General features: G+C 47.8%; 1 long non-coding RNA gene across 2 annotated transcripts; it reads right to left on the bottom strand.

Annotated features, from left to right (window-relative positions):
* Window positions 1-14,723: 14,723 nt before the first annotated feature.
* On the bottom strand, window positions 14,724-69,976 carry LOC120372899. 2 transcript variants are annotated; one of them, XR_005585251.1, is made up of 4 exons: window positions 69,844-69,976; window positions 57,523-57,592; window positions 51,054-51,388; window positions 14,724-15,536 (listed from the first exon to the last, which is right to left on the bottom strand). It is a non-coding gene; the product is annotated as an uncharacterized LOC120372899 (long non-coding RNA). The 2 variants fall into 2 exon arrangements; XR_005585252.1 differs by lacking the exon at window positions 51,054-51,388.
* Between the last annotated feature and the right edge of the window lie 2,113 nt (window positions 69,977-72,089).

Genomic DNA, 72,089 nt, shown 5'->3' with positions numbered 1-72,089 from the left:
AGTCTGTAACGTAATCCAAAAACAAAACTTCCGTACTTTACCCCAGGGCATTTTGGTAGCCGATTGCTCCGAAAAGTTCCGAGGGGGTGGGTCCCTGAGATCCTTTTCGTTAAAATCCTGTTGGAGGCTTTTCGGATCAGAGGCTCTTAGGAATGGCTGGAGAGATGGATTTGGGGCATGAGGACTTTCATCTTGCAGTGTCATGTAGATAGATGGACAGTGTGTATGGAAGCATGATGTCTGCAGAATGACAGGCATGGTATTTGCTGCTAATAAATGCAAAACTCCTAAAACGCAGGTAGTAGGCAGTCAGCCCGAAGGAATTTTCTCTAGACAGATCCGGTCGCACGTTATGTTATAGGTGTATTTATAAAGGGTTAACATGTTATTAGTAGCTGTTTTAATAAATGGTTAAGCACTTGCTGTAGAGTCCACTAGGTCGGTTTAAACCATCTATAACACATCCGACCGATCTGCTTTTAACCATCTGTAACGTGCCTCTAACATCATCACTAGTGTATTCATGTCATTGTTATCAGCTATTTATAAATGTACCTTTCATGCAAAGTGCTACCAACCCCTCCCCCGATATTACACACAATGATATGATTATATCTCATCAATAAAATGGGGATTATTTTTTGCAAGAAGGGTTGCCGCAGATAGAAGATGATGTTCTATATCTTTTTCCTCCCAAAGGGAACAAAACATCCATGACTGGTGTGAACTCTCAGCCATGACAAAGTAGTACAGTAATGTCCTGGTTTGGGGGAACTGAAAGCATCTTGGGATGGATCTGAGACGCTGTGAATTTGGATCTTTTAAAGAGATCCTGCTTTCTCATTACTCTCAACTGCGTCCTGTCCCGGCCCGCCTACTAGGGAACTGTGTCGCTATTGTGTCTCTATCACCTCTATAATCATTGTGTCTCTATTGTTAACCTGATAAGAAAGTTTAGTGGGCGACAGGGATAGTTCAGTGGGCTACAAAGACTAGGCTTAGCAGAAACCCTGGTGAGGCAGGAGCTATATAACACTTCAATCAATCATTCAGTCCAGTTAATAAAGAGCATCCTCGCTTTATTAATTCTGAGGCGACTGGTTATCGGAACCTCACAAAATTAGGAGGAAAACAGTTCAGATGAGAACAGTTGGTGGGAATGATGGAAAATCGATAGTACCGGATTGTGGGATCAGATCTGAACCAAAATCCCAAATAAGCAGAACTGGCGCCAACTTAATGAGCTGAGTCTTATTACTATACGTATCCCTCCCCCCTCTTCTTTGTAATATTATTTTAATAACAATTGTTTAAGACCTTGATAATTGAGTTTACCCCCAAATCTAGGGATGTGTTTCCCTGTGGATACTGGTGCCGATCCTGATTTCATTGCAGTGGAATCAGTCAAATGCGGAAATCAATGGGAGTTTTGCATGAGTGAGGAGAGCAGGATCTGTCCTATTGTGTGTCTGGAGGCGGGCTGCGCCCTGCAAACGTGTGTCTCTTTGCTGTGTGTGTGTGTTTGTGCCTAACTCTCTATCCATGTGTTACTGTGCATTTGTCTACAGGTCGGTGTGTCTGGATCCGTTTTGCTGCCTGCCTGGTATTTACCGAATTTTCTCACAGGATTTAATAAAAAAAAAAAACCAAACAATCTTATTCCCATAACCTGCATATTACTGAACCTTTCCACACTAAAACTCTGCATTGTCCTTTACTGGATGCTTCGCCTGGAGGTTTAACCTAATAGTTTGTCTGTTCAAAAGACAGACGCCCTGGTTATTACCCAGCTTGCTGTTCTGAAGGGCTTCCTGATCTTGTGAAATTATATTTCAGTTACATTTAAAATTCCATGGGTCTATTTTCCAGTTGTATATTGATTTGCTTAGAAGGAGGTCGTATTATTGTTAGTTATAACAGTAATAATGATCGATTCGCTCTTTCTGGAAAGTAGTTTCAGTTGCAAGAATGCATTATGGAAGTTGCTTCGTGTGTTTCAGACACCTGGACAAAATATGTAAAAGGATACGGACACGTGAGAGTTGTTTTTTTAAATTGTTTTTAAAAACAAATACATCGCCTATTGACTCTTTTCTTTTCTGGAACACAGAGAAGGGCTTGTACAATTTTATTTCTTAGTGGAAGCCAAGACAGATTGTATTTTCAGTGGAAACACATCCCCAAATTGAATATATTTCTACAAAAGTCTAGGGAAAAGAAATGCAAGGATACATATGTATTTCGGTATATTTACTGTATATTGTATACACCTAATATACTATATATCCTTCTCACCTTATTAATGAGAGCAGATCTATTGACTACGTGTGTGTATACTGCCCATAACAGTCTCTATATAATAACAACATAATATTACACAACACAGTGTTGACATTTACACGCAATATATAATTGTCAACTGCAAATCCATCCTCGGAAAAGTATAAAGTCCCCGATGTATAATGCCCCGCAAACCTCCTTGTTTACAGAACTCCTGCTTTCACGTTTTGTGTTCCGTTGTCACCCACACTGCACGTTTGAAGCCCACTCTTCCGGGCGGCAAAGCAAAAGAAGTTGGGAGTTAAAGGCTCTGTCTCTTTCTCAGAGCAAAAGCCTCCGTGATTCAGAGACAGAATCTGAGGCTGAAGGAGGCAGCTGAATTGTAGCTAACGAGCGAGGCTGCCCGGTGTAACTAACGGGACGGGACCACTTCGCGTGAGCACCTTCGCTGCAAAGTTTTCAGCTAAAGCGGGAGCTAAAGGTCCTGCACTCTGCGTGTGTATCTAAGTACACAGGCTTCTGCAGGGCAGAGAGCAGGAGCAGCCCGAAGGGTGTATAGGGAAAGACACAGACAAGCTCTGGACAGACCGCGAGAAGAGAAGATCTTTCTGTTGCAGATCTTATGCCATAGGGCGGCTGCTTTAATAACATTCCGATAAATAAATAGCGACCACTGAACTGCTGCCCCTTATGACTCTCCCATTGCAGCCGTTAAAGAAGTCACTTGCATTGAAGAAAAGCGGGTTTATTTTACAACAAGCCTCTACAGTGCGTGTGTCCACGGAGCCCTGCTGCTTTGTGATCCATAGAACAGGGGAATCTTGAGGACTGGTTCGGAGGGACTTTAAGAAAAGCGCCAATTTCCCAGCACAATGAGCGCTAAGTACCGTCTAAATGGGGGCTGGTGTTTATTCATGAGCAGGTACTTCGGCGGTTGCTATTAAAATAGCCTGTGTCCTCTGCCTGCAAAGGTACTTAAGCCTGAGCAGGTGCAGCCGAGAGGGAGCACAAAGACGGCAGCCCTGTAGAAGGGAGAGTGTTAATGGAAGGTTAGCACCGGGAACACACAGAGGCATCAGCGCTTTGTTCTTCATTAGGGGCCAATGCCACTTAACTGGCGGTCTGAGCCCAGAGAAAGCGTTCCTGTTCATTAGGGAGGAATTCGGAACGCCCCGCTCCCAATCTGCACCTATTCACAGTGCTGCCGAGAAAGCCCCGATGGGGCACCGGAGTGAAAAACCCTCTTCTCCATTTTCGGGGAGAACCGGGATTGGAGAAAAGGGTGGGGAGAAAGAAGAGGGCCCAGGGTTTGGGTAGATTTCCAGTGGGCTTTTCCCGCCTGACCTTTTAAAGAACTTTATTTCGCTTCTCCCTTCCCAGTGTTGCTTTCTTTATATGTGTTTTGGGAGGGGTTCCCCCATTTAAGCAACGGTATCTGACAGCGTTTGAGGGGAATCCTCCGCCCCACCCCCTCAACCCATTGCACTGGAGTCGTGGCGGGACAGGAGTTCGTGCTCTAAGCACTTGAGGCAAGGGGAGCTTTTCCCTCCAGGCATAAGTTGTATTTTCTGCTCTAGCTCCCCGCGTACTTGTGGGTTCCTGTGCGCCGCACGTGTATGTGCACGGGTCCTTTCGTGGGTCCAGTGTTTGTGCCGCAGTTTGTGTGTCGCCGCACTAGCTGCGAGGGGAGTTGGTGCCCCGGGGTTGAGTGCGTTTAGTGTAGAACACCTGGGTGTGCTTGTGTACCGACCGTGTGCGCTCCGGTTGTGTGTGCAGTGTGGCCGCGTGTGCATCCTTCCCGAACGGTGACGTGGACTGAACGGTGCCCAGGGTTCTGCTAAGAAGGGTTTGTGATCAATTAATAGTCCTGCCTCTGAACCAGAAGATGATTTTGAAACCTTTGCTAGTGCTCTCTCCCTATCCGCTTAGCAGGGCTTCTCCGCGTCCTCTTCTCCACTGCTGCTTTCCCACGTTTTAATCCCTTTGAACTCCCTGCATGCGGTTATTGTCACCTCCAGAAGAGCCTGAACTAGGGGGTTTATGGTAGGACAAGCGAGATTACAAATCCTGGCGAACGCTCCTCTCCAGTAATTCCCCGGGAAGGAGTCGTGTCAATTAGAAGCTTTCTTCCCGTGATTGACATCGGAGCCCGGGTGTTTAAATGGTCTATCAAGCTAAATCTTTAATTGTGCAATTAATGCGCATTATGGCTTATTACTGAAAGATGCAGCACTTCAATCAATAACACAAATAAGGGCGAGACTGAAAGGAAACCCCTCGTTGTGTTTACGGAGGGAAGCAAGGTTCCTCTCAGAGTGCCCTGCCTGGGAAGAGCGACAGCTACCCTGCAGCCAGGGCCAAGGAACGGGGCACCCTGGCCGGAAAGACCCGATTTAAGAACGGCCATCCTGGGTCAGGCCAATGGTTCCATCTAGCCCAGTTCTGTGACCAATGCCAGGTGCCCCAGAGGGAATGAACAGAACAGGAAAATCATCCAGTGTCATCCACTCCCAGCTTCTGGCAAACAATGGCTTGAAAAGCCAATGCCTCGCCAAAGCTTCTTTGGGAAGGCTCAGATCGCAGGGTGCTGATGAATTGGGTGGCTTTGGGGTGTGGAGAGGGGTGGTTCAGGGGAGAGGGGTGCTATGCAATGAGTCCTGGGTGCTCATTGGGCGTCCGGGAGGATGTAACCCTCTGCAGATCCGGGGGTGGGGTACGATTTGAACCAGTTTCCCCAGCCTGGCATTTCCCAGCCCTGGGTTCTCGCCTTGTCTGCAGAGTGCAGGACCTGAGTGCTGGGGTCTCGCGCGGTAATGTCATTCCAGTCACGTTTGCCTCCACCTGAGCTTTGACAGGAAGGGATTTTTTTTAGGGGAAATACGGATCTAAATACATAGAGAAATAGGAAAGCGATGCAGGAAACTTGTAGGCGCCGCTTGCGATTTCCTTTAGCAATGGCGGGTGTTTGTGTTTTGCATTAACACATGCTGCACTGCGCACACAGGCAACCCCCTCCCCCCATCTGCCTGTATGTTAATAGCATGCAAATCGCCTCATTTGCATGTTTATCTCTGTCACTGGGAAAGGGAAGCGGGCGAGGTAATATATTTCCCAACGTAGCACAGAAAGGAGCCCCCCACTGTAAGCGATTGGGAAGGAGGCAGGGCTGGATGGCGGTGGGGGAGGAGGACAGTGCTGCCTTGCGCGTGTTCTGATTCGGCAGCCCCTCCTGAGCATCCCTGCGCCTGACACAGTAGCAGGCACCTGCTACAAAATGGCTGCCTTGGAGGGGAGAGGGCTGTGCTCGCCCCTGCACAGGCTGCGGTTGGGGGGAGGAGAGGGGAGACGGGTGCACCTCCCCACGGGAATGGAGCATCCCACAGCCGAGCCTCGGCCTGCATCTGCTAAGAGAAATCCCTGATCTGACTGGAAGGAGCTGGTTGTCTACAGGGTGCAGCTCCCTCCCACTAAAACCCAGCGCAGCATTTTGTATTAAAGCAGCCAATCAGGGCGTCTCTCCGTCCTCCCCCCAATCCTTGCCAGAGAAGGGAGTGCGGGATGATTTGTAGTTTCTGCTGGACTCTCTTCCCACCCTCACCCAACACTGTGCATGGGACAGACTCGGGAGCGCTGAGAACGGAGGAATTTGTGACCAGTGTGTCCCTGAGTTGGATGAAGTTCAGTCTTTTATCCTTCTCCATCGTGGTGGCCTCAAAGCGGCATCGTGCATTTATTTTTCGAAATTATTTATTTCAAGTAATTGGCGTCTAGATTCTCTGTATTTGGAGGATTGTTTTAAATGCAGGCGTGCCAAGAAAATAAATAACCCTTAGAATCTCCTCCTTCCTTTCTCCTGCGGTGTTACCATGGAAAAAACCTGCGATCCCATAAGTAAATTAACATCCCTGCATAAAGAGGTCAGAAGTTTGGGGAAGCTTCTACCGGGGCTTGGTTTGTTTTTAAAAAGCAAAACAGACGGTGAACTTTCAGAAGGGAACCCCTCGAACCTAGCCCCATCGCTTTGATCAGTCAGTACTTAAAAGGGTGTTGGGAGGAAGTAAGGATCCCAGCAGTGCCATAACTTGTTGTTTTTCAGAATGAGGGGTTTATAAAGGCAGACCGGGGGTGGGCTGGGTTTAGGAAGTGCGGCCACTACCGCGCCTTTCTGCTGAGGTTTCAAGCCTTAGTCACAGCTCAGAGTGCAACAAAAGAGGGCTGCGTTTGGCGTGGATAGACCACAGAAGCCATGCACACGGGAATGACACAGGAATCGAGCCATCCATCTAGGGAGAGGGCTAATACACACGCTGGGGTTCTAAATGGCATCTCGTTTCAGCGACTGGGGTGAGACATTGCACTGAATTCCCGTCTCTCCATTGCAGGGACCAGTCCCCATAGCACTAACACGGTAAAGGACTTTCCCGGTGGAGCCGGGGGAGAGGGAGGAATTCGGGTACCGTGGCTGACAGTCCAGCCCCCCATTTTAATTGGAGCAGGCTGGAATTAATGTCCCAGTTTCTGGGAGCTAGAGGATGGGTGCCATGCTAACCTACGTGCGTCCCACTCATTCACCGCTTTGGGAACATTAAAAAAAAAGTCACCGTTAAAGAGGAACGTACATAGACACATGCGAAACCCTTCGCTTACAGCAGATGTGTGCTGGGTCAATCATAGATAACGCTCCCCCGAAGCGTTGGTATAAGTATACAACACCCCCCCCAGAAATGGGGATGTATTGTACCCATTGACCCTTCCCCCCATTTCCTGCTCTGAAGTGTGTGAATACGGTACATGAAACCTCTGCCCAGAACTGGAGGGCTGGCTGTACAATCTCTCTACAGATCAATCCTTCCAGAAATGTGGGAACACTCTACAGGCTAACCCGTACCCCTAGAAATGTGGGAACGCTCTACAGGCTAACCCGTACCCCTAGAAATGTGGGAACACTCTACTGGATAACCCATACCCCTAGAAATGTGGTAACGCTCTACAGGATAACCCATACCCCTAGAAAGGTGGAAACGCTCTACAGGATAACCCATACCCCTAGAAATGTGGGAACGCTCTACAGGATAACCCATACCCCTAGAAAGGTGGAAACGCTCTACAGGATAACCCATACCCCTAGAAATGTGGTAACGCTCTACAGGATAACCCATACCCCTAGAAATGTGGGAACACTCTACAGGATAACCCATACCCCTAGAAAGGTGGAAACGCTCTACAGGATAACCCATACCCCTAGAAAGGTGGGAATCGTGCATTTAGAAATTGCGAGAAATATGGCTAGTTGGCACAGAATACGCCACGCCAGAAATATGGGACTACACCACGTGTACACCTTCCCCCGCCCCCCAGAAATGTGGGGATATTGTACAATAGAATTCCTGAAAGATGAATTGACTGTGCAGATGAATTCCCACGGCAGCGGTGGGAATGTTGTACCTAATAATATCCCAGAAATGTGGGGACATTGTACAACATAATCCCGCAGAAATGTGACTGCACTGTCCAATATAATGCCTCTCCTGAAATAGTTCACTTAAAAAGGTGACTATATGGTACCCATGATGCCCCCGGAAACATGCGGGTATCTGTTCAAATCGCCCGGAACTGGGGTTATACTTGTTTTAACAACATAGCGCACATCCAGATACGTCCAGGAGCATGGCCAGAGGCCATCGCTACAACCCGGATGAGTGACCGTAAAGCTGGATCGCCTCCGGAGATGTGGCTGTACCCGCCTACCCTAGGTCTGGGTATATCTCCAGGACCCCCAGAAGGGCGAACAGCTCCACTTTTCTTCCATTGCGGGGTTTGCTCTTAGCAAATGGATACGAGTTACCCCAATGTTCATGTTTTTGGTTAGGTGTTTCAGTAAACAGACCAATTTTCAAACAGATTAAGATCGATTTTTAGTCCCAATCTGGGGTTATTTCGGAGTCTGTAATTCTCCTGACGCCAGTAATTCAAGTCCCTGCCACTTCCTCATGGTCTGTCCCCACTTCCTCTGCCTCACTCAGTCCCTTTTTCTTTATTTTTAACAGCTGCTCCTATTTACTGGTTTATCTTTGTTTACAGTGGTTTTGTGACTTCTCTATTTTGATGGCTCGGGCTATGAGCAAGGACGATGCAATGTCCTGGTCCTTTCCTGAAGCGTCTCTATTTTTTTTAAAAGCTCCTAGAATATTAGGGAGGCGAATGGGAAAAAAACCCAGCTGTATTGATCGGCCTATAGGATTTTTACTGATCAGGTTGTTTAAGTGCTCACCAGCCATCATCTGTGCCAGCCAATCAAATGACACCTTTCATAAAGCCCACCTTAGATTGTTTTTGTGTTGAAGTTGCTCATTGGAATGTTTAAAACAAATAACCGAGATGAAGGAAAGGAGCTAGAAAGACACCAGCACTGCAGAGCCAAAGTGTAAGGTTCGATAGAGGTAAGGGGGGGGTTACAGAAGGCTGGGATCCCATTCATGCAGGGTTTCTAATAGCTTTAGCCACCCACCAGAACCCCACCTTGCCTGTTTGCTATTTCGTATGATATGAAGTGAGAATTAGTCGGTTTGCAAATGCACCTGTTCTTTCTCCCTATTTCATGTACCGTCCCTGCCCCAAAGTCCCTTCTAGTAGCACATGGTCTCATCTCAAGACAGAGAAGGTCTTGGTGAGTGTTCACGGGTCGCTGGACATCTGGGAGACTCTCTTAGTCCAGTGTAGGCTGGAATAGTGAGCTGTCACCTCTAGCTCGATGTCAGCGTGCTGGTGTGTGTGTCTGTGTCTATGGAAGCGTAGCTGTGAGTGTGCATTTGTCTGGGTGGGTGTCCCTGGTGTGTATATGGTTGTTTGTGTGTGTATATGTAGTTCCCTCCCCGTTAATATGGCCAGAGCATATGCAGGGCGCGCTTGACACGAACCCTGCTGTGCTGGGCCACCCAACCGCAGCAGCAGCGAGCCGACACCAGCTTTTGCAGGGCGTTTGCAGCAACGCCACGAACAGCTCCAGGTTTACTTCCCAGTTGTCATCAGCCAGGCTGATCTCACGTGCATCGCCCACAGGCACCAATACAGAAGGAACAAGGCCCCGGCTAGGCGTTTCTTCTTGTCAGCAGGAAGCGAGGGGGGGGGGCGACGGGGCGCAAGAGGAGGGGAGATAAAAACATTGGGCTGATCGAGGGGTCCCTCTGCTCCCCAGTTTTTGCAGGTGACAGTCACATGACTGCTGCGCACCCCTTACTGCGCTGGACTCCCGGCGGTCAGAGCTTCTGGCCGATGCGGGTGTCCGCTGAATCAGCAGGAACCTTACAACCCTGACCTGTCCCCGCCGTCCGGGAGCAGCCATCTGACTTCCGTGGGACTGGGGTGGGACAGGGGGAGGGGGCTGCAGCGCCGACAGGGGGCTACATGGCCAGAAGAGCGACCCTGCCTTTAGCTTCCACTATTCGGCCCTGGGTCTGTCTGCGTCTGACGTGCTGCTGGCGGTGTTATGGGGAATCTTTGTATTAAAAGGACCTATCCGCTTTAGAGCAATAAGCAAACCGTCTGTGGTGTATCGGCCGGTGTCACAGGCCGATAACGATCTACCGTCACTCGCCAGGACTGTCTAGCTCGCCAAATACCATGTACAAATATTTAAACCAGACAAGCAGCCTCCGGCTGCAGAGACGCCGGACTCACTCTGGATCACAGAAAACGCAAGTGCGCTTTGAACTCTAGTGCGCTCCGGCGTCCCGCCCCCCGAAGTCTGTCCCGGTTCGGTTCTCTGGGGGGGCCTGCGCTGCTGCGGTTGAAACTGAAGCCGCTCCCGACTTTGACAAGGGTCTGCAAAGCCACCCGCTTGTTTGCGGTGGAGGAGGAGGGCGCGCGGAACCTCCGCAGATCGCCTTATTCCTGCGTCCCGCCCCCGCCCCAGGCTCGGGTGGCTCAGCGGCGGGAGTCGGGTTTGTCTAAGCAGAGGGGTTTTCGAGAACGCTGCTCACTGACACGTCGGGGGGGGGGCTTGCACCAAGGCTAAAGCTGCGCTGGGCTCCCCCAGGGTAACCTCGCCGCCTTCCAACGGGCACCGGTCTTCGCTTAAACAAGCTCAGCTCCCTCTTTCCCCTCGCTGGCTGCGCGTATGTCCCCAGGACAGTCCTGACAGCTGCGGCTGCTGCCCGGGGTGGTTACCTCCTAACCAGGGGGGCTTCCGATGTGGAGGCAGAAGTCGTCTCTGCGCTACCAGCTCTAAGTACGCAGGGGTAGGGCTGAGAGCACCAAGCGCCCTGGGAACCTGGCATTGCCACGTGTACTTGCTACCGAGCGCTCCGAATTGCAAGGACCCGGCTCCAGTTTTTAGCCAGAGGCGTCGTGTGCCCCTAACGTGTGTCCCGCCTGCTCTCCTGCCCCGCTCTCCTTTCCCCTGGAAGCAGCCAGAGGAAGTGGCTAGCTGCCCCGGACCCGTCAGGAGTGGCGCGGTGACACCAGCCTCTTGTAAGGTGACTGGCTGAACCCAAGGGGTGAGAACTTTTTTTTGTAGCCGCGGCCATTGTGTCACCAAGACACTTCATTATTAGAGCATCAACTCGCGAGCCCCGGCTCCGTGAGTTGGTCCCGGGTCAAAGTGTGACACTTAACCAAATAGCAACCGCCAGTGACTTTTGATTTATGCAAAACGGGTGCGTTGCCTGCCGCTTAAGGGGGAGGGGACCCCCTGCCCCAGAAATAGCCCCAGAGACCGTAAAGTGCAAACCTGTCATCGCTAAGCCAGGCTGCAGCTCCGAAAATGTGGCATCAACAAAATAAAAATAAAAGAGGAGTAAATGCAAAGTTCTTACCTGAGCGCAGTCCCGGGTCTGCCTTGGTTTTGGGAAGCCCCAGAGAGAAACGCTGCTGAATCTTTCGTGCTTATTCTCTCCTTCTGCTAGCACGGTGTCTTACAGACTTCAGCAGCAAGTTGTCTCTAGGTGCTTTGGAAGCTTAACTTTGAGAGCAAGCCCCTGAGTTCCCGTGTGAAGGGATCCTGTGTCGTGCACTAGGGGCCTGGAATGGCACCCCCGAGCCCTTGCAGCAGGGAGATGCGCACTCCCCGGGAAATGTATATATGTAGAAAGAAGGGTAATTTGAGTGATTATACCAAGAACCAGGGTTGTTAAGTTTGCAGTCAGTCTGCTAAACGGTGCCAAGTACAGAAGGGCGGGCGGGCGGGCAGGCGGGGGTGGGGTGGGGTGGGGTGGGGGGGGAATAAAGAGCAATTGTCAGAGGCGAACAAAAGGCGGGGATGGAAAGGAGCTGAGAATCCCATGGCAAAGCCCGTCGGCGCGGACTTGAACTTGGGACTTTGTCTGAGAAGCCGGGGGAGCGCTCTGAGCCTGAGAACCTCGCTAGGACCAGGGCACCTGGGGGTGCTCTGTCTGCCTGTGCTGGGGGGGCGGGGGCGAGAGTCCCGCTGGCTCACAGCCCCCTGGCAGCGTGTAAGGCTAAAGCACTGAGAGACACTCACCCCAAAGTCATGGCGTGGGGAACACGGGCCCTTCTCCCAAAGCAGCTTCTACTGGGGGGTGGGGAGACCTCCACCACCACTACCCGGGACGATTTCCACACCCTTCTCTCCCCACCCTCCCATCCCCGCCTGATTCAGGATCGCTGGCTGGTGTGAAAAGTGGGGCGGACTCAGCTGAGCCCTCCAGCTCACTAGACCCATTGCCCCTGTTCAAGGCGCCTCTCCTGGGGAGTGGGGGGTACTCTGGCCCCGGAACCCAGCCTTGGGGTGCTGGCTTTTGAACCTGGGCAGAAGCGATTGTGTGAGGGTGTCTCCCTTTAGTCGCAGGACACGGAATGTAGCCCGTGGGTTTGCTAAGACAGACAAGCACATGCCTGGCCTGGGGGGGCTAAGGCGAGACTTGGTTCTTGGGGCGGGGGAGGGGGGTTAGTACTGTAAAAAGCTGCCGGGGCTGAGCTGGCCTCTGGTTCTCACAGTCTGAGTCCCAGGCTGGATTCTCTTCACGTCCCAGTCTGCTCACCCATTGCAGCTATTCAGCTCTTAATTGAACGTTAATGGCAGCTGCGGGTGAGGTCATCGGAGCCGGCTTTTCTCACACGTTTTTCATGCAAATCCGCTAAACTCTAAACAAATTTGAATAAAACCCCCTTTGTGCGGGCCCTGTATGGGCCGCGCCGCGTGGTTTTTTTTTTCCATGGGCCAGTCGTGCCTGTCTCAGCAGAGCTCGGCCAACTTTATTTGGGGAGCCGGAGCATGTCAGCGCAGATTGTTGTGTATCATCTTTTTTTCCCAGGAGAAAAGGGATGTCTGGAGCCGGCTGCAAACGGCCCTTCGCGATGAGCCGCACAATGAGGGGAGGGGGGGGGGATTTGGCTATAAATAGTGGAAGGGGTTTGAATCGCTGCCATGGGCCTCGTTAGGATCCCTCAGAGGAAGCCAGGCAGCGAGCAGGAAACACGTCCAACAGCGGCGGGGTTTGTTTGGCAGCTGGGTGGGAGAGGAGGCGCGGGGCTGTCTGAGTGTCAGGGGTCGCTTGCGGGTATCGCTTGACGCCCCGTAGCCTAAACTCCACGAGGGCAAAGGCGGCCGGCCCCACCCGCCCCGGCCCTCGGCAAGCCTCGACTCTCCCAGCTCAGCCATCCAGCCAAACGCCGGCCAGGTTCCCGCAGCCCCCGCGAGCCGGCTCCTGTGGGACTGAAATAGTGGAGACCATTCAGCGGGGCTCGCCCTGACTTCCCCTGTCCCCGGGGCACCCCGCGCCCGTCTCCTGCTGGGGCCACGCCGGGTCTCCGCTGGCCCCATCCCGGAGCTGAAACACCTCCGGGGCCGGATCGGGGGGGTGCCCCTGCCTGCCCTAGCAGGGCGAGTAGGCCTGTAGCAGGGAACCGAGCCCGGTTCTGTTTATGGCACAGCCCTCCCCAGAGAGGGGCCCCAGCGTCAGTTGGCAGCGGGCACTGATGTTAAAGGCACTGGGGGGGCAGGGCATTCCTCCCCCACCCCCCATTTCCGCTGCCCAAGAGCAGGGGGACGGGCAGGTTTGCCCGAGCCAAGGCTGCAGGCCGTGATCTCTGCTCAGCGCCCACTTCGCGCAGCCTGGGGAGCTGCCCAGGTGAGAGGCTCGGTTCTGGCCGCTCTCGTTCACCCCCGTTGAGGGCAGCCCCTCAGACCTGGGGAAAGGCTGGGTGAAAAGCAAGGCAGGTGCAGCCATGTACCAAGGCGGCGGGGGGACTCCCGCCCCTAGGGCCCCCATGGGACAGCTCCCATGTGGCCACATCTTCATCGCTTCCCTGAGCGGCCTCTGACCGCACCAGGCCCAGTGCCAAGGACCCCGGCTGGGCGCTGCTCCCCAGCAGCGGAGGCCTTCAGGGGTGGCGCAGGCCCCTGAACAATCCGGCTTTCCAAGGGGCAGCGCTGCCACCCAAGGGCTCGATTCGGGGCTGGCGAGTCCCAGATCCCCAAGCGCACTTGGGGGCGGCTCCCCCTGCCCACTGGAGCCACTGAAGGCAGGTCGCGGGGTGGAGGGGGGAGTTAGCACGCCCGACCCTCCCTGCTGCAGGCAGGCCTCGTCTGTATTCGGCCTGGTTTTCGCTTCCGAGGCCGGACTCAGGCCCCACCCCGGCACACAAGGGCACGTGGCTGCAGGGCGCCTCCCCCCCCACCCGGAGAAGGCCAGGAGTGAACAACAAGAGGTTAAAAATATAGAGAACCCGTGTTAGCTAGAAATCGCCTTCTTCATGGAAGGGGGGGGGAGTAAGGAGCCCCCGGGTGGCAGGTCATCAGCCCTCCCACCCCTCCAGTTCCTCTTTCACGCGGTGCTCGGGGAACACATCGAGGGGCTGCTGGGCTCGCACAGAACAATCTCAGGCGTGTTTTCCAGGGTCGGCTCCTCCGCCGGGCCCCAGCCCAACGCAACGCAGATTAGCCTGTCTTCAACCCCCGCCCCCAACCCAGCCTTGAACTTGGCCTTGCTGCGCCCTGCGCCCCTTCGGCGTGTGCTGGCGGGAGTCATCGCCGGGGTGGGCCCGATGCTTTGGGTTGAGGGTTTCACCTGGGAAATCTGCCACCTCCGGTAGGACGGAGAGAACATGCCTGAAATCGGCCCCATGGGGGAAACCCGCCGCTGTAAGGTTCGTTATAGTCTTTCCTGGGGACTGTTTGCACTGGGTTTAACAGCTGTTTTCCAGCTACCTAGAACGGGTCCAGAGCGAACCCTTATCATTTAGCAGCCAGGAATTCGTTCGTTCTTGGGGACGGGGTTACTTTTGTGTGGGGGATCGTGCAGAACATTGGGGGGGTTCGATTCTGATAGTACATTCACTGCACTTCTGTGGCTGGATTTATGTGGGGGGGGGGGGCAACCCCCGCCCGTTATATTCCTCCCGTTGCTAGACTGGATGAAAACACACGAATCACCTTGACAAGTGAATTGTTTATTTTAACCATCGCTTTGTTTAAACAAGTGGTGGTGGGGGGAGCGAATGTGTCTTTTACATGAACAAAGACACCTGAAACACATCAGCAGGGATCTACACAGCCACAGGTGGGTATGTTTGCACCGTAAGAATACGTTTGCGTTGAAGAATCAGTATCTATTCAAAAACAAACAAAAAGAGGGATGAAATCGGCTGCGGGAGGTGGGGGGCAGGCACGCGACCCTCAAGCCTTAGTGAAAATACTGCCCCACGTACACAGTTTATTCTGTAATGACTGGGAATCTTGCAACTATAGACACCACCGTTTTTACAAACACACAGAAGGTACAGTTATTAATACGGTGCCGTTCTCAGGGCAGTAAAGCAGGCCAAACTTTTCCACACTGAGTCCATGGTGCTTTCTCAGTACTTCGCACGCCTACCGTCAGACATGCAATAGATTTGTTTTTTTTCCAGTCGAGGCATTTGCTTTCCGGTCTCTCCCCGGGTAGGCCGGGCAGTTTGAACAGGAGAGCGAGGAGGACTGTGATATCCGGGGGTTACAGAGCAGCAAAGGTGACCACAAAAGATTCACCAGCGAAGCATTCATTCTACAATTGACAGCAAGTTAAAGTTTTCTCCTGCTCCACACACCTCACCCTCTTCAACTGCAATCCCGAAAGCTCTCGAGGGCCAGTGTCCAAGCGGCCTCTTCTCTGGGCCATTTGTAAAATAGCTGCCTGGTACATTGATCGATGAGTAGTTGTATGTGAAGGGAAAAGTCCCCGGTTGGGTTTCAGCTGTGGTGAAGTTTAACAAAGAAACCGAAGGCGTCCAACCGCTTGCCAGTCGCCAGTCACAGGACTCTACAACAAAGCAAACAAGGCCCCAAACATTATTTCCCACACCAATAAAATCATCACACCTAAAATCACACCAGCAAGGAAGTAAGCCAGCTGCGCCTGGAGCCTCTCAGCCATGGATGGAGCCAATGCCAAAGCACAGTGATTGTTTCACTGAAACACTCCCCGTGCCAAGGAACACCCCCATTCCCCCAAAATGTTTGCCATGGCCAGAGTTTACGCGTTCAGCCCAGTTCCGCTGCTTCAAGCCTTTCGCTTTATAGGGTGAGCGACAAGGCCCCTGTGCTACTGAAATTCTGGGCTCTCCTCAAGCCCTGTGGCTGGCTCTTTCTCACTGTTCCTTTCTTGGTGGATTGCCCCACCTCTCTCTGCGAGGGGCTGAGGAGCTGCATGTGGCCAGTCAGTGGGAGGGGTCACTGTGTGGCCTTCCTCCTAAGGCTTTGGGGCATGGGATTACTCTGCATGTCAGAGCCTCTAAAGAACCAGCCCTCTGATGTTTTAATCTTCATGTTAACTTTCCCTGGTCTCTAAGCCTTTGTCTTTGGCAGGGCCCTTCTGTAAAATGATATAGAATTATTTAGGCTGGATCAAAAGCCATTATGGTCAGGAAAAAGGTAATTTGAGCTATTTTCCCTGTTCTTTCTTATCCGTCTCAGTACTTCTTTCCCCTTGTTTTCTCCGGGTGGTTGTTATTTTCTGCCAGTCACAAGCCTCTTGCTACTGGGACTGCCTGCAAATCCAGTTCCTTTCCTTTGTCAGTTTCTCTTGCTAGGCCACATCCACTGGTGATGTAACCTGTGGTTGTAAACCCAGGTTAGGAGCAGAGCTGGGTCAATAATTAACAAAGAACCATCATTCAGCTAGTTTCAGCTCATTTCTTCACCAGCTCACAATTTCTTAAAATATTCAGAATTACCCACAAACTAATTTTTGTGAATAATTCTTGCTATATGTCTCTTTTGTGAGTTACCGGAGAGAATTCGGTCTTTGATTGGACACCTAGAGAACATTTTTGTTCCTTGATTGGATGAGCGAGTGTAATTGTTTGCTTGAATCATGTGAACACCCAACATTTATGAAGCCAGAGTCTGATTTCCAGGGACCTTCACTTGAAAATCACTCTGTCCAGGAACATCCCCTGCTCCTAAACACCTTTGCTAGAATATTCATTATGAACCAGATCCAAAGCTCATTGGCATCAATGGAAAGACTCCTCTTCACTTTAATGGGGTTTGGGTCAGGCCCAAATTCATTCTACATTAAAACCTGAAGGCTGGTGGAAAGTCTTCGGTACTGGCCCACCTCTGCTCAGAGGTAGAGTGGTAATAAAACAGGTGTGAGCAATGCAGTGTAACTCACACCCATCTGACATGCAGATCCCCTTGAAGTCACTGGGCAGAACCTGCTTATTCCATTCTTCACTGGGCCCACTGTCTCTCACTCCAAGCAGTTCAAACAGGGGCTTGATTCAGAACCCACTGAAATCAATGGGAGTCTTCTCACTGGCTGCAAAGGACTATGGATGGGGTCCTAGGAGCTCAGTTCAGCTGGTGATCCCCTTCCCTGCTCTTCCCAGTGGGCATCTGTTTGTGGACATGGCTCCACATTGATTTCGCTCCATTTCCCATCTATTTACGTTAAGCTCTTACTAAGCAGAGCAAGCAGCTTCGTTTACTCTCCCACCTGTTTAAAATTTCATGTTTGCTGCAGGGCAGCTGGGGATTGCCACTGAAACTGAACAACTCACTAAAGAGGTCATTTTCAAAAGAAAAAAAGGGGGGATGGGGGGAGTCTGAACCTTAGTGGTCAGCTGGGAAGAATTTAGGCAGCCCAGCCAGAAGATTCCAATCTCCACCTTAGGTGGAGGCACCACTCTGCTCCCCCTGCAATCGAAGCAGGCGGGAGCAAACACAGGACTGATGTTCCATGCTCCTTTGCCCCTCCACCCTGGCGGTCTGTCTCAGTCTGCTGCAGCCTGAGGGGCTCATCTATTGTGCAAATAGAGGAGGCACTTACTGGTAGGGGATAGAAACCCACTCCTGAAAGCCGCAATGCCATCTGCTGCTATCCGCCATCCTGAGCAGTGTGTACATGTGTGTGTGTAGGTGGGGAGATTGGACAGACTCCTCTGATTTCAACCCCCATCTCTTCCAAGGGGCTTTAGAAAAGCTGAGGTCTATTGCAAATACTCTGTCCCTGCACATTGTTCAGTGCCATGAACCTTTGGCTATCTGTATCAAGAAAACATGCGACAAAGAAAGTGCATGGTACATTTCCAGTACAGGCCTGGGACTCTTACTAACCGGTGTTGTGAAACAAAAAAACTCACTAGGGACCTGATCCCAAGCCAGTCAGGTTTTTCCACTCGCTTCAGTGGGTTTTGGATCAGGCAGTAGGTGAAGGTTGAAAAATAGCTTTGTTTTTCCATAAAAATTCGCAATTACTGTTCCACTCCCTGCGTTAGCCTGGGCCTGTGGGAGACAGCCAGGGACCTGCTTCTGTTACTTTCTATTGTTATAAATCAGCTGAATGTTCTGCTAACGTTTGTGGTTCTTTACAAAAAGAAAAGCACCTTCTCCATTGATGAGGCCCCTGCAGAAGCAGCATTGCTGGTAACATTGCGGGGCACAAACCCCAAACTAACAACAAATAAAATGCAGGGCTTACCTGCCTAATCAGATATTTTTTCCTTTGCCAATTTCCTATTCATGCCCTTTGGAAGGATGGACTCTGCCCCTCCCCTTCGCCTCACCCCATCGCCCAATTCATAGACTCATAGGGAGAAACTTTCTGGACAATTTAATCTCACCGGGGTGTTACTTAGCAAAACCCTTTTCACTGTCAATTTTTTTCACTCTACTTCCCCTGCCCCTTATTTTCCTTCCAACCTCGATTGAATTTTGAAAGCCCCTGATATCTTTCTTTTTGTACAGACACATGCTGCTTATGCAAATAAGAGTCTTTCATACTGGCTCCCTGGCTCAAGCCCTCCAACTTGAATGTGACCAAAAGCTGTGTTCTCCCCTGCTAACTCCTTAGCACAATTACACCTCCATTCTGCTCCAGGGGCCTGGGGAGGGAGAAACCATTTTAAACTAATAACACGTGCTGTTTGCCTTGGATAATTACAAGGGAGCTTCAGCTTCTAAGAGCTATGAAATATTCCATTCAATGGGGTAAGAAGGGAGGCTGCGAGTGTTATGGCTACACAGCTTGTTTTATCTTGTGCACTAGAGGTAGGGGTGTGTGTGTGTGTGTGTGTGTAAAAAGACAGTCCCTGGCTTGCTAACTTGTCCTGTGCTCACGTGCCTAGGTGATCATTTATATTTTATAAGAAGGAACTTTTCTGCACTTTGTTTGGGCTCTTTGAGAGACAGAAATGCAGCTGACATTTTCTTATCTTATCTTAAATGACAATTTCCTGCAAATATCAAGATAATAAGACTATCGGTGATCTGAAATCCAAGTCAAATGACAGCAGGGCGGACACACACACACACACACACACACACACACACACACACACACACACACACACACACACACACACACACACACACACACACACACACACACACACACACACACACACACACACACACACACACACACAAAGTCTAGAAATGTTGGGGAAGAAGAACCCAGCAAGGGACACAGCCAGCAAACACCAAGTGATCCAGCCAGTCTGACTGGGCCCCTGGTTTGAATAGACATCCTGCAGTCATTGTTCCTCTCCCTGCCTGGTCTCCTGGGGAAGTCTATGCAGAGGCGGGGAGGCGGAGGGGAGCTTTCACCAAAGGCACCCAGGAATGTGTCAAAAGAGGGATAGAAAAAAGAAGAAGAAGAAGGGAGACAGAGAGTGGGAACGTCAAGGACCCCTGACTAATGAATAGCAAGTTTGCCCTTGAACCTCACTGGGCTTTGCCATTCCCAGGCTCCAAACAAGGGCTGAGGCATGCCTGAGCCCAGCTGCAGGGGGACTGGGCTATGGTTCATCTCAGACACTTTGACAGGCCAGGCCTTTTCCCTGCATAGCTCAGACTTGCCTAACTGCTCCCCTGGCAACAGCTCAGTGCAGGAACGTAGGCAGAGGCCCTGTCTGCTGCATACAGAAGCAAGGAAGAGAAGGGGAGCTGGCTTGCAGAAATTAGCTGGAGACTGTGTTAACCCATCACATGCTGGGCACACTTCATCATAAACCTAAGTGTCCTCCCTCTCTATATGAGATATATTTATTTCCGCCACACGAGGCTGAGTGGCTGAACGTTATTGGAATGGTGGCTGTTCTTTATTGGAATCAAGGCTGCCAGTTTAGCAGGGTAGTAGGAAAGGAAGGAGATGGGCCAGCTGATGATAGGAGACCATGGCATTAACCCAGACCTGGGGGGAGAAGGATTGCCCCTGCCGCTTAATGGCTTGGTGCTAGCTGAAGGCACATTAGGTGTTTGGGTGTCAAGTGGATCAGTCTAAAGTTGAAGCTTCTCACATCGTTGTAGCCAGAATTCTACAAAGTAGCCAGTGGCCACTCTCCCCTTAACTAGTGATGTATGGACTGTAGAGATGATAAATGCCAGCACGTGCTGTTCCAGCAGCCAGACTACTTAAGTCAAAATGACACTTGGCAGTCTGGATCTGGTCACCTGTGGAGGCCACCCCATCATATTAGAGACAGGAGCAGCTGAGGCCTGCTTCCTGCCATGCAGACTAGATGATCCCTCAGATTCCTGGCCAAGCTCTTGGTTGAACAAAATGTGGGTGCCTGCCTCTGCCCTTACCCTAATTCGGATGCACAGCTGATACTCAGCTCTGGCATCTGCCACGTGGCACTGAGAGAGGGAGTTCTTTCACTAGCAGAAAGGAAGAGTCAAGCTGGGTAAGAGATGTTTTGACTTGCCAAGGCCATAAATTCAGGAAAAGAGACTTAGATCAAAGAAAGGGAAAGTGGAAATGTTATCCTCAGGGATCCTAACTCAATCTCAGTCCATTGGTGGCGAGCGCAGGCATTGCAAGCAGTGGCAAATGTCCAAAATAGAACCTCAATAACCACCCTAGTAATGATCCCATTCAGGCCACTGGTAACTCAATGACATGGGGGAAAAGGCTTGGTAATGTTCTATATTTTATAGAGTGTCTTTCCTATGCAGACCCCGAGAGCAATGCTTTGCAGAGTTAGTTACAGAGACTGATACAGGCAGAAAGGGTGAAGCTCTGCATGGGGAGGAGACAAACGGAAGAGGATGCTGAAAATGGAAAATTATGCAAATAAGTATCAAACAGCGTAGTTCCAGCGGGTGGGGTGGGAGGAGACCGCAAAGGGAGGGAAGGAAAAGGCAGTGATGAGGAAGGTGAGTGTGGGCGTGTGTCACAGAGAGGAGGGATGCAAGGAGGCCAAACACAATGGGATTCCAGTCTCAGCTGCGGCCTCTAGGCACTACTCAGATATTAATAGTAAAGAAAGAGAAAAGTTTTAAGATGAGAGGATTCAAACTTTAGCACTCAGGTGAATTAGATCCATGGCTTCTCCCCTCAGTGACTCTCATTACTGCTTCTTCAGTTTGCTTAGGCAGGGTGTCCCTCTCCTGCAACCAGGTGAACGTCTCCATCTGATCCTGCTTTGCAGCCCTGCTTAGCATTTCCTATATAACCCCACTGCTGAAGTCATGTTTGCCTATGGCTAGCATGAGAATGCATTCGTTCCTCTCAGATTAGCCGGTTGTTACCTCCATGGTTGACGAAGATGCTTTTCCTGCGGCTAACCATGAAAACCATGCTGAAGTTTCATTTAGCACTGTATGCAGGATCTCAGAACAAAAGTAGGCTGGTGAGAGCATATCACACCTAGGCTAAACTCTGGAGGCTGGCCAACCCCTGGCTGAAATGCCAGGTGATGGTGACTATCTACAAAGCCCTAAATGACTTAGGGACCAGCTACTTTAAAGTCCAGCTCTTCCTGTCTGACCTGCAGCATCCGTGCTGGTCCAGAACATTTAACCCACCTGCCCCAAGGCTGAACCTCAAGGGAGATGGGTGAGGCCTTTCTTGGGAGAAGGTCCTTCTGTCTGAAATTTATTTCCACTAGAAATAATTCGGAGCCTGCGCCGGGCTCCATTAGAAAGCATTGCAAGAGGCAGCTATTTGTGCAGGGTTTTTGTGATTTGTGACAGAATCTGCAGCAGCCAGCGTATTGACTATGTCTCCTCCAGTTCTGTGGTGTGTTTGAAGGGATGGATGGTCTCAGGGCTAAGATGCTGAAGTGGGATTCAGGATGCGTGCCCACTTCTCAGCTTTGCTACAGGCTGTTTGTGTGATCTTTGTGCCTCTGTCCCTTTTCTGTGAAATGGGGAGAGTGGCACTTTCTTACTTCACAGGGAATGCAGATCCTATGGTGATAAGGGTCAGATAAACATACATGTTTTTGTCAAGGTTTTAATCAATGAAAAATGGAATCACATACCATGGAGAAGGGGGCCTTATAATAAATGTCTGAAATAACAATAACTAGTCTTCTGAATGGTCTCAAAGTCCCTTCAATATAAATGGTAAATCAGCCTTCCCTAGTCCATCAGTACGGCTTTGGTCCACAGCCATCCTACCTTGGGCTGTCACTTCAAACTGAGCAGAATCAGTATGTGTCTGAGACCAAAGTAAAACTCAGGGTGCTGCAGGAATAGGCAGGGTTGACTGCATAGGTGTTCCAGCTGAGTCAGAACTGACTTGATGACCAAGTACAGTGTGGGGCGCTAGGCTGGCTTTCAGCAATGGATCATGAAGGCTCTTGTCACTTGTGGTGATTAAGTGGGTGTTAATCCCAGTCCCCTGGCCCCATTCCAGTCTGGGAGATTACATTCTGCCCACTTAAACTCCATCCTGTCCCTTCAACTGGAGATGTCAGTTTTCACTTTTCATCCTGAAAAGCTGCTGTGTCATGCTGCTGGTGGAGAATGGCTGCTGCTTCCACTCCAGAGCTGGCTGTTTTTCAACAATGGGTGATCAACCCTCCACGCTGAAATGTGTGGAGCCCTTTATGCCTATACATGCAGAGTTATTTTCCAAGAGGTTTTGAATACATCTTCTATAGGGTCTTCATATCTTTGCCTCGTCCTTCAAAGTCTTGGGTGGATCCTAACTGAACCTGCTCTTTCTTCCGCTGTGATCCTGATTCCTTTAGGGTGTCTTCTTCCTCCACTGAAAATCTTGCATCAGTTCCTGGCCTGAGGACTTTACGCACCTCCTGAAACCGAGCTAACCATTTCATTGATTGGGCATTGCCTTCCCCTTCATCTCTGAAAATCTTCCCTTCACCCTTTCTAGGAAAACATTCACCAATTTCTTGTTTATGTATCAATCAATAATTCATATTGGTTGTCTTCCATGCTCATTCAACTTTCCCTTTCAGATCCCTTCTCTGTCTGATGGATTGGACCTCATCTATAACTCTGCCTGCCCCCTGAATTCCCTTTCTCAATCATCCATTTAGCTTTGTAAGAATTCGAGTGTTCAGTGCTCATTGCTGGATGGCCTTCAGGACCCTCACTGGAGGGAGAATGGTTCATCTTTGTCCTCTCTGTCCTCTCACTCAGTTGTTTTAATCAACTCAAATTCACCCAGTCCTCTCTGCAGTCTTCCAAAATACCCTTGCCTGAAATGCAGCATCTTTATTTCACCCTTATTCGGTGTCATCCAAGTCCCAAATACAAACATTGTTCTGGTTGCCATCCCTGTGCCTTTGGTGAACATATCCTCTTGGCACTCTCCAAACAGAAGCAGCTCAGTTATCCTTCTAGCTCCCTCTTCTGTATGTCATGTCAGGAAACCATCCTCTACCAGGTCACCAAATGGATCATTCCATTAACCCCTTCCCCTCCATTTTCCTGTCTTTACTATAGCCCAGGAAGGTGAGAAAAGCTTTCCATACAGTTAGATTCTCATAGTCATTGTTTCAGATGCTCATTCTGATCAGGCATGGCAGAGAAAACAGCCATCTACGCACTGACTTTTAATGATAATTTCAAACCATGAGCTTCCTGTCTTGCCAGTTAATTCCACCAGAGTCTCCTTCCTCAAGTAAGGTGTACAATAAAATCCTTTGCACTGATGTAATGACTTTGATATGAGAAATTTAAGGCACTTTACAAATGGCAGGTTTATGTCACACTTGGAGAAACTGAGGCACAGAGCGCAGCAAGGGATTGGCCCAAGGTCACAGGTCAGCGCAAAGGGGCCCCATACTAGTCACCTTAATAAAGTTGCAGCCACTTACATTAGGGCTGAATTTGACCCGGTGAATCAGTGAAAGAGGTGAGATTAGAATGCAGCTGTTCTAACTCCTAGTCCCCTGGTCTAACTAGGGGGACTCACTGACTTCCTCTTCACTTTAATTTACCACACAAACTCCTGCTACATGCCCTGAAATTAACAGAAACAACTTGGAGGGAGACGTTTTCATCTTTTGCTTGCAACTCAAACTGTAACACTTTCTCTAGGAGCTCACACCAGTTTTAAGAGATTTCTAAGAACAGACAATGACCGCTCCTACCCATTTCCCCCACATACACACATGTTCATACACAGAGAGTCATACATCCACACAAACACATGGATACACACACTGATGTGTAACTACATAGGCAAATATATGTACATGACCATTACACACATGCACAAATGCAGATACCCACATGGCGGCTATGTCTGCATTCTCTTTCTCATGGATGTGGGATTGCACAAGTCTCCAGAGAAATACGTCACTGTCCCCTGTTTCATTTTGTGGCTCAGTTCCTTCAGAACATGTAACATGGCTAGATCAGCCTTAATTGTAGATCAATAGTAGAGTTTAATGTTTTGCAAGGCACTTGCCCGTTGGCTAGGCTTCAAATCTTTGTTCCAGACTCGGCACAGGCAATCTAAATTTGGGAGGGATAGAAGCTTAGCACAGCAATTTGGCTGCCTTAGCAGCTAAAGAATGGGTAACATTTCAAAGTACGGGGACCTTAGACAAATTTGAAAAAAATTGGGCTTTTTAGTAACCTTTGATTAATTCTTAGTGGCTGTAAACAGATATGTCATGCTCCTTTCCCCTCTCTGCACCTCTTCCCTTCCCTTCCCTTCCCAGTTCTTTACTTTTTGCTTTTTTGTCTTTTTTTCCATTCTCCAATCATTTTTTGTTAAAGAAAATCAATAATATTATATTTATATGTTCTTTACATATAAAAACCATGCAACATGGCAGCTGCACTGAATCCAACACTTTTGTCCAGTATTTCAGCGTCACTAGGAGAAAATGTGGTCCTGTGTCCACCTTATTGTTCCTCATGCAATACACTGGAGCAAGGCTACAGATCTGGGGCCACAGGCTGACCAAAGCACTGCAGTGTGCCATAGGCATGAAAAGGAGGGCTCAGGCAAGCAATTTACCAATTTAGCTAGCAAGCTAGAAACACCCTGGGGTGCAGTGGGGAAGACAGCTCTTTCATCCATATAAGGACTGGTTGCATGACACTCCATAAACATGCAAAGGCAGTGTGGATAATAGTTAAGAGCTTGCTTTTCAGAATTATGCACTTGCAACGCCTTACCTAATTTGCTTATTTAGGTCCCAGGATTATATGCACCAACTGGATACTGGTCCATGCAAATAACATATGTGCCCAAACATGGTAGCTGCATGCAAAAATCAAGCATACAATTGCACACACAAACATGCACATGCAGTTGCAAGTACACAGTTTGAAAACAGCTCCTAGGAGTCGCTACTGGTGGAAGCCAGTTGAGCTGTCCCTATAGATCATTGGGCAAAACCGTCATGGGGGAACACACATTCCAATTCTCCCACCTCTTCCCTGGACATCTGATACATGAATTGCCTCCGATGCACAGGTTGATTTAAGGATGCACAACAGCCTTGACAGCCTGCGGTGTGGAGGAAAGGAAATGTCACTGGATCACCATGCAGGGAAACCAGTGCATCTCTACAAGCAGCCTCAGCTGAGGGACCTGCTGAGTTTTCACTGCAAATTCCCATCAGATAAAACTAGAGATAGACCAAAAGTAGATCCTTGAATCCAACCTTCTTTGAATTTTGGCTGGGTTCAGGTTCAACCTGCCAGACTGGAAACTGCCCAACAATTTTCATCCCAGGTTGGGTCCCAAACTGGGAAGGGCTATTTCTCATTTCAGTGAGGATACAGCCAGAATTTCATGAGAACCACTAACAAGGTAGCAGCTATCAAAGCTGCCCCCTAGTCCCGATCTGATCTGAACCCAAACTCCAGTCCCTGTCTTCACCCTAATCCTGATCCATTCACCTTCTCCTCGGCCCACCTCTCTCAAAACACCCCTACCATAAACCCAAACAAAAGCAAAGGAATCCCGATCGCAGAGATAAACCTTTCAAGTAAAGGCCTCTCTGTGCAGCAGGCTGACTTTGTGGGAGAAGATCTTCTGTGACCACCCCCACGTATTTAATGGAAGTGCTATGTCCCCCAGCTACATAAGACTCCACCATGCTATTGGATTATCCATTCTATATAAATACTAAGCATTACTACAGTTCCTCTGTGACTCCCTAGCCTCACTCGGCCCACTTCCAGCAACCCATCCTCTGGACAGGGATGTGGCTCCTTTCGAAGCCAGTCAGAGCTGCCCCAAGCACTGGAGGGTGATGTGCTTCCTCTCCCACGGGGGCTGAATGTGCTGCTCCTACAGTGCTTGCCCAGGGAGCAAGCTTGCTACTTGAACTTGCGCCACAAGAGTGCCTAGAACATTTGATTGGGAACTGGTTCCACAGAGGCCAGTCATCTAGTTGTCCCAACACCATGACCTATGGGCGGGGGAGTGCAGAGCAAGTGCACAAAGCCTGGAAATGGAAATCTACCAACCCCAATTTTGTAGCTACACAATCTTATTTCTAATGCACCACCAGCACTAATGATAATGCACCAGATGCCATCATTCTGGCCACGCCAGGAGTCTGTCTGGTAACTCAGCAGCTCACATGGTCACTCCAACATTTGGTCTGTCTCACTCCTAATAATGCCACATGACTGGTTGTGGCCAAGGTTCTATAATTATTAAACAGCATCAACCTGGCATCACTACCGGTCAGAGGTGAGGATTCAAGATTCCAGGGCCCGATCTGGAGTGAGTGACTGGTGCTGGGGCAGAATCAGGTCCTCTTCAGAATCAGCTGATGAAGAAAAATCTTTTTTGGATTTGTATTTTGGAGCCCGCGCCGAGTCTTTAGTCCAGTCCTGGACACTTCAAATTAAAACACATTCCTGCTGGCGTTACCAGAGACTAGCATGGCCTTGGCCCACAGTAACCAAGTGTTTCCCATGTGGATGGGAGAGCTGAGGTAAGCTGGATAATTGTTTGTCCACCCTTGAGAAGTCAGGTAGAGAGAGCACCTATCACTGTGCCTGCAGCCCTTTCTCATCATTAGTGTGCTAGGTGCTGTGCAAACACAAACGAAGGCATGGCCCTGGCCTCTCTTGCCCCCTTCCATGCTCAGTGACCTGTACATCATACCCACAATCTATCGGGTGAGACCTGGGGGTGCAGTACCCCCAGGAGAGGGCAGGTCATTTTCAATTATTCTGTTGGAAGGAGGAAACCTTGGCATCATTAGCTCTGTGCTCAGCCACGCACTGTGCTGCCCTAGCACTGCACTCAGAGTGAAATCCTCCCACATGGAAGTCAACAGCAAAACTGCCCCCTGACTTCAGTGGGACAAAGACTTCAACCTCAATCTTATAATTCAGGGACAAAGTAGAAACATTTCCAGCAGGAGCATGACATAGAAGCTTGTTTGTTCAGGGATGTCACCGGTTTCCTTGGGTATGGGAAAGGGGCGTTCTTTGAAAAGAGAAACATGTGCCTAAATTCCCCAGCTGATCTCTCCAGCACCGCTCTCCCAAGTGCACCCCCTGCCCTGGGACATAGAGGTGGGCACAGCATCAGGGACACATATTTTTTGGGGCGTCTCTGGTGAAATTATTGGCATCACTTCAGTGCTTCCCCCCCCAAACCCATCCAAAGACCCCCTTCACCCCAGCAAACCACATTCACACTAAATGGACACCGAGGACCTGAGCCTTCACCCCATGTAGGTTCTTGTCTTTCAACAGGTGAGCAGCTATCATCTGACAGCCTGATCCTGCAGCCCCAGTGATTTCATTGACTTGTGACTTATGAGGAAAGGCTGAGGGAACTGGGATTGTTTAGACTGCAGAAGAGAAGAATGAGGGGAGATTTGCTAGCTGCTTTCAACTACCTGAAAGGGGGTTCCAAAGAGGATGGATCTAGACTGTTCTCAGTGGTACCAGCTGACAGAACAAGGAGTAACAGTCTCAAATTGCAGTGGGGGAGGTTTAGGTTGGATATTAGGAAAAACTTTTTCACTAGGAGGGCGGAGAAGCACTGGAATGGGTTACCTAGGGAGGTGGTGGAATCTCCTTCCTTAGAGGTTTTTAAGGTCAGGCTTGACAAAGCCCTGGCTGGGATGATTTAGTTGGGGATTGGTCCTGCTGTGAGCAGGGGGTTGGACTAGATGACCCCCTGAGGTCTCTTCCAACCCTGATATTCTATGATTCTATGATTGCAGGACCAGGCCTAAAGGCAGCCCTGGAATTATGCCAGGTCTCACAATGGGAACATTCAAGCTGAACGAATGAGTCCCAGAAGTGCAAGGAAAAGCCCCATTGCCGCTTGTGAAGACAGATCAAATGAAAAGGAAGTGGGGCTCCATCTTAGCAACTGAACCACCCTCCTGCCAATGATCAAGTCCCATTGGCTGTGGTGCGGATCAGTCCACCCAAGACAGGTAGCAATAACTGCAGCCTTGCCCCAAACCAATACCTACGGCCCTACAACCTGCAGCGTTTGGCTCCCAGTTTCCCAAATCCAATTTTTTGAAGGGCTCTCTTTGCTGCCAGTGAAGAATGCTGGCTTCCCCACCCTAGTACAGCATGGGCAGTGGCAGTGCAGCTTCCCAAACGAATTACCCTCCACCACTGTGCCACTGTCCAACACTGGCCTCAGATTTTGGCCTCTCCATTGAGCCTTTCAACAGGGTCAGTTAGTATGAGAAGTGGCAGTGGTGGGTTTTGCAACACGGATCCCTGGCCTGCTAAGAGACAGGCCAAGAGTCTGAGCATTGGACTCATTTTATGCAGGCCAAACAGCTGTCACCCAATAACAGCACTGAGTGCTACTAACTTGGGCAGCATTCAGGCTAATGATGCAGAAGGCGAATGTTCCAGATCTCCCTGCCAATTCCCTGAACCATCTCAGTCGCCTTCCAGAACAATAACTTTGCCTTCATGTGGTTTCAGGGCAATGGGTTTCGTTTGGTTGAGAGACAGAGGAATTGGGTTCTCTAAACAACTCATTTGCAACGAAGAGAACTATCAGCAGAGCTGGCGAGATGCAAGGAACCAAATTCAGTCATGGTGTGAGCATAGTGAAGTCAATGAGAGTCCGAGCCACTTAGATCAGGGCTCACACCGGCCCATCCTCTTTATTCAATGCTGCTTTCTGCAACTCTGCTGTGGTTGTGAAATGGGCTAGTGAATCTGGATTTTGTTCCCCCTGCTTTTCCGCACCATAAGCAAAGTCCTAATAAAGCTCCCATCCCCACTGCCAGCCCTGCACCGTGCTCCCAGCAGAAAAGAGATGCAAAGCCACGCTTGGAATCTGATTCCCTGGCTTTAAACGCTGCTCTGCCAGCAAAGTGCGACTTGAAAGCTCCCCTGTCACAGTTACAAAGCTCAGAACAGCCCTTCTTCGGATAATCACGCTTATCTCCAGATTAAGAAAGAGAGAGCTGCAGCTGAGGCTGGTCACATGGGCTGGGATGTGGGCAAATCTCTTTTAAACAATCTCCATATAGCTGTGACCTCCACCACAGCCAAAATATACAGCCCCTCGTTCCCACTTGAATATCCAGCTCTGGAGACATGAACGAGTGACTGTGAGGGAGGCGTGTACAGGGCAATGGGGGGGGGCAACACAGGAGAGCAGGGGAGAGACAGACTGAGAGAAGAAGGAGAAGAAGAGGGTAAAGAAAGAGATGGAGAACCAGACTAAGTAAGGGGAATATTGAGGTTAGGGGGAGGCAGAGAGAGAAAGGGGTGGAGAAATGGATAGAAGGAGATGAGGAAGATGAAAAAAGGTGTCTGTGTGTGACCCTGGGTGAGGAGTGGGGGAGAGGCTAGATGAGAATGAAGGGCGAGAGAGAGAGAATTGTGTTATGCTTCATGCACATGGATTAGTAGCCCCCAGTTTAACTCTTCCTGCTCTGTCCCTTGCTGGCACACTAGTCTGGTTACGTGACTCGAGCTGTGCCAAGCAGCCTTGGCAAGGAGAGCGCGTTACCCACTTTGCTGCCACAGATTCATTAAGAGGCTTTGCTCGTATGGAAATATTTCTCCCAACAGGAAGACTCTTCTGCAGATCAACCTGGCAAAGAATTTTGACAAAGCAAATTTGTGGTTCGCTGTGGGGTGGCGAGGGGCTTGAATTAACCAGAGACTGGATGGGTGAGCGATGCAGCGAAAGAGAAGAGGTGGGGCAGGCAGGAGGAGAGGGCTCTGTTGGGACAAGTGTCCAGAAGGGTATCTGCTCTGGGGCTAGGCACAGGCAGAGGGAGGAGGTTTCCAGTTCTTTGCAGGACATTTTTCCTCTGTCAGGCCAAGTTCTTCCGTGCAATTAGAACTGAAGCATTAATGGGTAAATTCAGAACCTGGCCATTCCAGAGGGCAAGACAAACTTTATATCCACCATTTTAAGTCAGATACAGCCTGGTCTTTAGCTGCCCCCTGGCTCTGAGCCCAACATAGCGTATCAGTTTTTCCTACCCACTATTAGATGTCACCAGACTCTACTGGAGCTTGGAATTAAGGGTCACTTCACCTTGGGCATTAAAAAGACCAAATGTCAAGGCATCCAGAACCCATCAGTAGATGATGCAGAGTTCCTGCATAAGACACGGATGTACTGGGTCTAAGTGTGGCTGGAGCCAAAAGCCACATTCCTGCAGGGCCAGTTTCCCTGAACGTATTTGAGCTTTCCCTTGTGAATTTTTGTATCTGCAACCCCAGAGGAAGAACTGAGCAGGCTTAATTGGTATTTCCCTGGCTTGTCTGGTGGAGCACAGCCACCAGAGAGAGCGCGCCTGGCTTCCAAAGGGTTGGCATACTGCTGTTGAGAGGTGGGCACAACCAGTGAGAACAGAAGCCAGGCTGGAGCCAAGTGCCTTTCTCTATGCCCAGGGATGAAACTGAGGTACAGAGACATTCACAGAGTCCTTTATTGGACTCAAGTAACCCAGCACCCTCACCTCCTGCCCTGGCCTTAACTTCTTCTACCTGAGACAGCATGGACATCTGATCCAAATTCTACCGTAGCTCAGTCATGGCCCATGTTAATGATGCCTTAGCATGTGCTGCTGATCATTCTCATGGCTGTAGTCTGATATGCCCGAGACGGCTGGCTTTTTTGCAGGACTGAGTTCCAACTCTGACCTGAGAACTGGTCAAAATCATGCAAGTCAATGGCAAGCTAGGCACGACCCTGCAGAACCTGGGAATGTGGGGTGGGAGGGTATCACCTTGCTGTTTGCTGAGGCAGTTCTGTTGGTAGATTCCCTGAGGCCATTGCTTGCAGGCACTGGGGGAGCAGGTGTCTGCATGGCTCTCAGCAAAGTTCAGAAGCCATTTTCTTTGAGTTCTGCTCTCACATGTTGCCCTCAGCCTGCCAGGATGCTATGACCTAGGCAGGTGGGCTGGAGGTGCGGGGAAGGTTCTGACCTAAAAGTAAAGACATACTCAACATGCCAGCTTAAAATAAGCTATGAGTCAGCCCTTCAAATCACACTGCCTGACACCTGGGAATAAAAAGTAATAATAACCTGCCCCTTCCCTAACACCTTGCATCCAAAGACCTCAGGGTAATTGACAAACATCGGGCCAAGGCCTTGAATCCTTACTCAGGCAAAGCTCTCACTGACAGCCTGGTTCATCCCTTGTATGAGCCAGGTGAACTTAGCAAGGAGTCAGGGCAGAATACGGTCTGGGTGAGGCCATCTGGATTTGTCTTATGAGTGAATTAAGATTCACAACTAGGGCTGGGTGAATTAGTTACTTGGAACCATTTATCTGATTGATTTTAACTTTTTTCGTTCCATTTTCAAATCATCCCCAAACAGCTTGTAACGTGCAAAGTTGTTCAGTATTCCAGTGTTGCCATCGCTTATGATTTTATCACAAGCCTTGTGATATTTGGTGTTTTTCTTTAAGCCTCAGTCCTGGAATCCGGTGATTAAAGGAGAATCTTTATAAAGTGGTTGTGAAGAAAAGATTGAAAATGTGACCCGAGTGCATCTAAAGGCACAGAAGACCAAAGACAAATATAAAGAATCCCACGTTTAGTATTTTTTTTAAAATCTCATGATTTTTAGCCAGTCTCATAACTTTGGGGACCTGACTATGATTTTTGAGCCCTTGGGATTGCAGTACAGATATTCACTAAACAGTTTGCTCAAACATGTGCTGGACTATGCTGGGTCATTATTCATACCATATGATTGGTCACTGTCATAGGTTTATTCCCCACTTTGAACTTTAGCGTTCACAAGATGGGGACCTGCATGGACTCCTCTAAACTAAAATCCTAGTTTAGATCTGGTTCTTGCTGCCACCAGTCAAGTTTTTAAGTGTCTGACACACTCCCTGTTCCCCCAAAACTCTCCCTGGGGAACACAGATTCAAACTTGAATCTCAACACAAAGGGAAACAACCCATTTCCCCCCTCCCCTCTCCTAGTGCTTAGGAGAGATACCTGGATTCAAATTCCTTGAATCAAAACAAAGAGGGATTCACTTTTCCCCCCTCCCTTTCCCTTGAAAATCCAAACAAGGGAAGAAATTAATCAAGTTCTAAAAAGAAAAGATTTTATTAAAAGAAAGAAAGAAAGAAAGTACATTATCTCTGTAATACCAGGATGGAAAAAATTACAGGGTCTAACTTATAAAAATTGGAGAGACTTCCCCTCCCTCCTCCTCAGAATAATCAAAGTAACAGCAACAGAAATAAAGATATTTCTTCAGCAAACACACAATTGCAAATGTAGAAATCAAATTATAAGACTAGTCCGCCTTTCTAATACTCACTAGACTGAATAGAAGAAAATACTTCAGGAAACTTGGAGAACTTGAAGAATATGTCTGGCCTCTCTTAGATCCAAAAAGAGAACGAACTCAAAACAAAGATCACAGACAAAGGCTTCCCTCCACAGAGATTTGAAATGATCTTGTCCCTTGATTGGTCCTCTGGTCAGGTGTTCATCAGGTTACTGAGCTTGTTAACCCTTTACAGGTAAAAGAGACTTTAACCCTTAACTATCTGTTTATGACAGTCACCTACCACTAAGTCACATGGTATTGGGGAACGACTGGCTAAGCGGCAGTTCTGCAGAAAAGGACCTGGGGATTACAGTGGATGAGAAGCTGGATACGAGTCAACTCTGTGCCCTTGTTGCCAAGAAGGCTAACGGCATTTTGGGCTGCATTAGTAGGAGCATTGTTAGCAGATCGAGGGAAGTGATTATTCCCCTCTATTCAGCACTGGTGAGGCCACATCTGGAATATTGTGTCCAGTTCCCCCCCCCCCGAAAGGATGTGGACACATTGGATAGAGTCCAGCGGAGGGCAACAAAAATGATTAGGGGGCTGGGGCACATGACTTATGAGGAGAGGCTGAGGGAACTGGGCTTATTTAGTCTGCAGAAGAGAAAAGTGAGGGGGGATTTGATAGCAGCCTTTGACTACCTGAAGGGGGGGTTCGAAAGAGGATGGAGTTAGGCTGTTCTCAGTGGTGGCAGATGATGGAACAAGGAACAATGGTCTCAAGTTGCAGTGGGAAGGTCTAGGTTGGATATTAGGAAAAACTATTTCACTAGGAGGGCGGAGAAGCACTGGAATGGATTACCTAGGGAGGTAGTGGAATCTCCATCCTTAGAGGTTTTTAAGGCCCGGCTTGACAAAGCCCTGGCTGGGATGATTTAGTTGGTGTTGGTCCTGCTTTGAGCAGGGGTTGGACTAGGTGACCTCCTGCGATCTCTTCCAACCCTAATCTTTTATGATTCTATGATTGCTTTTGGGTTCTCTGGTTGGATGACCCATGCTTTCTAAATGGAGGAATCCCCTTTTCTGATCACAAATTATCCACAGACTTTCATGGTTGTGCAATGAGTCTAGTGAGCAAACAGCAGAGAGAGTTTTGAAAAGAACTTTTCATGATGGCCATAAGAGAAAAAAATGTGCACATGCTCTATGCATTCACATGCAGAGATGCAGATAGTGGCTCATGCACACCCACTACCAAACTGCTACTGGCTCACATGACCACTCATGACCACGTGTACTCACAATCACTCTCAGTGACTTCTCTAAATGCACAATAAAGCTCCCAATCCCCACAGTCATTGCCTGCATTGCTAGGAATATCTCAGCTCTCTTTCTCCCATCCCCTTGCATTACAGGTGACTGGGATGCCTGGAGAATTTCCCTGATTGACTGGTTGCTCTAATAGATTCTCACTATTTCATGGGGGGCACAACTTCCAACCAAACCTCTCAGACCCTTGTTACAATAGAAGGGGACAAATAAAATCACTGGCTAATCACAAAAGCATTCATGTAAAAAGAAGGTTATTTGACTACCGAGGTGACTTAGAAATATACCCTAGCAAGTACAGCCCCACAGTATCGAAAAGGCTTCCCTTTGAGTCTTAGCAATCTAAATGCCTGGACCCAGGGTCCTAAGAGGGTTAAACATAGGAGGAGGGAAGCCTCTGTGTGTGTATAGCCAATAAAGAATTCAAAGGAACTCCTAGAGAACTTGGCCTGGAGTGCAGAGGAGAGGCTAGAGACAAGCCCCATGGGTGGGCGGGTGTGTGCCGGTGGCTCTGTCTTTAACTCTGCTCTTGGCTGCTAGGCCAAGATGTCTGCCTGCTGCTGCTGAACAATCTGTGAGCTTCAGAGAGGGCGGGGACAGGTGAGTGTCAGGGGAACTGGGTTCTGGCAAATACAGGACAAACTCCCTTTGCATGTAAACACACGCACTGCATACACAGGCTCCTGTTCCGTGCCAGCATAGAGAGATCCCAGCGTGCCTGCTATACAGAGGTGCTGGAACAATTGTTATAGTGGGGGTGTTGGAAGCAGAAACCATGGCTTTGGTTGGTATTATTACTTCTAGCCAGGGGGGGCTGCCGCACGCCCAGCACCCCTGCTTCGGTACACATCCATTGCTGCTGCACCTGGCAGCAGGGATACAGGAAACATCAGCCAGAGCACAGCACACAGGGGGATAGAGTCACCTCAGCCCTACCCTGCCAACCACCTCTAGACAAGCACACCACATTTCAGTGGAAATTGACCTCAGTGGACTTTGGATCAGCCCCTCAGTCCTGCACTGCCTCCTCTTCTGTATTACCAAAACCCACCCTTCCTCTTTCCCCACTGCTGAAATCTGGGTCATCTCTTGACTTGATCACTGCAACCTTCTCCCATCATCTACCTCAGACTGGTGAAAGGAGACGCCTCCCTCTCTTGCCACTGTAGTCATATCACTCACCCACCTCCAACCCCATCATCGCCTTTCTGTCCATCACTGCACCAAGCTTCCCATCCTCACCCTAAAGGGCCTGCAGCATCTTAGCCCCCCTTCTCCACCGCCCCTGCCTTGCTGATCCATTCATCTCCTTCTCCAGCTCTCAGCTTTATCCTTTCTCTCATGCTGCTCCCTTACCTGGAACAGTCTCTGAGTCAGAGCCAGGATTCAGTGAGTGCAAAGAGATGGAGAGAGAAAGAGGCAAAACACCCATGAACAAGGAGTGAAATCCTGGCCTCACTGAAGTCAATGGCAAAACTCCCATCCACTTCCATAGGGTCAGGGTTTCAGCCCAGGAGTCTAACTTAGGCTGCAGCAGGACGTCTCAGGAACGCCTTCAGCTCCACACCTGACATTTGGTCAGTCATTGGTCAGCCATGTAAGTCCCTTCTCTCTAGATCATTAATGAGGGTTTCTTTTAAATTTACTCATTAAAGACGTGTGCACAGTTGGACTCGGGGTACTAAGGGTGCCTGACACTATAGGTGTAGAGATGCAAAAATTATGAGCAATAAACATATGTATATAACTCTCTAACGGTTCCTAAAATGCTAAATATTATTAAGTCTGTGTCGTATACAGCCTAAATGCTAGGGCAGGAGAAAGGGCACTGGTGCCTAATGAGTCTAGCCCAAACAAACGCCAATAAAACCTTTAGACCACACCAGCTATTCTCTCTATTTCTCTGTTTGTCTCTCTATTTTCTCTGCTACCCTCTCCCCCAGCCACGTCTCATCTCCTGTAAAACATGCTCACTATTGCCAGTGGATTTTTCACACATCTCTGCCGTGTACAAGCTGGGTGGTTGTTGCCGTTAATGCTTTGTGTGTGTATAAAAGTGTGTTAAAATCCACTGGAAATAAACCTCTTTTAAAGGAGTTGTGGGATATATGTGGGGCAGCGAGGAAGAAAGCCTGACAGACAAGCAGGCAGAGAAACAGAAAAGACATAGAGAGAAGGCGCCCAAGCAAATAAAAATGACTGCAATTTTTTGTAACCTCTCCTGAATTAGCAACTCATATGTCAGATCACATTTCCACAACTCGTAAGTCCTAAGATGCAACCTACATGCCCCCTCTGAGAACTAACGAGTCACTTTAAACCTCACCCCTTCTTTTTGTGGCTGCTAATTATCCAAGTCTGCCAGGCTGCCTCCAGCACACAGCCACACTCCACCTCCTAAGTTCCCCTCCCCCTCCCCCACCATTAGACCAGCTTTTGCCAGTGGAAGGAGGACAAACATATTCATTGGCACCTTATCAGACATGCATGCAAAGCTAATTAACATGGGGAGACATGCAAGCTGCCATCCAGCCACACGCAGCCATGCGCGCGCGCACACACACACAAGGCAGCCCTTGTCTGCTGGGGACATTCAAAAGGCTTTGTTGCTAATTTAGGCATCTGTCTCAGTCTGGTCTGGTCCTCCTGCCTGGGCGAGGGTTGTGGTTTTCCCCCCACCCCGTTTGACAATGCTGGGAACATGCCTGGAGACCCCTCATTCAAATCACCCCTTGACAATGGTCTCATTGTGTGAGCATCTAGACAAGGGAGAGGATGGGGGGGAGAAGACAGGGAGGGAGCGGGGGCATTAAAATGTAAACCCAAGAGAGTGTTTACTAACACCACCCTGCAGCTGCCCCATCTCCCCTCCCTCCCCGGCCTTAACAGACACAGAGAATCAGAGAGAGGGGCTGGGGAGGTGGGGTGATTAGAGGCTCATGATGATGGGGAGATTACATGCTTGGGGGGGTTGAGTCAGGGTGTTGATAGGCAAAGAGGGGTTATATAGGCTCCAGAAGGGAGGCTGGAGGTTAGGGGCTCTTGAGAGGGGTGGAGCTTGGTGCTCCAGAGGAGAGTGATGTTATGGGCTCAGAAAGGCTGGGCTGGGGGTGGTTATAAGTTCAGGGAGGAGAGTTGAGGGAGCAATAGGCTCAGCCATGCTGGTATTCTGCAGCTAAAATAACATTTGCTTAAACCTGGCCTTGTGGATCAATGTCACAGCAACAGATCAGACACTCAGCACTGGGATTTTTTGTAATCACTGTGTCTGGTTAATGCGGAGTGGGAGCGGGCAGGAAGGGAAAATCAGGGAAGACCACTGTGGCTCCTGTCGGGCTGCGCAAGGGAACAAGCTTCAGAGGTTTGTTTTCTTCCTCTTTCCAGCTAATCGGTTACAGGAGAAAAATGCCCCATTTCCCTATGGAGGAGTCACTGTGACTGTTGAGTAGACAGGTCTTAGCAAGGCGACCTTACTACACCTGGTGGGAGGGGTAGTGTGTGCAGCTATTGTTCACTGGGAAATACCCAGGGCTCTGCAGAACCAAGGAAAAACGGGGGAGGAAGGGGGGGGGCAAAGTTTTCCAAATATGGAAATACACACAGAGAGAGCCAGACAAAGAGACCTCCATGGAGGGAAGGGGCCAGACAGACAGACACCCACATGGGTTGTGAATTCTAATTCTCCTAAAACCCACCCAAAGCCAAATATCTCACTACTTGTATTTATGTTTCCACTTTCATTGCTCCAGGAAACTACTTTATGGGGCTTGCACAGCACAAGATTTGGAGCGTCTCATAGAACTTCGACCCTCCAGGATCTGAAATACCATCAGACCAACAGGGGTAGTAAACAAATCCAGCAAAACCCATAAACACAAACATCCCAGCCACAAATAAAAATACCCCCACTACGCAAGTGTGCTCACATTAGAGGTGAGCAAGCGATTCTTGTAGAGTACTTTTTCCTATTAATCAGCCCCCGTTTTCTGTTTGTCAGTTCTCCATGAAGAGACTTTGATTGGTTATTCATGGTATGTGATTGGGCACTTGTATCACATGATATTATTTCTGCACCTGGATTTGATGACTGAAACTTTTATAAAGAGGAGGTAAATCAAAGAGATTTCAAGATGGCTGCTTGAACAGGCCGGGGCAAATCTTCACACAAACATGTATGAATGTGCATGAGAATTTGTGAGACTTGTTTCCCATGAACATTCTTGTGAACAAAAAAAGGGGGGGGGGGCTGAGGAAATCACATGCACAAATGGTTGTGGAATACAAATCAAAAGGGAAGCTAATGCCAAAGAAGCATGATTGTATTATTCACAAATGATTTTATTGACATATTTCCTCGGTTCTAACCCAGAGATAAACACACAGACATACACAGACAGATGCACACACAGGAACAGAGCTATATTAGTAATTAATGCAACACAGACCCTGCATTAAACCTATAGAGATCAGCTGAGGATAACAGTACAAGGAACCAAGAAAAACAAAATAATTCAATACTAAAGAAAGACAATTACAGCCATAATTATATAGGACCACATTCTGCTCCCATTTCCATGGGTGAACATTACAACAATTCGATTGAAGTCAATAGAGTGATATAGGATTTAAACTGGAGCAGGTGAGAACAGAATTTGGTCCATTTGGGTCCCAATCCTGAACTCCTCCTCACGTGAATATTCCTACTGAGCCGAGCGGGAACCGGGAGTACCTGAAAAGCAGCATACTTTTATTTAGATGCCTAACTATGGTTTTAGGTGCCTAAATTTAGGCACCCATGTTTGAAAATGTTAGTCACAGTATCTGCAGCCCAGATTCTCAAAGGTATTGAAGTGCCTAACTCCTACTGATTTCCATCGGAATTAGGTACGTCACTACCTTTGAGGTCCTGGGTCTACAAATATAGACTGACGGACAGATAAAGCCCAGATCTACCAACAATTTACACTGGTGCAGCTTCCACTGGCTTCATCGAGAGAAGAACTGGGCCTGCGTTACTAAAATTATCTCATTCAGCAGACATGGCCATTTCAGAGTCCTTTCCATTCAGATTTCTGCACTTCTCTCCTGAGCCAGAGGATTCACTGCCCTGGCTCCTCCTTCCCCCAGACCAGTGTTTCCCAAACTTGGGACGCCGCTTCTGTAGGGAAAGCCCCTGGCGGGCCGGGCCGGTTTGTTTACCTGCCGCATCCGCAGGTCCGGCCGATCGTGGCTTCCACTGGCCGCGGTTCGCTGCTCCAGGCCAATGGGAGCTGCTGGAAGCGGTGCGGGCCAAGGGGCGTACTGGCAAACACTTCCAGCAGCTCTCATTGGCCTGGAGCAGGGAACCACGGCCAGTGGGAGCTGTGATCAGCCAGACCTGTGGACTGGGCTGATAGACAAACCGACCCGGCCCGCCAGGGCTTTCCCTACACAAGCAGCGTCCCAAGTTTGGGAAACACTGCCCCAGACCCTTGATTACCCAGGAAAGTCAGTTCCAATCTCTCTGTGAGCCTATTGCAAACAGGAAACAGGCATGCCATTTCTCCCAAACACCAAAAGACTCACAGTTCTAAAGCTGAGTTTTATGCACTCCTGAAATTCTTTAAAAAAAATTAGTTACTCTTTTCAAAACACTGTTTAAGATTCCACCTTAGTAATATACTATTTAGACTATTTTAAAGCTGCCCCTGATTTTAAGGCAAAGTTTTTGAAAGTCTCTTTTAATGATCAGCAAAGAACCAAGTTCAGATTCTAGGTTTCCAAGGCAACACGTAGCAAAATCCTAGCTTACTTGCTCCATTTTAGGCAAGAGTGAGGTCATCAGCTGCTGAAGGATACAAATGGAGAATCCTGAATTCAGACCTGGCAAGCTCAAAGCTTTTCTATTCCCCTTAAAAAGTAAAATATAGTTCTCTCTTTCTAAGACATTGTCCTGTAGAAATCTCAACATCTGCATTATTCTAGCCCTTCAAATCACATAAAATAAACGTGCATTATAGAATAAAATTTCCAATGGCCTCTATAATTGAGCATATGATTTTGTGTTTGGGCATGACTTGCATTTATTTCTAGACAGTTTGCTGGCTCGCTTCCTTACTGGAGCGTGCAAATGTTGTTTAGCTGCACAAACGCAGGCAAAATTCTAAAGGATGGGTTGAGACTATTTGGAAAATAGTCACTAAGGGTATATCTGTACCTGCTAATACAGAGAATCCTTAGACTGTAAACGCTTCAGGGCAGGACTAACGTTTGCTGTTGGAACGGTGCTTAACACAATGCGTGTTAGTGCCTGTTTGTGCGTCTATACACACACTTGATAGTACACTTCATTCACCACTCTGAGTACAGTTTTAAACCATTCTGATCCCACTGATTTTAGTGTAATTCAGCGGTTCTCAGACTGTGGGTCGGGAGGTGGAATTACGGAGAAATCAATAATCCATTTCCCGCCCCTGGCTGCTATGGTATTTGCTGTCTAAGAACTTGGAAGGGGATGAGCTTTCCCATCCTCAGACATGAGCTATGGCCTCTCTAGGAGTGAGTGTGAAAAGTAAAGCCTAGCAGCTGTTCACTGCCCCAGACTTGCCATCAGACTGGTGCCATTAATCCAGTGCAAACCAATTAAATCTGCAGCCAAAATAAGTGTCACTCCAGCAGCAGCGTTTTCAGCAACAAGGCTCAGCCCTGGCTGTCAGGCCTTCAGGACCTGGCTTTTGCTTTAGGCATGCAGCGTAAACAGAACCCCACGTTTACCAGGGAATTACCATTGGCAGGTCTTTCATGTTCTCTAGTAATCAAGGCAGCTGCTTTCCTCACTGCCCACTGCCATGGTTTGGTTTGGCAGCTGATCACATCTGACATGACTAGAAGCCCGTGTGGATTCTCCTTTCAATTCCTGACAGAAATGTGTCACCGACAGCAAAAGAAGAAAATAGCAAAGGCTACGGGCCAGATCCTCGGCTGTGGGCGAGATGCAGAAAGTGTAAGTCAGGCTGCCGTGCAGCCTGTGTCGCCTCATTACTAGAGTGGCAATGTGAATATTCATCCATGGGGACTTCCCTGGCAATGTGAATGCTCATCCATAGGGACTTCCCTTCTCCCTGGGCTGAGAGGCCTCGCGAACTTTTGCCCACTGTCTAAACCCCCTTTTCGAAGCAAAGCTGATGAAGAAATGGCAATAAAGAGGCTCTAGTGCCACCTGCCAGTACCCTGGATCCCTCCCCCTCCAGCGTCAGGACAGAGACAGCACTTGTTGCTCTGGAGAACGACCTGTTCCAGGCCATAGATAATGGGAGTATGTCCGTCCTTATGCCACCGGGCCTGTCTGTGGCATTGAATGTGGTTGATCGGGTCCCACCTCCACAGGCTGCTGGTGTTAGCAATAATGCCTAGAAACAACTCAGCTCCTTTCTCTCAGACTGAGCCCAGGGAGTTGTCATGGGCAACAGCTCCTCTGCTTCCAAAATCCCTCACCTCTCCAGGCCCACAAGGCTCCCTTCTCCCATATCTATGTGAAGCCATCGGGAGAGCTACTGAAATGACACAGGCTTAAATGCCAGCAGGATACAGGCACCACACCGCTCCCCGAATCCTTGGCATGGAACACAAACGGCACCATCTCCCATTCTTCTCCAGGAGTTGGCCAAAATCAGCAGCTGGGTGGAGGGCAACTGGCTCACACTGAACCCAGGCAAGACTGGGGTGATGCTGGCAGGAAAAGATTCACCTTTTGAGGAATTTGCCTCCTCTATAACACCATCTCCCCCGCCATGTCTGATGACTGGAAGATTGCATCCCATCCTATCAGACACAGAAGTGGCCAGGAATGAACCCCATCACACCCTGAAAGCTCCAGCTGCTACAAAATGCACAGTCATACAGGACACACATCCACTCCCTGTACTCGTGCCCCACTGCATACAGAGCCTTAGTCAAGGCCTCTCTCCTGATACTCAAAGCCCCTCATGGACCAGGCTCCTGTTAGGAGCAATCACCTCGCCCTCCATGACTGTGACCTCCTACAGCAACTAAATTCCACTGGGGTAATGTGGACCAATAGGGGGAGGCTTGTAAGTTCAGGGGCTGGAACTAGACTTTGGAACTCACTCCCACAAGAAAGACGAATGAGCACAAACCTCCTCATGTTCAGAACTAGCTCAACAAGCACAGCGCTGGCTTTGAGGGCACACCAGAGCCATGACCACGGGTTCCATCTGGAGAACCAAAGAATTTAAAGGAGAACCTTAGTTTTCATTTTTTAAGAAATCAAACTTCCAGCCCTTTTCCTTGCAAAGATGGCCTTGAAAATGCAAGCCAGTCCTGCAGTCCGAAAGCTTGTCCCTGATTTTCCTTAAAAACACAAGGTATTCACTGCCCCATTACAATCACTTAAGACTGACCTTTGAGAGCTCTTGCTAGATATAGACCCATTGAGCTGGGATCTTCCCAAACAGCAAGTTCACAGTTGGGGGGGCAATGCCGTCCAGGGGCCCTCCCTTTCGACTGCCTGTGGCCAGGCCTGCATCTCTGCTAAGCAAGGATGGGTGGCTCGATAGCATGGTCTCAATGAGAGGCAGCATGGTCTAGTGGATAGAGCAAGAGACTCATCCCAGTTTGAACCCTGACTCCCTTTGCTACGTCACATAGACAAAAGTTTACAAACTTGAGTGCTCAAAGTTAGAGATCTAAATCTTGAGGTACAGATTCAGGTAATGGTGTATATGCATGTTTTTAAATTTGAGCCTCTGAGCCAGTTTCCACTTCTATAAACTGGGGATACCAACGCTTCCCTACCTCTCAGAGTCATTGTGACAATTAGGGAATTGATTTGGGCCACATGTATAGGTCCCAAAATTCACCTGAATTTCCATAAAGCCCTCCAGTGGCTGGGGACCCTAGCAGCACCCAGCTTAAGTGGACAACTATCCCTGGCACATTTTCTCTGAATGTTGGCATCTTCCCACAGACCGCAACACAAGCAGCTGGACTGTGAGGCTCTTGGAGGAGCTAAGGAAGTGGCGGGACGGGGGTGGGGGAGCAAGACCACAAGAGCCCATTACACACAATGTGCATCAGTTATAAATAATGCTGGAGAAATATTATAGTAGCACCTGCACTATGCCCACGCATAAAATAAAACACTGTCCCTTCCTTGAAGAGGCCACAGTCTAACAACAAGCATTAAACGGTGTTGGGGAGAGGGAGGAAACATATAGTCAACATTTTTTGTTTCTGTTTTTCCCTATAACTATCAGCTCTCTCCAACTTGGTTAATTTCTTGCGGGTAACAAGACAGAAATGGGTCTTGCGGACAAGTTTGAAGAAGGGGAAGGCAGAGAGTGTAGATCGGCTCAGGGAGGGTGCTCCACACGTGAAAGGGGAGGTGAAAGAAATCACAGACAGCTGTGTGAGAAGAGGAGAAACAAGGGGTTGAGGCTGGCAGCACTGAGGAGTGGAGGGGCGTGGGTGCAGCTGCAGTAATATACAAGAATGGATAAGCAGGGAGGGCAGGCTTAAATTTGGGCTCTGTGCCAGAGAATGATGAAGCCCAACTCTTCCCCATCTCCTCTGGCCATCCCTGCCCATAGGGGTGCAGTCATAGTGGGCAAGTGTCCTTTACACTTGGAGGAGGATGGGCCGGGGCGGGAAATTGTTTCACATGCTGATCTAAAAAATGCTGAGGCTGGCGCTGGTGTGGGTAGATCAAGAAATACTTACAGACAAAATAAATGGCCCTTCTGGTTTTGATGACTAGAAAAACCAGCTCTGCAAACTTACACTTGGTTGCGTATGGCCAAGGCTGTTCTGGCAGCCAGAGAGAGCCAGAGCACAGAGCTGATCTAGTCACCTTAGGGTGACCAGATGTCCCGATTTTATAGTAGGGTGACCAGACAGCAAATGTGAAAAATCGGGACAGGGGGCAGGGGGGTAATAGGAAGAAGAAAAAGACCCAAAAATCGGGACTGTCCCTATAAAATCGGGACATCTGGGCACCCTATTTTATAGGGACAATCCTGATATTTGGGGCTTTTTCTTATATAGGCTCCTATTACCCCCCACCCCCATCCCAATTTTTCACACTTGCTGTCTGGTCACCCTAAGGCACATCCCTTTCCTCCAGCCATGCATCCCATATGTGGGGGGAGGGGGGATAGAATCCCTTCACCTCCTCTAGTCTAGTCCAATTTCCCACAAGGCCAGCCCTGATCACACACCCATAAAGTAACACAAAAGCAAAAAACCTTTTGTGTTAATCAAGTTATTTCTCCCATAGGCGAGGAGGGAACAAGATGGTTCATTCTATTTTTAAATCCTTGGGGACTGCTCAGGTGCCATGTGATGGGGGTTATATAGGTATCTACACAGACAGTCACTTCATTCCCCAGTCACATTATATGTTGCAGAATAGTGAACACTGACCAGCCATTTCCTATAGTTTTCCAAGTGCAGGCAGCTAAATGAAGTTGTATTGTAACGTTTGAGATTGGAAGGAGGCGCAGGTAATCCACCTGGCCTGAAAGCCAGATGTAACCTACAGATACACAGGGAAGGCTGCTGAGGTACAGGGAGACTTATTCCCCTTTTCTCTTCTTTGCAAACTGACTGGGAAAGGGCATTTTTGGAAGCTATTCCCACCCCAACCACATGAAATATCAGTCTGCTTCCAATATATTTAGCTTTCTGTGCATGGGCACCCAGGTAATTTGATCCCAAGTGAGATGAGGTTGGTGGGTCTCAGCCTAGTACCTAGCCAATAGCTGGCCAGCTCACGTGATGTACAAGCCCAGCTTGGGGAAGGCACAGGCTGCTAGGAGTGAAGACAGAGGTTCATTGGCAGAGCTGTGTGGGGCAGTGCAGCCTGGACTGGAACAGCCAGGGGTGCTGCCAATCCGGGGTGCTGCCGGTCAGGATTGGGATGCAGTGGCAGAGATGGGGGAGGGATGAAGTTTGCACAAGGCCCGACCCTAGTGCGTGCTATTAGCCCTTCATTTGCATGAGCTACAAATTCACTTCTCTACACCTTGATTTAAAAACACAGTAAAAGCAGCACAATAGGGGCAATGGTAAGACGTACACAATGGATCGTGGAGCTGCAACCAGGGAACAGCTAAAAGAACCCTCAGGCAGTGTACAGGGGATTTGGGGGGGGGTGCAAGAGCCCGATTAACGTGCCAACCTGGCACACAGTTGTATTAACCGAGGAGAATTCCTCACCAGTCCCTGGAGGGTAACACTGTCTTTGTTCAGCGACTGCGTCTCCGCTCCTGTCTCTCACACAGAGCCTATTGCTGGCTCTGCACAGGCTATCCTCACCCACTGCTCTGAGCATAACACGTCACAGCCCACGTAAAACAAGAAAGCAGAGGTCTGTCTTCCGGGTCCTGGCAATAGGAACCCTGGCTCCATGCTCAGGTGCCATGACCTTGCAGGGCCTCTACTGCCCCGGCTCAGGAGACCGCGAAGAGTGGTGGCAAAATCTGATTCAAAAGTCGGCCGGCGTGAAACATGAGTGCACATGTGGAAGTGCTCGGAGACACATGTGCACTCACGCCTCCACGCATGCACCCGCACCCCCCCCCACCGCTTCTTCTCTTACAAAGGGGAGTCCCAGCGACCAACAGCAAGAACCACTCTGCTAAAAAAGAAAATGAACACAAAAGCCACCTCCCCCTTCACAACCCTTTGCCTGCAAGTGTCATAGGAATACCCCCAGAGAAGCTGAAACTTGCAAGCAAAGGGTTGTGTTGATAATTTAGAGAGTGTGTGTGCACACGGGGGCGGGGTGGGGGTGTAATAAGCAGCACTTCTTGTGAGTAAATACAGCAATTCCTTCCCTTAGGGGCCAGCCCATGCCACGTGCCCCAAGCTCCTATTACCCAGAGAACTGTCTATGGTACTGGCCTTCCCAAGAACACAACCCTGGGCTTCTCCCCCAGTGTGCTGGGAAGGGAGGAGCTGGGAGTCGCTGGTTCAGGAGCTAGTAAAACACAAGATGCAGCATTGTGGCGTCAGTTTGCTGCCGTAGTCTCCTTCCGGTCACTCTCTGTTAGAGAAAGGGAAGAGAACCCTGGCTTCTAACTCTTATGTCCCCTCTCGACTACCTCCTATCCCCCCCGCCCCAAAACTACAAAGGCAGCTCGAAGGGGCGTTTGCCACAGAGTTCCTGGTGCTGGTGATTTCTTTTGCACCAGATCATGCAGCTAGTAAAATCCCAGCCTCTGTCCAAATTCCCCTGAACCCAACAAGCTAGACACACACACATGCACACACTGTAATTTGGGGAGGCCTCCCACCCATCACAGGCCAAGTTACCTAGTAACTGCCTTGCGACTGTATCACAGCAGATATTCACAACCCTCCACTTCATCTCTGTAGGCAGCTGCATGAGATACTCATGGGAATCATAAGCATGTCTGAGTGACAGGGAGAGGAGACATGCGCCCCCCACCTCCTCCTGCCCCACGTATATTTGGGCACTCACTTAATTTAAACCTGTTCTGCACATCCATTGTATAACTGAAAGACAACCCAGTGCAGTTACTTCTCAGAACCAAGAGGCTGCATGAATGGCTGGCACTGACAACTGTTAACTTCTTTGTCCTGGCCACATTCTGAGTTGGATAAATTCTATTCTACCTCCCTAAACTCCAGGTGTGGGTTGATTGGATGCAGGATTCTCCTTTACTCCCTGTTCCAAACAGTTGCGCAGTGTTCAGTATGGCCAACCTCAAGCTTTCAAAAATCATGAGTCAGGCCACAAAAAATTATGAGATTTTTTTAAAATTCTATATTTGGGTTTTTGTTTTTTTTAATTTTCTTCCTAGTGTCTGAGGCTTTATTGTACACTCCATGTTTGCAAGCTTGTCTCTGCAACTATGCTGGCTAGACCCTTAAAAAAAGGATGCAATTGCTTGCTTCTAGAGGGTGGGGCTTTAAGAAATACACCTAAAATGACAAGACTCGTGATAAAAAAGCGAGGGTTACCTGCACTGAGCATTGCTGGGTGTTTGGGAGCTGCTGTGGGCCATCCTAAAGGTGTCTGCATATCAGTGCTGGCTGGAGGGATGCCTGTGAGTATATGTCCTGTCTAGAGATGTAGCTACACAGAATGGAAGGTGATCTGCACATGCGGGTGTGAACAGGAGAACAAAGTGTTTCCAGAATTTACAAACAACCACCCTGCTGAGGAACAGCCAATGAGTGGTAAGATTTCATCAGAGCACATCTGTCTCTCTCCTGATTAGGCCAGGTATTCCTCACTCATTCACCTGCGTATAATTAGCAACACAGCCTCTAAAAGAGATAACGGATATACCAAACGGAGGTTTTACATTAAACAGGAGCGGACAGGAACAACTATACTAGGTAGTTAACATTGGAAAGCACTTTGGCTTGGCCCTGAGTGGAGAACTGACAGTGGCTGGAGAAAATGACGAGCATAGGCTGAGTCCTGACTTTCCCAAGTCCCACTTCCATTCCCCTCCCTCCCCAAGGAAAGTCCCTGGCAGGCAAATCTCCCTAGTAGGTGAGGTTAGGTCCAGAGATGGGTTCTGACAGATGGCTGTGGAGAGGCAAGTCCTTAATTTAACCCGGAACTAGCAAGCAGTGCAAGCTGCTCCCTGCAAACACACAAATCAATGTGCCTCAGCCCAAAGGCATGAGGGGAGTTCTGTTTCTATGGTTCATTCAGTCCTGAAAATGATTGCCCATAAGGGAGGCCCAGCCAGTTGTGATGGTATTCATCGTGACCTGCACATCTGCCCACTAGAACTGGGACTTTGGACACCCATCTCATTGGTGCAGTTTTGCTATACAAACTCCCTGGCTCTTTAAAAAGGCACCATCCTTAGCAGAGCCCAAGGGAAAGTTCCCTCCATTCCGCAATCCCCACCAATGACAGCAAGCAGGAAATATTAGACACAGAGTAAAGCAAACACCAATGCCTAAAACATGTGCGCTAACTCGGGTGGAGATGCACCGACACCTGTCATATGTATGTTCTCACATGCACAGCCCTCACACATGAACCTGCTCAGGTGCACACCCAACACTTATCACAAAACACGACACACATGCATGTTCACATGCTCGCAAAAGAACTACCCCCAAAATCCATGCCAAATGATGCCAAGAAAAACACTCTCCTTTAAAACTGTAACCTAAATCCTAAATAATGGCTGGCTGGGCATGCATTAGAAATATTAGACAATGAAGACTGTGAAGTTGGCAGCAAGCCAGCTAGGCTCCTGTCCCGCCTAGGAGTCTATATGTTTCCTATTTAGTTCATTTTCACCCTGCTAGAGAGACAGCCAAAGCCTTGGTAACCCAGAACCAGGCACACATGCTCGCCCATATGATTCGAGCATCCGGGAACCACCATGACACAGACTGTGGATGTATAGGGAGGAATGAAGGGGGTGATTATTATTCATCATACACAGAGCCTCATCTCTCTCACAAGAGCATTACTCGCTCTTTAATTGGTTCCATTCATGGCAGTCCTTCAATGCCTTCCACAAGTGTAATTATGCCAGGTTCTCTCCATCTGTCTGGAATCAGGAAGAGCAGTTGTTTATAGTGTTTATATTTTGAATCGGTATTTCTGTAGCTAGATTTATTATTAATTATTAATTATTATTATTATTGCTGGACTGTTTTGAGCTCTCAGGGACGAATTCTCCCCTCACTGATACCCACTGCAACTCCCATTGACTTTAATGGGAGTTGAATTCCCGTAATGAGAGCAGGACTTGGCCTTGTCTCTCCCCTGTCTGGGATCTCCCTGGCAATGTTCATAGGAAGAGCCCAATACTTTATCAGTCACTCTTGACAGCTGCCTCACTGACACATGTGTAGGCAGGTTTCTTCACAGGGACATAGGAGACATCTGAGAGGATAGAAAATAGAGAGGTGCTTCAAACCCCACCCACCCCCCGCAAACTGCAAAACCAAGGTAACATCAGAATCATCTTTAAAAGCACAGGCTTTTGAACTGCACTCAGCTGGCGTCTCTATGGTGGGGGAATGCAAGTTCAGATGGGTTGAGGCCCAGCTTCATGTGAGGGCACAACTTATACCTACAAAACTCAGGCCCAAAGTTTTGTACCCGCAAACATAAATTGAGGGGAGACATGCGCCCCCACCTCCTCCGGCCCCATGCGCCATCAGATCTGCACCCTCTGTCGGGCAACCAGAGGCCCAAACACTTATGTCTGCATCTCACATGGCCACAATGAAGTCTTGCCGCCTGAAGATGTTTCCCTTGCACAATAGGTTATCTGAGTTCACTATGTTTTTCTTAGAAAGCTGAGGTAGATCTTCGTGGACCCTAACACTAAGGTGTTTGCTGGCTTTCAGAAAGGCGGAACCCACAAACAGCAATGCTGGGCAACTAAGCACCATCTGGTCAATGACGGCTCCTGACACAATGGCTCGTGTTGGCATGTTTATGATGCAGACCAGAGGCATATTCTCATTATCCCCATCAGATACTGTTATGTGGGATTCAGAACAAGACACCACAAGAAGCAGATGGGGAGGCAGGGAAGAAAAGAAAACGTGTGAGACAGACCGACAGATTTATCTGACGCTTAAGTCTATACCCATAAACATGGACTGATAAGTAAATAGCCACACAAGTATGAAACAAAATGGTGGGAGCCCACAGTATCCAATAATCATTCTTGTACCATTTTCAGCTCCTTTACAGTTTATCATCAGCATTTTTAAATGAAACATTTCTACCAATACGTTACACATTTGTATATTGTAATTCTAGCAAACCTGGTGAAAATCTGAATGACTTGACCAAACAATTTGTTTTTATCGTTATCTTTTGGATTCCTAGCTTTGGTGGAATGCTGTCTCTCTGTGTTGGGTGCCATGCCCCTGAAATGTATTTACAATTCACGGCATTTGTATTCTGTATTACGTACTTAGGTCATGGCTTTCAGTTTCCTCCACATAAAAAATAGCACAATATTTGGAAGCCCCAAACTCTAGAACCCATAACAACATTATTGCTGCATTTTCAGTGTATTACGGCAAAATACTGTCGCATTTTTTAACATAAAGCCCAGAAAAGTGATCATCATGGATATTTGGCCCCGTTAAGTAGGAAAGGGGGGGATATGTACTTTGTATGACAGCAAATGAAAAAAAATTGTTTTCTAAAATCGTAACTACAAATATGATGTGGTTTAAACAAAGAGAGAAGATGAGGAGGGCGGTTCTCTTCCTGGCTTGATTGCTCTTTAGCAAATGGACACATATTTTTAGAAATAAAAAGCATGGCCTATTTCCCGGGTGCAGAGCTCAGCGCTTTCGATTTAATGATATGTATTTAAGTTCCTTTTAGGGGAAAGCCTTCTGAAATCACTGGGGGGAAAAATAAACAATAAATTGGTTTTAAAGGCTTTTGTCCTTGTTGCATGTGAGTCTAATGGAGGGGCTCTCTCTGTCACCGAAGCGCTGGCTGGGCTGTCGGAGACAACTTAGACAGTGAAAAATCACGTGCGGCCTGTTAAGAGGAGCACAAAACGGCAGAATATTGGTGGTCTCTCCCCCTCCCTCAGCACAAAAATAAATAACTAAATAAGTGAACACAAGGAAAATGGATATTTTAATCTGCCAATAAAACGGCAGCAGAGATGGTTTATCTCAGAATATTGTGAGGTCTGTGTGCCAAATCCCCGATGGGTTGTTGTTCCACCCACCCCACCCCTGTTATATGTCATTAAGGATTTTTCGCATGCAGCCGAATGGGCAAATGGAAATAAAGCGTTTGTTCCTTTCCTACCAGCTGGATGAGTACAACAAGGAGGATGGAAGCAGGCGCACAAAAAAATGCAGGGCAAATTAGGAAGTATGTTAATTCAATTAATATCACAGAGGGGCTGGAGGGAGGGTGTACGTGCAGATTTTCCGCCTGAGGAAGGAGGTGGCAGAGAAAGAACTGGGGCATGCCAGCTCCAGTTATTGTTCTGCCTTCATTGGAAATTAGCAAGATAACAAGGAGACGGGCGTGAGGAAGGTAGCATGGTAAAGATTTAGGCAGCTCTGCAACCTACCTCGTGCCAATGCGGCCATCTTACAAACAGCACTTGATTCCATCAAAATGGCTTCCTGGCACCTAGCAGCCTACAAACTGCAGCAAAAATGGCCCGGTGTGGCAGAGTATGTCTTCACAGGGGCTGCCCTTCTCCCTCTTTCTGCCTCTCTTTTTGTCCTCCTCCTCCAGCTCTTGCCCCTCGCTGAGTTGATGGTCTCGGGGAGAGGGGAGAATACCAGAGGGGACTGGGAAGGGGAGGTTAACCGGGGAGGAGCGACTCTCCACCTTTCTCTCCTGTGCTGCTTGTGCCGAATGGGAAGTTCCTTATCTTTGCTGCAGAACGTCACACAGGCTCTATGCAGGAGAGAATAAGGCACAGCCATTACTCACCGAGAACTGTACATGGGCATAATGCCATGGTTACACGCAGAAAGGAGAAAACAGATAAACCCTGTTAACTGATTGATCACTGTACTGCATCCCATGGCTGCAGCCCCTCAGCATATGGGATTGGGGCAAAAGCGTAGCCCGTTTGTGACCGGCTCGGCCTTCCCACCAATGCTCTCCTCTAAGGCAGAAATGCAGGGCGTTTTCCTTGTTTTGCTTAGACTCAAGGATGAATGAAACTCCCAAGCACCTGTTTAAACTGCTGTTTATCTCCGGGCACATGACTCCACCAAAGCCCTAGCACTGGGGATATTTACAACTAGACTGGACAAAGCACTAGGAAATGTCCTGTATGGAACAATCCTGCAGTGGCCATTGAGGAGGGAATACATAACCTGAGCGCTTCCCATTGCTAATGCCTAGGCAACAGCCTACTGAAGGTATAGCGATGCAGACATCTCTTGCAGCATGCAATACATCTAAGTGCTTGTTGAGCCTAAGACCCAGGCTGGCAACCTTGGCAAGTACCACACGCTATGCCCTTACTGCAACAATTAGTGTTGGGATCTGTCCCTCCGACATACAAAAAGTATGTTTAAAACATAGACATAGGGCCTGAACATGCAGTTCTTGTGCAGTCCAAACTCCCAGTGCAGGCCATGCATAAAGACTGCAGGATAAGGCTATTCATGTGTGTGGCATAAACACTGTACCATAGATCCAGACATATTTAATGCTATTCTGCACAGCAGCATCTCGCTAAACATTTTCATACAGTAGGAAGTCCAGCTGTAGGGGAAAGAGGTAGAACTGAGAGTTGTCCAGCAGGTCATTACAACATTTTCTGGGCAAGGTTGTGGTCAGAAGAAAGAGGAGTTCACATTTCTACTATTTTTGGAATGTAAAACTCTGGCCCCTATGGTTTCAAGGCTAGGCCTACGGAAATGATGGCTGGTTATGTCAGCGTAACTCTCTTCTAGGGTCAAATCCCATAGACCCTTGCTTTCACTCAGTCCTTACCGAGGTACAACTCCTGCTGATGCCCAAGGATTTAGCTCACAGTGAAATTAAGTTTTTCAACGGACACTTTCACTCTGAGTAAAATTCATCTCACTGCCAAGGGTCCTTAAACCCCATGTAAGTTCTTAGCATGTCATGGGGGTGGTATATTTGCACAAACTCTTTGATATGCAATGAATTTTACCCTCTCCCTGAAATTTTCATTGCATCTGGAGTCACAATTCAGTATAAGTGGGAGCAGGATCAGCTCCCTACATATGTATATGGGTCAGCATTTTCAGCATGCTGCAGAATTTGTGAAGTCATTTAGAATGGGTAATGACAAGTCCCATAGCCCGCTTGTGCAGGCATTTGCCGGTTTTACAATCCCAGATGTGAGATTTTCACATATAGAAGGATGCACCTATACATTTACAAATTTAGCTGATCCATGTTTACAGACCAGAAAAGAATCTGAGCTCTGCTCTGTGCATGGATTTAATATTAAGTACATGCAAATTCTCTCTCTTTCTTTTCCTTTAAAAACCAAGCAAATTAAATACAATCCACCCCCAGCCCTATGTTATTGCAATGCTAGAGTCAAAATAAAATAAGTCAGAAAATGCAAATGTTAAGGTTACACCAGCAACACTGACTCAGCCACCTTGCACTTCCTGGAAATTTGATGATGTAGTCAGGTGTTCCTAAACTTTGAGGGGGGCGGGAGGGCAGGTTTTAAATAACACAGACTTTATCTTAAAGAGAGAGTGTCTCCTAAACACGTCCCCTCCTATTCAAGATTGAATACCACCCCCGGGACAATTCACAACAAGCGCTTACGTGAAAGGCGACATTAGAGAAGTGTTTAATGTATTTTTAGCTTCAGCAGGACATCTGATGTGTGGAAAGTTAGGCACATGCTTACGTATCGTGCTGAATTAGGGTCTTAATATGTGCACAGCTGCTAGTTCTGTAAGGGGGTGGGGATATACACACAGACGTAGGGAGTTCTGTGCCATATACACACCTTTGTTAGGCAGTTAAACAAAAGGGGCAGATGGCTAGCTCCTAAACCCTGGGCTTGTCTACACAGGAATTTAAACTGCTATCATTATACCAATATAGTTAAACTGCTAGAACTCTGTGTGGATACTCTTAGTCCAGAATAAGAATGGATTTTACTGGTTTAGCTTAAACTGCTTTTAAAAGCGGTATGAGCTAAACCAGAAATAGGCCCTCATCTACTGGAATAAGTGTCCCCATGGGGAGTCCTATCAATATAACTATAACCTTTTAAATTCACATCCGCCCTTATGCCAGTGGACCTGCCCATGTAGGCATGCTTTTCGAGTCACCTTGCTGTACTTAATATAACTCTGGCACTTTCACTGTGCCGAGAAACACTGTCACCCCCTGCTTTCTCTTGATGCTAGTCAGAGCGGGTCTGCCAACCCATAGGAGTACATAGACAATGGCTTGGCATTTTGATTACACAATGATCTGTTAGAACCTTCTTTTGAAGACTAGTTTACTGTGTGTGCAAATTTTGCGGGGATGTGGGGGAATCTTCATTTTTTCAGAATGAAAATGGAGGCTAACGTGTTGAAGTATTCCTAAGGCTGTAATTGATCTCTAAATGAAGACAGGGGAGGGGACGTACCGCACCTCCTAGAAGAGTCATGACCTGCATTCTGAACTGAGGACAAGTATGTCACTGAATTGGGAATGCAATGGTGGCTGCGTGTCTCTCCAAATTTGTGTGAGCATGTGTTTGCACATGTATTTGTGGATCTGCATGCTCACATACATAAGTGGCATATACCTCACATTAATGCAAACATCGGCATTCATATGCAAATGAAAATACAGCCCTGTTCTGTTCCATGCTCTGTCCCAGCCCCTGACATTTGGAGATTTCTGAGTAGTACAACTAAACCTCAGATCAAACATTAGCCCTAAGGGGTTCCCTTCAGGGAAGGAGCTGCAGCATGACAGGTCTCTTTCCCCTGTTCCACCCATGTTTCCAAGCCCAGCATCCCCCAGGGTTTCTGATCCAGCAGACAAAGGGCACACGCAAACACAAAAATCTTCTTTCCAGGCGGCTTTGGGAACGGAGCTCAATTTCGTTCCCATTTTAAATCAATGGTCATAAAATATATTTGATTTTTAACAAAGCAAGGGAAGACAACTCTGCTCACAGCCCCTCCCTCTCCCTTGGGCCCCTTCCTTTATCAATACCAAGCACCTGCCATGTGTCTTCAGATGCTTGGAGTATGGGGTGGGGGCAGCAGAGGTTGGAGAAGGGGGGTGAAAGCAGGTCCTGAGGATGTTACTTCCTGATGCAGCTGCCCTTCTCTTATCTTTCTACCATGGTCTGTCACTGGTCCATCTTCCCTAGCACTTTTGCAATCCCCTTTCCTATTTTTTCTTGTTATTAAGCTGTTATTTTTTTGGAACAGAAATACAATGGGATGAGTGGTGTTGCTGGTTGGTAGGGAGCTCTAGACTCCAGCATGCTGTATTCACCTTGCCCAGGGCACCCCAGAACAGTGCGAGCTCCCCTGTCCCCCCCAGAAACCAGACCCCTCAACTGTCCCTCATAACATACACCCACATTTTGCCTCCAGCAACACAAAACTGGGTTTCTCTCACTGCTCTAACAGAGACAGAGGAGACAGATATAGAGGATATCAGAAATGCTGCACCAGAAATCTGAAGGCCAGTGTGACTCATGTTACAGATATTAAGCCATGTTATTTTAAACTGTGTCTGCTGCTGAAGTTGCGTTTGCCCATTTTAGTCTGGCCATCCAGACTACTAGGCATGTTCATGCCCTTCAGATGAAATGGTTTCTTCCCCTCCCTGGCCCACCTGCACAGTGACACTCAGGGATGCCACATTGGTCACGGACTCAAGTGATCATGAGGAATTTATGGATGAAGCCCAAAAGAATAACTGGAAGGACAGGTACAGAGTGAGACACAGGGTCAGACGGTAGCCAAAGGAGGATGAGGAAGGTGGAGAAAATGTGCCTCAAGATGAAGGCTCACAAAGGGCTGGTTTCATTAATAAAACATTCCCACTCTGTCTCCTGATTTTGGTGACAGAGTTAACCCTGTGTGGGCAATGCTGCATCACCTACACAGCCCTCTCTTCTGAAGAGGGCAATGGTAGCCATCTTTGCTCAGTTGCTGTGCATCTCTTGCACACTTTGATCAGCTCTCTTAAATCCTTTCCAAGCTACTCCAGCGCATTATCTCAACTTCCCAGCATCTGCCTGAATTCTGCTCAGATGAGGAGATCCACCTTCCACCCCCCCTCCACCTGCCACAAGAAAGATCAGACTAAGTGAAAGCAGACTTAGTGAAAAGGCTCTTTCAATATAGATCACACACCTCCCCCCCACCACATACACACACCCTGAAAGATTAAAAAAAAAAACACACAACAAACTCTGATAACCTCCAAGGCTCACTGACTTGTACCCTCCATTTTCCATTCCAGGCCTCCCACACAGAGAGAGATCATCCGGGTAGCAAGATGTATTTTCTTCCTCAATTCCTTATCTAAAGATTTAAGAAACACTAAATTTTATGACCTATTTGAACCGACAGCCCCTTACTCCTTCCAGAGGTGCATTTTATTGAGGGAAATCTCTTCCAAAAAGGAGGGGGAAATACTACACACAAATGAAATATCTAGAGGGTTGCCATGGGCTGGAGTAGTCGTTTGCACACATAAGAGGATGTAACTCCAAAACACTCCAGGTTTTGCCTCCTGAGAGTTATAGCTCTACCCTTCGAGAGCAGAATAAATGCTCTAGCCCATTGCTCCCTGCAGTGTATTCTACCTAGATGGATTGATTCCACCTATTGTTCTTAATAAATCCTGGTGCATGAAAAAAACCATTGTATGGTCATCTTTCCTTTCCTGTTCTACCTTGCAGAAGTAATAACAGTGATTAGAACCGTGGTGAAAGGACTATACAGAATGTGGTGCTTTCCTGGATTTAGTGAGCTTCAAATAAGATTGAGAGGCATGGTCTGGCTGGATCCCAATCAATTTCTCTTCTTGGGCTATGTCTAAACTGGTGAAAACGGGCCCCATCTTTCGCTACAAAAGCCACTGTGTATTTCCACCCAGTAGCAGCAGTAGTACAGACAGGGCTCAGGTATTTTTATTATGTCGCCTAACCCTGCTCTAAACAGGAACACCTGAGTCCTATCTACACCTCAGCTTCCATCGTTGCTACCACATGTGGAGCTGTCCCAAAAGAACCAATGGTCCGTCTTTGGACAGGGCCTCGCTCACTACAAAATGGTTGCTCCCATTTGACATCTGCCCAACAGCCTATGGGAAATGAGTTGGTGATCTCTGCCCACTACTTAGCAGGCAGATGCCCAAATCTCAAACACTAGCATTAAGCAGCCCCTTTGTCTTCTCTGCTGATCACATCCGCAGGGATCAGCTGGATCTGCTGCTCTCTCTCCCGGCTGGGAGTGCTGACTCCGGGTCAGAGGAAAGGCATGTTGCTGGGGAGATATGAGAAAACTTGCTCTGCAGATGCCCATATCACACAAGCCAGTGAATAAACAGAGCAATTCAGCGTCCACGGCTTGGAATAACTCAATAAAAACAACATTTCAAATCTTCAGGTTTTGTTAATCAGAATTTAAAAGGAGGCTCTGCCTCCCCACATGCGTTTTCTTTCTGTGCAGATTACAATCGTTTTCTTTTAGAAAATACAAAAATTCTGCAAGCTGCTTTTCTTCCCAGATCCCAAGAAAGTAAGAGATGCACTGCTATGCTTCAGAAGGCAGATGGCTGCCTCCTGATCTGCCTTTGATTCCCACCTCCCAGTCTATTTAGGGTTATCGGAATTATTGCTTCCTGTCTTACATAGCAGCAGCAAACATCAGCTGGCCCAGTTGCAAAAGACTAGCCAGGGAGGTTTGGCTGGTGCGCGCGCACACGTGTGTGTGTGTGTGTGTGTGTGTGTGTGTGTGTGTGTGAGAGAGAGAGAGAGAGAGAGAGAGAGAGAGGATCTGGCCTCCAGAGCTAAGTTCAACTTATTCCTCTAACAACTACGTTCATTGACTCACCTCTCCTTGCTCACCCAGAGATGTCCTGTCTCTTCCCATTGCAGCCCACTCCATGAACTTTCAGTCACGTCTGATTAAAGAAGAGAGAATTCATCGCAATTAGAAAGATGCCCCCCCACAAACGGACGGACGGGTGTCAAGTAATTACTGGATGTCACCCCCAGAGAAATGGCTGTAAAACAGATCTCCTATTTGGGACTACACACAAAGACACATTTCTATTATATATACGTACATGTGCACACACATAATTGTGTGTATGTTATGTACTTACATGCATGCTTCATAGCACACCTCATGCAAATGCTTTTGGATACCGGTCCCTAATTGAAACACATGCAGCCATGTAAAAGACAGCAAGACACTATCATTTTCACTAAGAAGGAAATAAAACAAAGTGGATCTGTGTAGCCAGAGCCCAGAAAGCAACACTGTCTCTTTAATTTTCTCTCTGGCTAGCTCATCCTTTGCACGAATCCTTTCCTCCCCATGGCTTCTTCCAGCCTGGTGGGCAAAGTGGGAAAACATCATTAGGGAGGAAAAATAATTTAGTTTGTTAATCAGTATCCAATGGTGGGAAACTAGAGGCAGAGAGCAGGGCTGGCAGTTGGAGCTCAGGAAAGGCCAGCACAAAGCCACCATTCATGACGTGCGGGGCTGGGGTTCTCATTGAATTAAACAGACACAAAGAGCAGAGGCATTTCATGCTCTCTCCACAAGAATTATCATATCTTCTTGGCACTAAGAAACCTCCAGCATGAGAGAGAGAGAAAATGAGGCAGGCTGGCTAGAAAGATGGTCCAAGGTACAAAAGACTTTGTTCTGGGGTTGGATTTATGGATGGGGTGCAGCAGAGGGCTTTGCTGGGGGTGACTGGCCTTTGCGCACCGGATTTAATAAGACTCAGCTAATGTGAAACAGGGGGCCCAGTGTACCACGTAGCAGGGAAACCCTGCTCTGAAAACAAGCAGCATAATTTTGCATTTCACGGCTGTGGAAGAGTTCTGAGGCCAGCAGAATATGTGTCGTGTGTGTGTGTGTGTGTGTGTGTGTGTGTGTGTGTGTGTGTGTGCACTCGCACACATGTCCACATGTTTTGGGGACAGAGAAAGGGGAGGATGCAGAAAAAAGACGAGGCAACATAGTTCAGTCATGAAAGTTAATTAGCTAATGTGCAAATCCCGGCTGCCTCTGCCTCCTGCCCTGCAAGTGTCCCCACCAAGCTGCGCTGTCTGCGGACTGTGACTGCAAATAGCAGGAGCAGATTAAGACAGGCTCCTTGGGATCCAGGCCTGGCAGTGTGAAGGGGCCTGACACAGCAGTGAGAAACCAAGAGTCCATGCAAAAGGGATGAGAATGGAAGATCAAGGATATGGGTCAGGGAGGAGTCCAGGGTACGGGCTGGGAGGAAATCTCTATTCAGAAGTGTGCAGGGCAGGGGTGTACATTTATTGCAAGCCCAGATGTGTTGTTGGGTCTCAGCCCTGTCTAGTTTTAATCAGCTTCCAGTGGGCTGTGCCAGTTGTACGGAGAACCAGGAAGCCTACGCTTCTTTACACAGTAAGCTCTCTGGGGCAGGAGCTGTCATTCCCTAGATGTTTGCACAGTCCCTCGCTGGGTGGAGGCCTGACCTAGTTGCTATCACAACTAGGTGCTATCACAATAAAAATGTTCAATAATAACAGTTCAATAACTGAGAACCGTGAGCTGGGCAGGTGTCTTCCTCATGCCAACACTGTCCACTGGGCTGGCGACACCACACTGAGCCCTCATTCCCATGCCCTGCTTATAAAACAATACCACAGCATCAGTGCTACTGGGGGGCGGGGGGTGTTACTGCAGCACACAGCAGTGCTTGATGCAAGAGGGTTATACCCTCTCCCCTGCAGGCTGCAAGAAGCTCCTGGGTTTCAGATACCTTTGCTCCAGGGATAACTTCTCTCTGGAAGGCCCTCAAACACTGTGATGCTGGGGGTCATATAAGCATCTAGAAAACAGACACATAGGGGAACCAGCGAAAAGAGGAAACAAGCAGGTGCATTGGTGTCCCTGGAACCATCCAATCTAGACGTGCTCTGTTGACCAGAAATGAACGTTTGCTACACATTGCTCATGGATAGGAGACTGTCTATGCCCTTATACGGTACCCATCACCGTGGTAGCTGATCTTGCTATAGTACCAAGCCCACTCCCCCCAGCAGAGGGAGGTCACTTTTGCTGTTGGTGACCTTATGAGACATAGGATCAGTACAGAGACTACTGAGAGTGCGAGGATGGGGAGAAGAGAGAAGTGATACCCAAAGAACACTGTATGAACCCAAGGGGAGGGGAGGAATGACTCGGGAAATAAATGATGCCTTCACTTATTCACTAATGGATTAATCTGTGTGAAGAAAAACAAAGGGATCTAAGCTTAGGGGAAAAGCTGGGTTGGAGATCTTGGTGCACATGTAGGTAAAAGTTGAAAAGGAAGCACTAATTAGCGCTGGGTCCATCACGTTCCATTAATAGCTTGTCACTGTTTCCTTGATGTTGCTGAAGGCAGGAAAGTTGGTATGTGTGATGCCTACCTGTCTCTATCTCATTAACAGAAGGCAGGGTGAGAACAGACGTTTTTTGCCTGCATCACAGATAGAGACAGGTTCCTTTTGCTCAGTCTAATTATTGGATTGACTTTTGTGGAGATAGGGAGGGGGGAGATATTTAAAACATGCACAACACACATACACCATGGACACACAAACATTCTGTACACACACACACACACACACACACCGTGAGACACTGATGTTAGGGTTTAGAAATCTCTTGGGGGGAAATATGGTTTCAACAGACCACAGATATTTTTACCAACACCAAATACACTGCAGGCCACAGAAAACTCTTTTGGATCAGAAAAGCACATACAGAACTGTTTTGGTTTTTTTCAATTGTCCAATGAGTAACAGAAATATCAGCTACTTCCCTGCACATTAACAAAAAAACAAAACTAACTACATAAAAAAAATTGCTCAACCAGAGTCCAGTTTGCTGCAAGAGGGGGGATAATCTGATTATCCGTTCACTGACATCAGAACCCAAATTATGGAATTTCCCCATAAAGAAAGATAGAAAAAGGCCATTCCAAGCACAGATAAATCTGCATTGCATCTAATCATTTCCAAAGTAAAATATGGTCCATTCTTCCAGCAGTTAAAAAAAATTAGATCTCCTGTTTAATATACAAAGGCCTCCCTTCTCCTCTCAACACGTGGAACAGCCTCCATTAGCGACAGTGGAAAGAACAAGCATGCAAATCAAGGAAAGAATGCAAGGGCAGCAAATATTTGGGAGTGTGCAATGTGTATCTGTATGGCATAACTACAGGTGTGTGTGTGTGTGTGTGTGTGTGTGCAATGCACACAGCACATACATCCCCTTGGGCATCCATTTCTTCTTGAGTGTGGACTTTCAATAAACAAGCTGAAGATTCCTCAAGATAAGGAGCCAAAATGTCCATCTGAAACAAGAACTGTGCAGAACTGAAGGCCAAGAAAACAGTAAGGTTGTTTCTCTGGGAACAAAGAAATGTCCCCTTCAGCATGCCTACGTCTTCTTGCTTTTTGGCTAAGATCAAGTGTAGAATCAGTTTAAATTCGGGCTATTTACTGAGGGGCAACCTATCCTAAATCTCAATTACTGAGGGACAATCTATACTCGTTGCTATATTTGCTTTCCACAACCTACTCTTAGTATAACCTTTTATGAGTGATGTACCCAAATATTTGGATGTTATTATTTTAACTGTATCGCTGGATTTACTAACCTTCATTTGGGATATTGCAGATTATGTACTATATGCATTTTTTGAATTTTTAACCAAACTTGATACTTGTGGACAATGTAAGCATTATACCCAGATGTGTAGATACTCTTTCCTTAACACATGTATGGGGTAATCTTAACATTAGCTTTAATTAAAAAAATTAAATCTGTTCTTATCAGTTTATTCTCCCCATTTGGACAACTGCGGTTTGTATTTTTTTCTCTTCTTTTGTTATTCTTTTTTTATGTATATGAACCAACATGCCTCAGGTATTTGTAATATGTATTCAGCAATTTATGTGTTTTATAATTGTAAATATTTTCTAATACAAGTTTTAATCAATGTACTACTAAATAATCTAGCAAGTTGTTTTCCATCTCTAGCTTCTATGTTCCTATATTTGCTGCTACTGACAATGTAGATTATATTCCATACAAAAATACTGCATTAAAAGAACATTTTTAGATTGCAAAATCAAGCACTCGAAAGCTAGGAAATGCAAGATTTAAGGCGGCTCGTGCAACCTTAATTCAGCCCCCTTGTTCGTCCATCCTTGGCTCTGAACCAGGCTTGTGATCATGTAATTAGAGACTGGATCATAATGCATATGCACAACAAGGCCGAATGAAGATTACACGGACAATCTTAGACCTGGCATTTCCTAACTTTGAATGTTTGATTTTGCAACCTAAATAATGTGTATTATATCTATTGATATCTATATATATCATTTCCTAGATTTTTTAAAAGAGGGTTAAAACAAATTATATGCTGTGCAGTTGTAACAACCCTGCTCCTCCTTACCCCCCTCCCCCACATCCTACATTGCAAGCAGAATTTCAAACTTGAAACTTCAGCACAGACTTCCACCACTTGAACTATGGGATTAACATTAGCTGACAGCAGGAGAAGGCTGATATCCCGGGGAATGTGCATGCAGGGGGGAAGAGAAACTGGCCACAGGGTCCATATGCTGAGGGGGGGGGGAAGGGGAGGAAGTAGCCGAAATCTACCCTCCCAGTCCCTTCACCTGCTACAACTCTTCCAGGAGCTCCCAGGCATTCCCAGCGCAGTGTCTGATAATGATATTGCATTGTTGGAGGTGTTTGGAATGTTTGTGGTTAGTTATTATTTTGGCAGGATGTCAGATTTTTCCTGAGGTATACAAGCAACAGACGGTTGATTTGTAATGCTTTATAACTCAGCTAAACCTGAATGGAATTTCACGGGACAAAGGAAAGGCATTTTGCTAGCCCCGGAGCTTCCCTCTACTGAATTTCAAGGGCCTGCACAAACAATGGCAGTGTCAGAGTATCTCCAAAAAAAAAAAAAAAGAAGGTTACAAGACTCTTATTATAAAAAGGTGTTAAGCAACCCACATATAGTGGTCACTACCTGCTCTTCTACAATAAATGATAATAAATTGCTCTATTAGGCATTTAATGCAGTATCTAAGATCAGTGCTAACTATACTTCTCTCTCATAGTCTGAACATAAGCAAAAAACTGTAATCTGTTAATTATAACAGAGATGTGGAGGGTAAAGAGACCCTTGATAAGTAAGTCCTTTATTTCTCATTTCCTACAGGCTGCAGTCTACATTTCTGTCAAGGTGTCAAAAAATGTATCCTAAAGGGGATAGGATCAAGAAATTGTGCTCCCATAAGTTGTCCAGGCTTCCAGGCCATGCTTTGCAGCTCCACAATGAAGCAACTTTTACTGATACAGGAGAGAAAAAGGTCACTGAGCTATTGGACACAATTCCACCAAAATTCAACATAAAAAAGAAAAGAAAAGAATTCAGAATTATTGGGTCCAGTTCTGCTTTCACACCAGTTGTACAACAGTGTAATTCTGGTCCCACCTGATTTGCACTCATTGTATCGTCAAGATATCTTGTGTGGAAAAATAAATAAAAGAATAAATAAACAAAGATACAGTTGTGCCTTTCCTCATAGCCGGTGGAGGCAGCACATCTGGGAGTTAAGCTTTTAAAGCCTGAGGTCAGACACTGACTCAGCCCAAAGCAGGTGGGCTTCTGTGTCATTACTTGGGTTCACCTACTAAGCCATCTTGTTCCACTCTTCCCCACCCTGTACCCCCCACCATTCCCCTGAAGAGCCGGGATCTGGCGTGGGAAAGACATCTTTGGGCTTTTCACAAATCCAGTATCCCCTTGAACCAAAACCAATTAGCCCGGCCCAAGGTCCTGCCATTGAAGGACTGTCCCTGCTTTTCAAACCCCTGCAGTCTCAATTGCTCTAAGAAGCCTGGATGTGAATGAGCAGGGCCCACTTAAAGTGGTGCTTAAGCCAGGACCAGGGTGAAGGGAAAGAGAAAATCTCTATAGGAACAGCAATCTGGGTTTCTAAGAGACAACTGACCAAGAGTGTGTTCAAATCTTTTCCCCCTCCCCTTGAGTTTTGAGACAGACGGCCCTAACAAAACCTGAGCCAGTGAATAAACACAGCCAGCAACACCTGGAATTGTGATTCCTCTTAAAGAGACCTAGAGCCAGATCCTCAGCTGTTGTAAACTGCTCTAGCTTCAGTGAAGTCAGTGGCGCTATGCAGATTTACACCACCACAGGATCTGGTCCATAAATTCAAATTAGGGTCACAGGCCCAGCTACAGCGAACATTGTGCTAAACAGTTTGAATAAACCATTCTGCTGCCTAGATCCTTGGACAGCAAATACTCTCAAGGTAATTTGGCTCAGAAAAACATAGAAGAGAAGACAAGGACAACAAAAACCCAAAGCCACAAACAAGCCTGAAAACAGTGACTCCGTAGGGCCACATGGTGCAGAGAGAGCCAGGAAGGCAGCCATCTTACATACACTACATCTTACATACATACTACACCTGCAGGGACCTTGTGGAGGTTCAGGGCAATAAAATGCAGATTTGACAGGAATTTGTGAGGCCCCCAGAAGATGAAAATAGGGTATTGGGGCCCAATCTCTACTCATCCCCCACTTATGAATGTGCTGAGCTGTGCATACGTACCTGCACTATCACTTGGTGCAAACACGTGAGCTCACACTTTAGTCATTCTCACACCTGCATGTCTGCAAGGCTTACAACCTGCACCCACAGAGGCATGGTTCCCGAGGGGATCTAGAGAGGCAAATTCTAACATGTGCACACACAAAGGTGTGTTTGCACTTGTGGAGGCCAGAGGCTGACAACTTACCCCATTATGTCAAACAATGCCCCATCACTCGAGCATTTAAAACCAGATTGGACGAATTACTGGAAAAATGCAAGATAGAGAACATTCCTGCACTGGCCACCATCAGGTGGGTGAGGGGACCCAACAGATCTTTTTCATCTCTACCGTCTATGATTTTATGAACAAAACTCGACAAGAGAGGTAATAGTATGGAGGGCAAACTAGGTCACCTGGCATCATGACCCCAGGAAGGGAACAAATACAAGTAAAACAAATCATGGGCACTGCTAACAATCTTGATTCCCAACAGATTTTGGACCAAAGCTTACAGCTTGTTTAAACAGCAGGAAGCAAACAGTCTCCGATCCACCCTGGGGGACCTCTGTGTTTTGGCTAGTCCTACAGCCTGATGCAAGCCTTGATCTAGGTGGATTGAAAGGTTAGAACATCAGGAAGTAAGAAAAGAGATTGGGACCAGAGCATGGCAGTGCAAGCACTCCCGCCAGGGGTGAAGGTGTGAGTGATGGTTCGCGCTCCTTTCCCCCAATATACTTTTTTTCAGATCATCCTTTCCTCATGTTTTCAGCTAGTATATGCCTCCCCGCCTTTACCTGCCCACTCCAAGCACTGCCTGAAGGACAAAGACATAGAAGCCTTGGCTATAAGTTTATGGAAAATCTCATATCTAAATTGCCTGTACTGAATATTGAAGAAAATCCACCAGGTGTGGAAAGGAACTAAAGAATCCCACAGAGGAGAGAAAGCAAAGGGAAAATCAAGTAAATGCCCAGCCTATTATCTTGTTCTGATCTATTCTTTTCAGCTTTCTATATCACTTCCATCACTGTGGAATCTGATCACTCTGCATCTGACCCATATAGGATAAGGATAAGGAGCACTCACAAACTTTAAAAGATTAGGACATGCCCTTACATGTAGGTTTTAGCCCAGATGTGCCACACACAATCTCACTGAAGCCAACAAGAATTTGGGGAAAATAAGAGCTGAGGACTGGACCTTGAATGGACTTTTGTGGGCCTGGGGCTTCTCACAATCATGTTGCACCTTGCCACACTCTGTGTCCTGATGGAGGACAGATCATACGAGATGCTGATGCAGGCATCTCATTTTAGGAAAAGTTGCAAGAAGAGATGCAGTGAATACAACTGACCCTACAGTTGAATGGTAACCCTGTGATGGGGATGTTGCCTCTGTGAATTGTGCAAACAACCAACAATAGCTGCAGAGGGAGAGGAGGGTGAAGAGCTAGAGGACTTTGAGCATTGTTTCTCTCTCCTCCCAATGGACTATCATTCGATCTGTGGACAGATTTTGACACATAGCAGTGCAGAGAAAAGCCTCTCCTTTTATTTTCTTTTGGGAAATGACAAATTACCAAAAGATTTGTAAAATCTGTCCCACAAGGCATGAAAATTGGGAGCTAAATGGTGAAGTGTTTAGCCCCTTTGTCCAGATTTGCATCTCCAGTTTTGCATGTGAAACTGACCACATCTATCCACTTGGGCAGGCATCTGTTTTGGGTATGCAAACAAACACTTGCATGCAAAAAACAGGGAGCTGAGCATCCACCCACTTGATCAAAATGTGTACAGAATAGGCCTAGCCTCATTTTCCCATGTGCATCTGCCAAGCTGCATGCACAAATGCAGAGTCTGATTGAAAACGGCTCCAAATATTAGATTTGGACAAAAGCCTTATGAATCTAGGAATTTTAAAAACTGGCCAGATATCAATATGAAAATACTTTACGTGCATTAGATTCTTTCTATGAGTTTGACATGTGGATACCAATTTCTGCACTCTATTTTTTTATTTAGTAATATTACAAATTTGATTTTTTGTGTGTGTTTGTCTACACACACACACACACACAGAGTTCATCTCTTTAAACTGCCACCTTCATCCAATTATAGAAGTTAGAGATGGAAGAGATCAGCTAGCTAATCTCCCTGGCAGTGCAGAATTGTTCCCAACAGAATACATATTCTCCAGCTCAGCTGGTCGAATAATTCCTTCTGAATAATATTTGTTGTGAATTTGGCATTTTCCATCAAATGAATAAAGTGTTTGTTAGCAGTGCAGTTCTGTTCTCCATTGCTTTGTTCAGTCCTGTTTTATAGCACCTCATATTATGCAGTTTCCATAAGGATCGATTTTATTATTTAAAAAAGTGCCATTGCACATTAGCATGGACTCAGCACTGGAAAATTATTTCTTAATAATAAAATAAAGAAAGGAGGAAAACTGCTAAATTCTATTCTCCCTACCTCCACTCTCTTCCAGATTTTCTGGGATTGCATCAAGAACACATATTTCAGATGGTTTGGAGAGAAGAAAGTTGGACTCTTAATGACACGGTTTTTTGCTGTGTTTGAAATGAATGATTCATCCTGATCTTGCCCAGACTTTGTGCCACAGTTGAGTTCCATTTCTAGAAAATCCGTTTCTTTAATTCTGGCACTGCGTGTGGGACCCAGCAAATCATGGAATTACTGCTGTAACTTCGGATTAGTAACGCTTTCTAAATGATAGTCTAATTCCAGGCCTTCATGCTTTTCAGCGTTCAAACTCACACAGCCTTTTCCCTGGGAGGCCTCCTGTGGAATTAATGCAGGCGTCTTCTTCTTCCTCTGCCCTTTTTAATTTCTCCAATGACTTCTCATTAGAATATAAAATAATGAGAACTCCTCAAAACTTTTTTCTTGCTGTATAGTCACAGATTTACTGTAGGTCCTCCTCCCTTTATTATTAATTATTAGTATGACTCCAGGTTTTTTCATCCTCAGTTGCAAGATTGGGGAGCACATTGCTATATCTTGGGAAATATGTGGATTCTGCCACAAATGTAAGGTGGAATAGAAGTTCGAAAAGGCCACAACAAAAGATCACCAGGGTTTCCCAACTCTCCTGGTCCTTTTCAGCCCGTTGATGTAAACTAAACGCTCACACCCAGCAAAGCCCTTTTCTCATGGGACTTTGGCATTGCATGAGTTTGCCCACACCCACCCACTCACACCAGCATGCTATAAAGAAGATTTGGGTTGGAAGAACTTTCAGTGGCGAGGCGGGCGCCGTCTGAGAAATAACGAAGAGTTCTTGCTCCCAGAGTGATCTACTTTCTTTTCCTGAATATTAAGTGTTTTAAACTCAATGGAGAGTTTCTAGTGTAGCCAGACGCAGCAAACAATGCCTCTCCCAGAGTTAAAGCCAACACTTCACACTGAACTGCGTGCAGCAGAGTGCAGAGCCCACGTTGCCCAGACAGGCAGAGCATTATATGATCAAGAAAGGGACGGGGATGGAGGCAGGGAGGGCAGGGAAAGGAAGTTTGAAGAGGAGGGAAGGCCCCACAAAAGCTAATAAACACACTGGGCCAAATTGCCACAGTTCTTACTCAAGCCAAACTGCTATTGAAATCAATGGGAGAGTTTGCATTGGACAAGGAACACATAAAGGCCACATGATGGGGCACCAAACCAAAGACCCCAGAGAAAGAGAAGACAAGAACAGCCCATTGCATGCTGAGCCCTAATGCCCTCTAGGGACCTGGTAACACGCTATGCCTCCCCAAGAGCAAACACAGCAAAAAAATAAATAAATAAAACACAATCAGGCTGCAAAATTGGGAAAGGGAACAAAAAGTCAAAGATTACGCTTGTAAATCTTATTGTAGCTCTCAGTGCCCGGTGCCTTAAGAGAATTCCCAGCAGCCTGGGTAAAATCTCCAGAGCACCACAGGTAAGGATAGCTTAGGGAGGAAGGAAAGCTCAGTGGTTTGAGTATTGACTTGCTAAACCCAGGGTTGTGAGTTCAATCCTTGTGGGGGCCACTTAGGGATCTGGGACAAAAATCAGTACTTGGTCCTGCTAGTGAAGGCAGGGGGCTGGACTCAATGAACTTTCAAGGTCCCTTCCAGTTCTAGGAGATGGGTATATCTCCACTTATTTTTAAATATATATATAAAAGGATAGCAGTAAGGAGATTCTGGGATGAGCTGTGGAGTGCCTGGGACCTATGCACAGTGGATTACTAATTGTTCATACCCACACACAGCTACATCCAAAATACACCACGCTGGAACTGCGCGATGAAGAACTGTGTGTATCCTAAGAGAAACAGCCCTGTCTGGACGGCGGGGAGGGTGCCTGCTTACAGCTATCGCCGGCCACCTCTTGCGAGCCCCAGAAAGAGCAGGGTGCGCTGGCTAGGTGGCTGGCCTTGATCTGAAGCAGCAAGAATGTTCGAAGGCCACCTGCTGCTCAGGAAACCGAAGCCTTCTCCCCCCTTTTAAGGTAAATGCAACGCCACCCTCGCCCCAAATGGAAGCCCCCCACTTCCTGCCTGTCCGGGCTGAGCACCCAAAGGCACCCGGGGAAGTGGGTTTAATGTTTCAGCGCAGCCCCTCAGACTGGCACCCTCCCCCTTCATTCCTGCTCACTGGTTGGGGTTCGCTTCAGGCAGAGAAGCTGGGTTGCCTCAAACCGGCTGCCAAAATGTGCCAGAAGAGACTTAGCAGCGTGCACGGGGCTTTGTGTTACCATGGGAACGGAATGCAGATTTCCCAATTGCTTTTTTATTTGCTAGACGGTGTCATATATATTATGTTTCAACTTCTAGGGTTTGCGGCGGAGGTAAGGGATCCGTTCTGAATGTTAACCATTCAGGCGACGTGGCGAGAGAAAGTGCCAACAGTTAAAGCAGGTAGTTTGTATGCAGGCAGAGTCTCAATGTTAAGGCCTGCCCCTAGGATCCAGCCCCCTTCCTATTGAGAATACCCCCCTTCATTTCTGCTCCAGTTCACTCTGCACAGAGACCCCCAACTACACACAAAAGCAGCTGCCAAGGCCCATGAAAAGTGATCAAATTATCAAGAACTTGACCTCTCGGAGGGGCAAAGCTTCGGGAGGCTTGAATCAAACCCAGACCAACAAAATCCGAATGCTAATGCGCGCTTCGGGGTTTGACTCGCCGAATAAATTTGATCAAGGGCCATTGTTAGAAGGAGTTGAGTCTAAGGCAGCCCGTCCCCGCCTCCCCTTCAGGCTGGCTCACACGAGAGCCGATTTACATCCCCTGATCCGGGAGCGAATTCCAGGGCACGTTTAACAGATTGGGGCGAAATGATGTATTGGGCAGTAAAAACATTGGCTTCGCAGCTCACCTTTCCTGACCGCTTCCTGCCCCCTCGCATCCTGCCCCCTGGCTCCCCGCTGCCCTGGCTGGGGCAGTACTCCTGCCATTCCGTTGCCCGGCAGAAAAAAAAGGCAAAACCTCCCGTAGGGCGTTTCTGAGAGCGCCACAACAGAGACTGCAGAAACGTACCTGGGTCTGGAAGGACTCCGGCGAATCCTTGGCGGAAGATCGGAGATGATCTGGGGTTTAATCTTGCTCTGCTCCAGGGTCCGTGCTGCGTCTGGCTCCACGTCCCTCCTGGTCCATTGGCTTCCCAGCTCCAGGAAGGGTTGGAAGTCATTTCTACTTTCGGTTATCTAGCTTTATGATGGCTTAATAACACTCATACAGCTAGATAACCAAAGACAGAAACAGCCCTCCTTCTCAAGGGCCGCCAGTGGCTGGAAAGCTCTCGGGCTGGGGAAGGACCCGGGACCTGCTGGGACGGTCTTCTGTCTGCCACCAGAGGAGAGGGGGAGAGAGAAAGAGAGAGAAACCCATGAACGCAATTCATTCAATGGAAAACCAGGGGCCTGCTCTGCTCTGCAGGCTCTCGCTGGGATGGGGCACCTCTGAAGCCCACCCATCGCTCCATGGAGGTGAGAGACGCTAGGGGAACTAGCTGGTGTGCATGGCAGTCATGCACTGAGGTGCCGGACAAGGAGAGAGCTTCTTTCTCACTCACTGCAGACCAACTTCTACTCTTTTCTAATGTTAATCACCCCTCTGGGAAGTGACATCACCACGAGCAGAGCCAATGAGAGGCCTTGCATTCAAATCAGGGCTCCTTCCCGCTCTTTTTTTCCCTCCCAACTATTAAATCCCAACCATTATTTCAACCAAACTTTTGTAAACTGCACGTTCTCAGCCACATCAACAAATGTTTCCATCCTCCCCACGAAAGAGATTCTCAGCGTCTAGACCAGTGCATCCGTTCCAGACTGGGAGGTTAGGTCTCTCTAAAGGAAGTGGGGACAGTTGTAGGACAAACTACGAGTAATATCGCTGCACCAGCTTAGCACAGGGAATGGGGAAAGCTCAGGCTATTTCCTATCTCCCTAGCTATGGTCTGGATTTGGCCAACCTTGTCTATTAATGTATTTCATTGTGATGGGGGTGGCGAGTGGGACTCGAAGGAAGTGGAAATTTAGTGCTAAGGTCTCAACGTTACCCGTCAGTTTGTTTTTGCTGGAGCCCTGGCAAAGCAGAGGGTACAAGGGAAAAGCAGCGACTGGCTCATTCACTGGTTCAGATGGAATAGGATGGGTTGTGGCTACAGGGTTGTTGGTTTTTTTTTTAAATTTGGGATCTAATCAAGCTATTCTTTTAAAATCTTGCCATTTCACCCAGAGCGCCGTTCTCTGTAGTGTGAGGGCGGGGATGATACTGGACACGGGACATTTTCAGCGGGGGGAAATACCACCACCCACGCACTGTGCACGGGCACCCAAAACACTCAAACGTGCACGCGCTCCCCTCCCCCCAAAAAAGGACTGGGGATCAGACGGAGGAACTCAGCTTCACTTCGCTAAACACGAGCCCCACCGCCCAGTGTGAATCGCCTGCCAGGACTAACTGGGACGCTGCTACACCACTTCTAATATAAATACCATCCGACAGGGAAAATGAATCTAAAGCGACGTCTTCACCAACATGCAATTCCCTTTCTTCTCTGCTACTTCCCAGCAGCACTGCTCTGTGTTCCGAATACAGGCTTTTAACGCGGGATATAGGTAGCGGCGTAGAATACACACGTGAGAAATACACGAGGTAAATGTGATTCTCTTGGGTCATCTGACCTAAAACCACCAACAGCAAATACGTAACCTCCCTCCATTTCTAGCTCCCTTAGATCTGATGGGGAGGCAAAATGTGACCTTTCTGCAAAACAGAGAATATGTAAAAACGAGCAGATTACAGAGATAAAAACCACTGGCTAAGCACAAGCATCCAGATTCCCAGCAGTTCTAGGCTGAGAGTTTCATTCCCCCCCCCCCGCCCCCTTCTCTTCAGAAATAAACTGGAAACTCAATCAGGTTAAAAGCTAAAAGATCAACTCTATCCGCTCATATTTAGAGACGCTGGAATAATGAGGGCTCGGCGCTGGGTTTGGGCACTTTCCAATGAAATAATTCGGTGTCTTTAAGCACAACGTTTTGCAATACGCCAGTTATTTCTCTCTTTCTTGTGCAAGATTTTCCCTCGTTCAAATTTCGAAGGGAGCACATTTCTATGACCTGTTAATTCAGTCCGTATATAGCTATATAGTTTAAAGCTGTCTTTATTTATTCTCCCGTCTGTGGGCTCCTTCCCACAGCCCCGAAGAGACCAAACGTTTTTAATCTTCCCGAGCAATGAAATCAGCAGCAACCCAAACCTCTCACATGATTTCTTTT

The sequence above is a fragment of the Mauremys reevesii genome, linkage group 10 (genome assembly GCF_016161935.1).
Source record: "Mauremys reevesii isolate NIE-2019 linkage group 10, ASM1616193v1, whole genome shotgun sequence".
NCBI classification, from domain to species: domain Eukaryota; kingdom Metazoa; phylum Chordata; order Testudines; family Geoemydidae; genus Mauremys; species Mauremys reevesii.
This window is presented reverse-complemented; position numbering and strand designations above follow the sequence as displayed.